This window comes from Rhea pennata, chromosome 18 (assembly GCF_028389875.1).
Source record: "Rhea pennata isolate bPtePen1 chromosome 18, bPtePen1.pri, whole genome shotgun sequence".
Classification (NCBI taxonomy): Eukaryota; Metazoa; Chordata; class Aves; order Rheiformes; family Rheidae; genus Rhea; species Rhea pennata.
Genome location: NC_084680.1, coordinates 66,363 through 133,888, shown reverse-complemented (window position 1 = coordinate 133,888; position 67,526 = coordinate 66,363). Strand labels below are relative to the sequence as shown.

Sequence of the window (67,526 nt, the reverse complement as noted above, 5' to 3'; positions counted from 1 at the left end):
ATGCAAGGAAATGGAGAAGAGGGTTGACTGTCTACTCCGGAGGACACACCAAGGAAAGCCATGCTAGAGTAGGGCCACCGCAGGCACGCTTAACGGCTGCTTACCCCAGGCAGCTTGCAAGGGCTGGCACCCATGCAGAGATGGGGAAGCACATGGGGTGCCCCGTCCCCTCTGCAGCCACAGCGTAGGACTACCAGGTGCATGTCCTGTTCTCACCATGTCCCCCATGACCCTGCAGGGGCTAACAGTTTGCAGTGCTGTATGCAGCTGCGACCATGACTGCACCCCTGGCGACATGGACATGTTGGGCCACAGAGAGCTGGGCATGTGCAGGGACAAGTGATCTGTGCAGCACTGCGCACTGGGCAGGATCCTATTTACCAGGAAGTTCAGCGTTGTGTGTTCGTCCTCACAGGGCAGAAGACAGGGCGCTGCGTGCCCAGTGCTGGCGGCACCGAGAAGAGCTCTGAAATGCTGGCTTGGTGTCCAGCAGAGGAAGCGAGTGTTGGGTACGGGCCCCAAAGATGGGTCGTGGCACTGGGGAGGAGAGTCCTCTGCTAGGATGGAACAGGCACCAAAAGGCTGGCCAATCTTCGAGGTCCCGTTGGACACCAGAGGATGCTCTGGGCGGGACACCTCTGAGGGTGCTCTTGAGAGGTTTGGCCCCTTCAGCAACAGGCCATGGCCTAGGGAGGCGGTGCCATGGCACAGGGATGGCCTTGCACAGGCCATGCCAACAGGGATCATTTTGCTCCTGAAGCCATAGTGCTTAGGTCTCTCCACAGTGAGTCCCTGGCGAAGATGGCACCACAGTTCCCCATCCTTATCAAGAGGAACACCCACTTCCCCTGCTTCGGCTTCTCCAAGGATGTCCATGTGGAAGAGATCAATGTAGGGCCTAGGGATGGAGCAAGTAGACCAGTGGGTACCCAGGCTGCCATGTGTGTACAGGGTATAGAACAAAGTGGAGAGCAATATAGGTGATGCTAAGCAGCTGAGTGCAGGTCAGGCCCTGCTGCTGGGACCAGGACAGCCTTGCTGCAGCAGCAGTGCTTTGTAGTCAGGTCTTTGGCATAGTGGGGAGAAGGGGGCCACCCTGGCCCTGCACTTGCATGTGTGTTGTCTGAGTGTGTGTGTGTGTGGAGTGCAGCCAGATGCCTTCCTGAAAGTGCAATGGTGGATAGCACAGCCATTTCCCGTAACAATTAGGTACCAGAGGAATGAGTGTTCACTGACAGCAGGGAGATGTGGTTGAAATACGTGGACAAGCCTGAAGGATGGAGAGGCAGGAGTGGAGCTGTGCAGGAGCAGTGCCATTTGGCAGCTGGAGGAGATGCCGGCTTTTCACAGGGGATCCCTGTTCCTAAGTTGCTCCCAGAATGACGGAGGTTGGAAGCACCTCTGGAGATTGCCTAGTTCAACAGCTGCTTAAAGCGGGGTCACCTACAACAGGTTGCTCTAGGCCAAGCCAACTCGGGTTTTTGGTATCTCCGAGGATAGAGACTCTCTAACCTCTCTGGGCAACCTGGTGCAGTGTTTGATCACCCTCACTGTAAAAAAAATGTTTGCTCTTAAGTTCAGACACAATTACTGTATTTCAGTTCACTGTAATTACTGTATTTTCAGTTCATCACATATGATCACGGGGCACCACTGAGAAGAGCCTGGCTCCATCCTCTTTACTCTTACCCATCAGGTATTTGTACACATTGATAAGATGCCCCTGAGCCTTCTCTTCTCCAGACTTAACAGTCCCATTTCTCTCAGCCTCTCCTTGCATGAGAGATGCTTCTAGTCCCTTCATCATTATTGCTGGACTTGCTCCAGTAGGTCCATGTCTTTCTTGTACTGGTGAGACCACACCCACACACAGCACTCCAGCTGTGGCCTCACCAGTGCTGAGGAGAGGGCAGTAATCACCTCCCTCAACCTGCTGAGACAGGACATTTTTTTGGTGCTCAGCTGCTGTCTCTGTGATACGGAGTTCTCAACTCTTACTCCATCCATCTATCCTTCACTCTTGCTTGCCCCTGCCTCCACTGAGGAAGGTGGTGATGATGAGGATGGTAATTATTGAGAAAGAAGGAGCAGGAATGCTCACACTGGTGGGTAGATATGGGGCATGTGGCCTTGCAAAGGGAGCGGTTGAAGTCTTTGGGAACAAGAATCCCTTTGAAAATGCCAGCATCTCGCCAGGTAACTACCCCAGGGTTCCTCCTCTTCCTGCTCTCCACCCTCCTGCTGTGCAGGCCATCCCCTAGTCAGTCATGTGCATTTCTGAGTGCCTGCATACATCCACGTCTGGTATGTAGTTCTCCTAGGAAATCCCTTCACCGTTCATCAGCTGGGACCATCAGTGATGGCATGGATACCAATGAGCAGAGCTGGGGTTTAATGTTTTGTTTGGGTGCTTCACGATATTAGGAAGAAAATTGAGGCGTATTGGTGTGCTGCTCTATGCCATGGCTCTGGCTTTGTCTCCCCAGGGGCAACATTCAAGCTGCTGAGAGCAGTTACTTGAAAAGCTGCACCTTCAACACCACCTCTGCCCTTTGCTGCCCCATCTTCATGGAGCAGGCGGGAGAGAACTTAAGGGAGCTGGCAGAGAAGGTGTCATGTCCTGGGAGGATGGTCCTCCCAGAGGGCCCAAGGTCTTGCTGGCTGGGCACAGGGCGTTCCTTCAGCACCTGCTCTAGTGCTTGGCTCCATGGGATCATCACTCACACACTGGCACTGTTGAGACTCAGAGGCAGCTGGAGGCAGGTCCCTGGCCCTGCTGCCCTGCCAGTATGCTGCAGGGGCTAGCTGGGATGAGCTGAGGGCAGTGGCAGCTTAGCCAGCCTCAACAGCTCGGAGCACAGCACATTCACTGCAGCCCCTGAGCAGTCCTTTCTGCCCACCTTGCGCATGCAGAGCCCTGCAAGGCTCCCAGGCCCAGGGTCTCTCTTACGAGGCCCCTGTGCAGAGGCTGGAGAGCAGGAGGCCAGCTGGCAGCAAAGCATAGACTGCAGGTGTGCCTGTATCACTGCCAGGACTGGCAAGTTTGCTCGCCCAGTGGTGGGGACTCATTCCCAAAGTGTGTGAATGAGTCTGGAGACATTGCCAGGGGAGGGCAGTGCACCCAGCATTTGGTCTCCAGCCCCATCCAGCCCTGCTGCCTCTGCTGCCCTTTTGGGAGTAGATAATTCCCATCCAGGGAAGGAACTCAGCACTGTTCCATCCTCCCTCCAGGTTCTGCATCCCCTGCTCAGCCCCAGCACCCTCAAGACCCTAGAGGCCCCCCACTCTGCATCTGGGAATGCTCCCTGATGCCTAGCCATGCTCCCAACTCAGCTGGAAAGCCCACTGCTGGGGCAGAGCTCCCCTGGGTAAGCAGCCTTGCAAGCAGTGCTGCTGGCTTCCCTGGCAGGGCCGTGTGCCCCAGTATGGTGGCATTCCCGGCCTTTCCCAGCGGGTGATGAGGATGACAGCTGTGCTAACGCCTGAGTGGGGGGAAATGCCCTGCTTGCTTGCTGGCTTATCATGCCCATGGCCAAGCTGTGTGCACAGTAGTGCTGTGCCCTGGGCTCACTGTGTCCATGGTGTGCTGGTGCTGTGCTAGGCCTGCTGGTTTCTGCTGCAGGGTGGGGTGGTCATCAACTGGAACTGTAACCTGGGCCTGCCTGAAACTGACTGCAACCCCCACTACTCCTTCCACCGCCCCGATCCCAAGACCACTGTCCCAGGCAGTGGCACTTGCAGTCCTGCATCCTCCTCCTGCCCTCCCTGGTCCTGCTGTGGCTGGTCCCCATCACTGGGCCCTTCTACCTGTCTCCCCAGGAGGTCTGCGAAGTATTATAAATGGAACAGGACCCACACACGAGTGTTGATCAAGGCCTGTGGGATCCATATTGATGTCATCGTGCAGGGCCAGGTAGGATTTTGCATGGTCCATGTGCTACTGGGGTGCATATGTGCATAATATGCTGCCGTGGTGCTAGGACCATCCTGGAAAAGCAGCTCTTCTCCACTGCTGCCTCAGAGCTGGGATGAACACAGCCAGGCCTCTTCTGCTCAGCCTTGCAGAGGAATGGGGGAATCCCAGGTGCCTCAAATTAGAACCTTTGGCAAAGTGTGCAAAGTGTGCTGGAAGGAAATGCAAGACCTCATAGTGTGCGCTGCTGCTTGGGTAGGTTGTCCACACTGTGGCTTGGGCAGAGGGAGGTCTCTGCTCAGTCTCATTCCTTGTGCCCAACCCAGAGTGAATGCAGGCCCAGGCAGGAGGCAACCTGGGCTGGGCAGCGATTACTGATCCCATCCTTTCTGCCAGGCAGGGAAGTTTAGCCCGATCCCCACTGTCATCAACCTGGCCGTGGCTCTGACCTCGCTGGGAATGGTGAGTATTGGTGCCGGGGGCTCAGCCCAGCTGCGCACTCCCAGCACTGACCTCTTTCTCTCACCTTCCAGGGCTCCTTCCTCTGGGACTGGATCCTGCTGAGCTGCATGAACAAGGACCAGGTGTACAGCAGCAGGAAATTTGAGCAGGCACCACCCTAGATCCTGGCCCTGGAGGTTTGGTCCTCTGGGACAGAGCAGTGGCCACGCTGCCAGCAAGGCAGGGCAGGGTGCCTGGGCACGGCTGCAGGGTGGGCAGCAGCATGTGGCTGGGGCTGCCAGGGCATCTGGCCCCTCCAGCCATCTCTCACCCCCGCGGCAGGCGGAAGGTGCCTCAGAGGCTGCTCCACGACATACAGCACCTCAGGGCTCTCCAGCCTCCAGAGAGTCTGTCCCGCAGGGACCGACCGCTTGTCCCTCCCCCACCACGTACAACCACAGCTGGAAGGAGCCACTGTGCCAGGCAGCAATAACACTTCCTCCGTCCGGGCCCTGCTCGACTCTGAGCTACCTGCTTTTCCCACGCGATGATCCCTGTGCCTGGCCAGGATGCACCGGGCACCTTGCCGGCTGCTGCTGCTGGCCACCAAGAGCCACGGCCCCCTCCCTTTCCTCAGCCATGCTTCAAGCAGCTCCAGGCAGGTCCTGCCCCATGGCTGCCAGCTGCTGTGAGAGGCTGGGGGTCAAGAAAAGCCCCAGTGGCAGGGCAGACCCGTGGTGCCCTGGCTGGCTCCTGTGGGGGCTTTCAGGAGCTTTTGCTCTGGAGCAGAAGGCAGTGCCTGACTACTGGCTCTGCTTCAGCACACCGGGAATGGGCATTACCATTTTCTGGCTGGCTTGGAGCGCTGGCAGCCCCATCCTGGAGCAGCTCCTGGCTGCGGGCACCCAGGGTGCTGGGGGCAGGGGTGGGGACATCTCGAGTAGGCCTGCCCTGCTCATCCCCTGTGCCCCTGCAAAGCTGCCACAGATGGAGCTGCAGCAGTGGTGGTGGCCCTGGAGCCGTACTGAGGACTAGAGCAAGTCCTGCACTAGCCAAGCAGCCAGTACCCAATAAACTGCAACCACCCAGCCTTGCTGCCTGGGGCCTGATTGCTGCAGCATGTGCTGGGGGGAGGGGGAGGGTGACAGTGCAGCGTCATGGCTAGCGGGGTGAGAGATGGACATGTGCATCGTTCTACCCTCCACCCTAAAAGCTGCACCCTGCTGCAGTGCCAGGGCACGGATGCTCTTGCCCCGGAGCCCGGGTGGTAGGGAACATGAGTACAAGCACCTGCTTGCCCTGCACTGCAGCAGTAGGGGAGGAGGAGAAGTCCCCCCCAACCCCTGCCAGCCTGGTGCATGGACCTCTGCCAACACCAACCCTGCCCTGAGGCTGCAGCTCTCTGAGCCTATGCCCAAAAGCAATTCACAGCAGGTACCTGGCAGTAACTCACCCAGGCATAACCTGATTATTTTCTGGCTCTCAGGTTACAGCAGCTCAGCTCAGCACATCCTCCCCCAGCATAGCTCAGCCCAGGCAGAAGTTTGGGGGAAAGGGGTCTTGTCACACCGGGCAAGGGAAGACCCCAAGCCATGTCTTGAAGGCTCTCCCACAGGCTGGAGGGTGGGGATGCAGATGGAGGACATGCCAGGGGTACAGGCAGGGGACTTCTGGTGCACCAAAACCTCCTCTTGCTCCCCTTGCTGGGCTGGGGAGCATCTTCCCCCTTTGACTTGGGGTGCAATTGCTCACAGGAACAAGGTAATACCATTGCAAGAGGAGTCTACCTTGTCCTCATTCCAAGAAGAGGACCTGGCTTCTCTAGGACCAAAGAACAACTCTGAGCAGGCAAACCTATGGGAAGGGCTTGGGGGAAGGAGCCAGCCTCTCACTGTAGAGCAGCAGGATGAAGGCAAGTGCCTGCCCCCACCTCCAGCAGCTCATTGCCCTGAGGAGAGCAGGAGCAATGATGCAGGGCTGAGGGGAGCTGCCTGGCGCAGGTTGAAGCCACTGGAGGCTCCGCTGGACCAAACCTTAACTCAATTGCACAACGCAGTGATTGCATTAGGGCCAGGTTTCTCTGCCCATCCAGGCCAGCTCATTTCCTCCAACTCTAATATCAAGAAAACAAACACATAGGTACAGCCCCCTCAACCCCCCTTTCAGCAGTACTAGATGGAGGGAGGGCATAGCGAAGGACAGGACCACTTGCCCCATAACCCAATGCTAATAGAAACAGGTATACTATAGAAGTGAAAAAACAAAACTCAGAAAAATATTTTCAATACAGGTATGTGTGGAGGGCATTGAATAAAAATTTATATATATATATATATATATATATATATATATATATATACACACACACACACACATATATAAAAGGAAGTGTCAGAAGTAGCTGAACACACAGTGTTTCAAAACGCCCAGAAAATTAACTGGAATCTAGTAATCTTGGCTCCCCTCATGCTTTTTCAGGCTTCTGCAAGCAGGAGTAGATGGAAAGGACCAGGAGGCCAGGCTTCAGCTAAGCACTGGCCTCCTGGGTTTCATCACACCTGTGCTGGGATTTCAGTGAGCAGCCCCCCCACCCTATGACTCACTGCTGTCAACTTGAAGCTTTAGCACCCAAGGGGGACAGCTCCCTTGCTCCCCTTCCAGCCCAACAAGAAGAGTCTGGCTTTCTCCTCCCTCTAGGAATCCTGCCCCATGGCTCAGAGAATGCTCCTTTCCAGGGTGCCTACAGCTCCCTGCTGTGTGTGGGCCATAGCACGTGCTCCTCTACCCAAAGAACCAGATGCATTGTCTGTGACACATTTAATTGTCTAAAACTCCACATTAAAACCACAGAGATTCATGCACACAGGGTGCTGCCTACAGCACAAACTCCCATCCCAAACTGGGCTTCTGCAGGGCTCTGGCAAATGCAGTCCCCCCTCCCCCATAGAGAGCAGTTCCAGCCCTAGGCACCTTCTTAATTCCCCCAGCACAGCACCAGGCTGTGACCAGGACTGCCCCAACACCGCTTAGCGCCCCCACACAGTGCAAGATGGATATGTGGCTTCTCCGAGATCTATCACAGAGCACAAATGCTCTTCAGCAGAGGTGAGAGCAAGTACCCAGAGCTGACACAGCAACAAAAAAAGACAGCAGGACAAGTTCATCACATCACTGCTGGAGCTGGTGGTTTGTACGGAGCAGCCACTCAATAGTTTCCAGCAGATAGGCCACACTCTAGTGCCAAGCAATGCTCTGGAAGATGTTGATGTGCTCCATGAAGATCTGAGGGGGAAGATACCAGTGAGGGAGGGCTGCCCAGCACACCTCATGCATGAGCCAGGGAAGATGGAAGCTGGAGGGGACAGGGGGGAGAAGGCCAGGCCAGGAGAAGTTCTGCAAGCTGGTCAGGCAGGACTGCCTGGGTTGAGCACAAAGCAACGAATAAACAGCCAGAAAGCACAGAGAGATGAACTTGTGCCAGATGGGCTGAAAGGGACAAGTTATCACTGGGTTTTTCACTGGCTATTACAGAGGAGCTGCTGGCAGGAGGCTGGATCTGGTGGCAAGATGCACACATACCTGGGAAGAAATGGTGAGGGCAAAATCTCCAGCACAACCGCAGTACACAGGCATAGGTGTCTCCTTCACACCATGACACTTCTTGCACACCTAGAGGCAAAGGAGTTTTAGCTGGGATAGCAGACAAGGCTGAGCAGCTCAGTCCTTTGACAGGGCTCTCTGGGGACACACCACTGACATCAGGTCAATGGGTCAAGCCTCAGCCAGCCAGCAAAAGGCTGCAGCTATGTGCTGAGAAGAAGTGGAGAGCGCTCGAGCCAAACTCTCCTCATCATATCTCCACTGCATCACATCAGTCAGAGAAGTAAGGTTGGGCTGCTCGGTTTCAAGGAGCAGAGAGCAGCTTCAGCCCTCCTGCTGCAGCCTGCCACATCAAGGGCAGGCTCCCGCAGCACGGCCGCCCAGCACTCATCAAGTCCTGCAGCAGGTAGGCCATTAGCTTCTTCTGCAGCGCTTCCACCAGTGCCATTTCAATGGAATCCGAGTCATACTGGGCCTGGCAGTTGGAGCATACCCAACTGGGCAGCACTGACCCATCCGAGGGGCAGAGAGAAGGGAGATGAACACAAGTGTGACTCTTCCCAAGAGAAAGCACGGTGCAGCCTCAGCCCTCGCAGCCTAACAAGAGCATTCAGAGAGCCCCAAGTGCCAGGAAGCCATAACCAATTTCGGGAGGGGATAAAGCATCAGCCAAAGCACCAGCACACCTCAAACTGTCACAGGCAGCTAGGAAAGGGGATGAGCAGAAAATAACCTTGAAGGGAGGTTTATCGCTGTCATGGAACCAAGCAGACCTTCAAAGCAAAAGGACTGAGGGAAAGACGGACAACATGTGAGTGAATGACAGGCCGAGAGCACAACCATGCTAGGGCCTCTGGTGTCCCCAAGAGGGCCTTAATGCATGCAGCCAGGGCAAAGGGGATTTCCTGGGAAAGGAAGGCTGTACCTGCGAGAGGGCAGGGTCCTTGCACAGGTCCAAGTCCCTGCAAAAATTGTACTTCCTGCAGATGACTTCAGGGAGCATGTAGGAGCAGCAAGGGTCCCGAAACTGGGCTTCTTCTGAGAACTCACCCACCTCAATGAGGCGCAGCAGGTCCCAGCGCAGTTTGTTTACTTGGTTAGTTATACTGGCATCCAGGGACAACACCTACAGGAGACAGTGTTAGGTAAGGCCACCAGCAGAGAAGACGGTCCTCACGGGGACTCACTCTGATGCGAGTGCTAGCTGGGCAAAACAAACTGATTGTAGAATTGCAACAGATTCTTAAAAAAAAAAAAAAAAAAGAAGAAAAAAAAGAAGCAAGCATAGCTCACCCCACTAACCTTGCAGACGTATTTGATGAACTCTAGAGCTGGGTTGTTGAGTGGCAAGTAGGAACCAGGTAGCACTGAGAACATGTCTGAGGGCTCAGTGGCATTATGGGAACCAGCCTTCTTCTTCTGGATCTTCTGAGTGACGGTGAAGAAGCTCTGCGTGAGCTCGTTGGTCACGTAATCCTGTGAGAAAGTGATCACGCCTGGAGAGGAGGAGCAGAGAGAGCTCTTGAGCCATACGGAAGCATATGGGGACAGCAAGGTGGGCAGCTCTCTTCCTGCTGCAGGACTGGCCCAGCAGTGCTGCACACAGCTCTCCCATGGCTAACTGTGGCTAACCGTACTCACCAGGCATGGCTCCCGTCTCTCCCAATGCCTCCTGGGACACCTGGCTCGTGGCCCTCCTCTTGATGGGAGCGCTCCCAGGGGCATTGTGCTGCAGCTCCTCGCTCCTCCTTCATGCTGTGGTACACAGCCACAATGTAGGCTGCAGAGACACGTAAGAAAAGCTCCAGATGCAGTCCACGATGGGAGAGTGGCACAAGCGCGACTGTGCTTGTCGACTCTCCTGGGGCACCAATGACTAATCAGGAACTAGTGACCTTCTTCCCCTCTCTGAGAGAGTTCACACTGGCGCTGAAACCACCCAAACAATGATATTTACAGACATGGAGGTGGTTCCTTCTGTATCACATCCAGCACAGTGCAATCTTTGACTGTAAGGGGTTCTTTGGATCAACATCAGAACCTTCTCAGTAGCACAGAGAGCTTCAAGAAGCTGTGGGGAATGCTGTGGATATGGCTTGGGCAGCAGTAGGGTGCGGATAGCTCTAATCACCAGAGGTAACATTCAAAGTAGGACCAGGCGAGCAGCAGACTGCACTCACCCAACACAATCCTGAGGAAGCAGTTCTGACAGGAGGCAGCCTGGGGGAGAAACTGCACGATGTTCCAACTATTCTCTAGCAAGTCCTCCACATTTGCTTCTCCATCCTCCTCCTCTTCTTCCTTGTCCTCCTCTTCCTCACTGTCCTCATCCAATACTTGACTCTTGCTAGAGTCCTGCTGGAATGGAGCACAAGCCATGCCCAGGCTTTCGGTTGGTGATGTCGTAGCAGTTCCCTATATCCAAACCAATAGCTCCCTGCTCAACTCAACCCACTGCACCCCTGTCTCTGCAGGACTGAGCACTTCCCATCTCTTACCTCCCCAGAGTGGACGCTAGAACGCACTCTTCCCTTGATACCTTCGTAATTTGCTGGATCCATCCAGAGCAGGAATTCCCAGCAGCGGCAGAAGGAAATAGTCAGAGAGTGAAAGATCTCCTTTGAGTGGATGCTGGAGGCAAGAGACTGCAGTCACACACAATGTTGGCATCTTCCCTAGCTAATAACCTTCTCCATGGGAGGCAATGAGGAGCAGGCGATGTTAGCAAGAGAGCAGTTCACTTCTCACATCCAACCATGCTTCAGCAAATGGACTCAGTACAGAAGGCTGCAGAGCAGTCATTAGCAGAACTAAGGGCTGCAGAGGAATCATACCCACGCTTCAACTGCCTCTTGTGTCAAGATGCCTGTCTTAGGAGCCTACACATCATAGTATTCTAGAGATGCCTGCTGGATCACATCAAAACTGATACTCACGCTGGAACCTTCTTCCATGTCATTGATGTGATGGGACTGTAACACTGTGTTTACAGCCAAGCTCTGAATATCCGGCTCCAGGCACACTGTGAACAAACACAACCTGTCAACGGGCAAGCAGGGCAGAGAACCAGCAAGGACACAATCCCCTCTCCAGGTATGATGAATGCACCCGCTTGCCAGGACTTTCCACAAGTTGTAAGAGCTCTTTACAGGTCTTGCTGCATCTACCGAGTGCAACATCAAGATATTCATATCAGGAAATGGTGAAAGCCTATATGGTACTGCAGCAGCACGGGAAACTGTGCTGCTCTCCAGACTGCCACACACCTTGTATTACAGGCTTTAAAGGACACTTTTGGCACATGGCCAGACCTCTCCCCTCTCTGGCTGTGATGCTATGTATGGATGGCCCCATTCACTGCACAGCTAAACAGCATAGCACCTTCCAACAAAACTTGGATCTACTTCCCCTCCAGGGGCCACCAGCTTTTTCTGGAAACTGCAGCAGAGGTGCTCAGAAGAACTATCAGTCAGCTTGTTTTGCATCACAGAAAGATTCATCCTAGCGACCACCAGAAGTGATCTTCTGAATGCTGCTATGAGAGGCCACAAACTAGGAAATAATCTGTATTTAAATGCCTACCTGCATTTTCTTCTATTGCATACAGGACCTTCTATCCCCAGGAGATGCCAATTGCATATATCCTGTCCAGATCATCATTGCTCAACTTCTGAAGCTGTCAGCAACTGCAGAACTGCTCAGATACTCTTCTGCCACTGCAGCCATCCTTCTCCTGAGCTCATGGAAGAGCACTTAGCTCTGCTCCCACTCAATGCTATCCTACCTGTGGAGTAGCAGCCAGGGTTGCTTATCTCCACTGAGGCTCTCTTGTCAAACTCCATAACTAAACGGTTATCATCAGCCTCTTTACCCCCCAGCTCTGGGCGGGCCGTGGGTGAGAGCCACAGCAAATGGTTGTGGCGACGGACGTGGCGGGAGAAAAACAGGTCAGAACCAAAAGGTAGACATGTCATCAGGGAGATTCCCAATGGGGATGTGGTAATATCTGAGGAAAGGAAAGAGGTACAGTCATCGGCGTAAACACATCAACAGAAGAACTGTGCCAGAATCATATTTGCTTGTCCCAACAAGGGCAAAAGCACAGAAGGTGAAAGCATCTGGCCTCATCTTGGCCTCAGGCTCCCGCAATCTCCCTTTCCCACCCAAGCACGAACAAAGTAACCTCTCTAGGGGAATGTGGCCACCTCAGGCACCTGCCCTCCTCAAAAGCCTGGGATAGGCACGTGTCCAAGTTGAGGCAGTGGCGGATCACGCGGCAGGCTGCACGGCGCTGCCAGTCCAGGACTGAATAGCTGACGGCATCTGTTACTCGGACAGGGACCAAAGGAAACTCCTCGATGATGGGAATCCCACTTGCCAGTCGTTTCAGGTCCCAGTTAGACTGCACAGCAACAAGTGTGGGGCCCCGGCGCTCATCCTACACAAAGGAGGAGAGGACATGCCCTGGTACATCCCTTCAGCCGGCACCTCTGCTCAGCAGGAAACCAGCTGTGTGAATGAGTGCTCACATGCCCCATTCCTGTAGTGGTCCCTGGTCCTCCACACAGTAGAGACAGTGTACTCAGAGTCTCTTGAAGCACCTCCCACTGAATAACCAGCTCCACAATTGAGAGCTGGGGTTTGGGGGTATGATCTAGCCTCACTGCTTGCATTGCGCTATGTAAGCTCACCCCAGGCAAGCCAGAGCCCGCAGGCAACATCCATTTTTACCCTTCAACTTTGGAGCACTAGCTGTGTGCAGAGAGCTATGCTTAGAGGCTGTTTGAACTGCTGGACCAATGCCTTCCATGCAATGTTTTCCTCCTCCCAGGTACCTGCGCTGACAAGGTCTCAGTGGGGACCTTCCTCATGCCCTCAGTTCATACCTTGCAGCCCTGCAGGAGCCGCTGAATGGCTCTGTAGACTGTCTTGAGGTCGGTCTCAGCACGCACTTCAAAGGTGTGCTTGTCTGGAAGCAGTAGTTCTTCGCCCACTTTTTCCAGCACAGCACTGCGCTCCGATGAGTACATGTTGGTGAGGTTTGGCATCTGGTTGCTGCGTACCTGTACCAAATGCAAACGTGATCAGAGGGAACAGGGTTCAAAAGAGACAGGCTCCAGGCTGCAAATTTCAAGGAAGCTCTTTCCTCTACACATCACAATGCTTCACGTGACAGTTGAGGAACAGACCTGCTTGGTACACTTCAAAATACGAGAATCCCTGCTGCACAGCAGTAGACATCTGTGTCTGTGCAAAGAAACCGCTCAGCTCCAAACCGCTGCCTGATCCCCTTGTGTTCCCTCCCAAGCCTTTAAGCCCTACTCTTACCGTGTCCAGCACAAACACTGCAGCTTTGCGCTGAGAGGGGATGAAAAGGCCAAAGAGAGCTTTGTTGCCCTGGGAGCTCTGGTAGAGGTAGATGTGGCAAATACTTCCTAGAGACACAGAGCAAACATGCAGCATCAATAGTATCTTCAAGCTATTTGGTCCTGGGTACACAGACAAGCCTTCTCCTAGGGTGCCTTACCTGGCTCCAGCTAAGTAAACTGAGCCAGAGAGCGCATTTCCAGGTGTTCAGTGTCAAAAGTGTCAGCCTCTCGCCCTGTGAGGTGTCTGACAAGCTGCCTGCTGACCATGCACACGCAACCCAGCTGGATCAGGGCTCAGAATAGTAACGGCACCTGTAGTGACAGGGACACTGAGTTAATTCTCAAGCCACCAAGTTTTGAACTGCTTAACGAATCAATATCTTCATTAAAAGCAGGCATCCCAGCTGCCCATCTTCATTTCAGACTTACAGCATTAGAAGCACCAGTACATTTAATCTTGGTCTCACTGCTTTCGTATGTCTACTACTGAATACAGTTTAGGTTCTTCTTTGCTCTTTCTGAACTTTAAAAAGTGGTATCCTATCCTTCTTTATGGAATACAGAGGTTTTATCACTGCATCCTGGCCTATGTACATGCCACATGCTGGGGTTTTCCTCATCTTTACTCGAAAGAACTCCCATACCTTTGCAGTTCAACTGCTAACAAGACGGTTCTGGTTTGGTTTAGAGGAAACTCACTCTTCCCGTTCAAGTGCCATCTTTTCCCAGAGTCTCCTAATTTCAAATAAATCTAAACCTCTTTCCCCTAAGGGGTTGGAAACCAAACAAGTATCTTTGCTCATATAAAACTGGGCACATTTCTGAGAAAGCTACTCGAGAGGGTCTTTCGTTTTAGCGTCTTACTAACTTGTTTCATTTTGAGCTCCCATGCCTCTACCTGTGCCATTGGTACACAGACCAGTCAGCTACCACTCAGCACTCCTTAAAGGATGAGGAAGGAAAACGAGCACCTGGAAGGGTTACCTGAGTCTCATACACTCCCTCAGTGTCTGGAGCAGACAGGTCTGCATTGATTTCATTGATGTGCTCTTGGTACGCGTCTTCAGGGACTGAGTAGTCGTAGAGATTGTAAACCAAGTTTGAGCGGGGCAAGATCCAGTTCACCTGCCAGGAAAACAGACACACTCAGCAGGGCACCTTGCTTCAGGCCGTGCTCCTCCCAACAGCAGGGGAATCTTAAAGGGCAGCAAGGAGTTGTAGTTTGAGCCAGCCTTATGTTTCCAGAAACATGCTGACTCAGGAAGCAATCCAGCTGCTGGTGCTGGTCATTCCTAAGGCAGTTAGCGGGATTTATGCTTTGTCCACATTGCAGTAACTGTCAACCTGCTTTCTGGTCAGGCTGAGATTAGCAGCAGGCAAAAGGGACTGCATTAAGGTGCATTAGCAGGGCTGGACAGGGAGGTCTTGTGAGGCAAACTGCCTGTAGTATCTGCCCGCAGTGGCTGGAGCAACTTACATGAATTCAACCAGCTGTTTTCCCTTGTAGAAGCAGCAGGGTCAAAAACATGACCCCCACCTTCCTGTAGACAGCTCCCTCCTCTGGTTTTGCAACGCGCTGATTGACATAGAACACTCTTGGGATGCTCAGTCTGATACAGTGCAGGTCGCTTCTGATCACTGCCCACAGCCTCAACCAGCCAGCCTGGCTGCTCTCAGCAATCTGCAGGACAGGGTGATTTAAGTTAGCTTTGCTGGAGAGATGCAACCCATTCTTAGCTCTTACATACACGCCATGGAGCACTTCTGGGATCTTCAAAGGCTCTACTACCTATGTCTTCGTTCTCCAAATAAGGAGCAACTGGTGACCACAAAGACAGCAGTGGACCCAAAGATTCATTGCTCTCAGCTCTGGCATCTCCACATCCTGCTATTGTCCTACAGGTACGGTGAAAAAAACTGTTCTGCCAGAGGAAACGTCAGAGCATGAATGAAGACAGCTCTGACTGATCTGCAGGCAGCACGTTGCATTGTGCTTCTGAAGGGAAGAGGACACCTGGTAAAGGCTCAAACACCTCTCTTAGCTTTGGGCTAGCATTAGCTAACAAATTCATGCCATTGTCTGACTTTAGCCAAAGCATTTGGACATGCTGGATTAGGTGTCCCATCTCCAGCTCATGGTTACACACAGAGTCAAAGGCTGCATGTGACCTTAAACCAAACAAGACTTTTCTGGAAGATGAGAAGTGTCACAACAAGAGGCTGGGTCTCAGATAGCAGAGGCAACCAAGCATAACAAGAAATTAAGAAAATGCTTGGATTGTACCATCAACTTCTTCATGCTCGCATTGACTAAATCTAGGATTCAAGGCACACTTGCCCAGCTCCTCAGCTGAGCTTGCCCCACACAGGCTCTACATAGAAGTCCCAGATTTGCAATCAAGCACAATCACTTGAGGACCTCACTTCCTTACAAAGCTTCTCTGAGCCTGAGGCTATGCAGTCCCACATGACCTTCAAGGAGGTAAAACTAAAGTAGGATTGAGGTTAGCTGTCCCTGAAGTTCAAGGTTTGACTACAGGTATTGCAAACATGAGGCACAGGGCACTGAACAGGCCTCTGTGAGGGGTTAAGAGTGGGCCTGCCTTGCTGCCTGGTACCTGCACAATCTGCCAGGGCAAGTCCAGGATGCCGCGTGCCGTCCTGTACAGGTAGCTGCTCAGTCCTTTGGAGAGGGTATCACAGATTATGCCTCCGCCTGTCATCACTCCACCATCCTCCAGGCGCCGCTTCTTCCAATGCTCCTGGTGCTGCCAAGCCTGCAGCTCCCATTTCTTCTTGTGGTAGCACAGCCAGACCAGTTGTTCTTCCTAATCAGAGAGAGAGTACATGAACAGGAACCACAGAAATTAGCACGCATCTCCTATACATGAGGATCAAGCAACATAAAGCCGAGCCCTTCCACCTTCAGATCCTGATCATGTTACTGGCATAGCTGTGAAGTTGCCATTGGCCTGACTTTCTCTGCTAGTGGGACTCTCCCGGTAACATTTCCCTTTGTAGTTTTCAGTCATAGAAGCACAGAGGGTTTCAATAAACATGCAGCTTGCTACGCCCTGTTCCCTAGCTAGCTAGGCAGATGATCATACTCCTAGGATGTTTCCTGCATTCCTCCTGCCCAGTCTACTTCACTTACCTTAGTAGTCCCATGGCAGCAGGTGGGTCCAGGATCTCTCGCCAGGACTGCGACAGTTCCAGATACTGGAACATCTGCTGGCTTTCCTCTGCCGTACAGACCCGCTTCTGTTTATTTGCAACTGGAACCAACGGCTGAAGGGGCTTAGCAGCCCCCAAATCCTCTACGTCTCCAATCTGGGAGCTCGGTGTTCCCCCCTGGTGCTGGTTAGCAAGGACCTGAGAGAAACGACAGCAGGAAGTTTTGGGTGCTGAGGACACAGTATCAGCAAGAGAGGCCCACCAGCACAGCCAGCTCCTTTCTCTCACTCTTATTACCTGTCTCTTGCCTTCAGAAGTGAAGAGCTCATTCATTTTCTTTTGTCTGTGCACTCCCCGGAGTCTTCTAGCTTGCGAGACATGGAACAGTTCTCTGAGATCAGCTCAAACAGCTCTCAGTCAGGCATGTTGGCAGCCTGAAAAAAGGAACAAGGGGAAAAAAATCACTATCAGGAACCTAATGATCAAACCTCGTTGCTATTATATACATGGAACATTTAAACCGATTGATATGGCTGTCTTTATGAGGAGTTTGTGAGCAATCTCTGCTCCAGTTGCCAACATGACCTATGGAACATAGAGATCATGGACATGAGGTCTGCATCAAAACTCCTGCTGTGAATGCAACACTTTGAAATGATGTTGTACGGCAAACTCTTAGTGGGCCCAGCTCTGTAGTGCCAGATGCAAAATACAAAGGGGAAGTGCTCCCAATAAACTCCCAAGCAGAGCAGTCGCTCCGGCTTTTCATCTCTCCTGCTCCCCGGTTTGAGGCTCTGTTTTCTGGCATTGTCTCTGCTCTTGCTGGTTATTTTAAAGCTAATCTCTTCTGGCCTCCTCAGAAAAGATTCTGCAGGCAAATGGTTCTGCCATCCTCTGTCTCAGTGAGTGGCTCTAGAGAAAGTCCTTGGTGCAAGAGGGCCACCACGCTACCTCTGTGAAAGAGGTGACTGGAGGACAACGCTTACCCACAATTAAGCGGTAACAGCTGACAAAAGTGCTGTAACAACAGGTCTGGTGCTAAAAGACCCTAAAGAGCAGCCCTAGAGAATCAAAGAGGCAGAAATTACATACAAACAGCCATCAGAGGCACAACGGACCAACCATTCTCCACAAAGTCCATCCTCCCTACAGTGTTAGGGTAGCTTTGACCTTCTCTGGCCCCAACCTGGCAAGACAAACATGCAGGGGATGCATATCCTGCAAACCCTACACTCACCTTGCTCTACAGTACATCCAACCAGTAATCAGCCACCTTGGCTACAGAGGCAGAGACCTCCTCCAGTGTGGTGCCTTTCAGAAAGGCCTCAAATACAGAAGACTGGAATATCTTCACCAACTGCAGCTCTCCCCATTGCTTCACCTCAAACCCTTTCAGTTCAGCCAAGGATCCATCTTCATTGAAGACTGCATACCTAGGATATAGACCAGGTTTTGCACAAGCTCTGTGCCAAGGAACACATCTCCTAGGATGCTGCTTACTACCCTCCTGCCAAAGTACTTCTAGTATTGCCAAACCAGGCAGCCACCAGGTAAATTAATCCAAGCTGTGGGGCTCTGGACTACCATGATCTAGGCATATTTACACAGCTAGAGACAATAACATCATGAACTACTTCACCTCCAGCTGCAAAAGCACATCAGCCTCTGCCCCCAACTTGCCAATTCTAACTGGCAAAATGTTCTTAAATGCACACAAATAAAGGGCAAGAAGTGAGAGTCAGGGTTAGAGGAGTAGAGAAGTGGAGTGAAATACTAGGAAAAGCCTTATACAGGAGAATGAAGCTTTGTTTGGAAAACAGGAGGGGACGCTGGCAAAATGGACTCAGAGGAAACCGGACATTGCTATCGAAACAACTATGACAACACACTGCCCTCTTTTCTTCTGTCGTGTTTCTTGGATTTCACATGCCTGCCAATTATTTGTATGGCTCAATACAACCATCACAGGAAGCTTCAGTGGAACAGAGTGAGACTCAAGCGTACATACTTTGTCACCCCTCCTCCAGGCAGTCTTTTCTTCCTCAGCTGGCAGCGGTACCTGCCAGCCAGCTCCACACTACTGCTCTTTCCACTTGGAGAGTGAGCAAGAAATAAGTGCACTTGCTGACATCCCAAGAATCACAGGAAAAAATCAAGGGCCCCTGAGATAAAGACTCCTATGAGCAGAGTTCATTCAGTGCTTGACATCCTCTTGACTTCTGTGACAGACTCCCTTGGCATGCAAAGGCACTCACAGTGGATGCTGGAGTTCATCCAACAGAGACATTCAAGCAGAAACATAGTCTTGTACGAACAGAGAGTGCTGGAGGACAGTGACAGTATTTTCTGAACCCAGACCCAGGTCTGTGGGCAGTCCTCTCGTGATTGCTCGTGCTCGTATTTAAGCAGGCTGCATGAGAAAGTCAGTGAAGTCAAGTGCAATTGCTTTTCTATACCATGATGGCACTGGCAAGATCCACTCCTTCCCCTAGATGGGGATTAAAGTGGAAACCTCTGGGAAAAGTATTACTAGAGGTCTGTAAACTTGAGAGAGGGACAGACAGAGATTAGTGAATTTAAAGAGAAAAGATAGAAAGAAAAATCAAAGTTTGCCTGCGCATCTCAGAACCAAACAGGGAGACCATGACTAATCAGAAAGTTTGAGAAGTGCTGTTTTACTGTTATCTTCAGAAATTTACTGTCAGATGTGTCAATTAAGGCCAGGGCATAGCTGGATTCAAAGACTGATCTCATGCAGGGAACTTGCCGTTTAAAGACAGCATGATCTCGGTGGTACGCAGCAACAAGCAAACCAAACATGCTGCCAGCTCCAGAGGACTGGCAACATGGGGCAAGGACTAACACGACTGAAATGTAGTCAAGGAAAAGGACCCTCAATCCCTTCCCTTGGGGAAGTGGTGATTTTTCAAGCTTTGAACTCTTACCTTTTCTTCAGCTTCTTGCCTTCCTCCTTGGACGCTGAGAGGATCATGGCCAAGTAGGGCCCATCCACTTCAAAGGAGATGCTGTTCTCTAAGCGTGTGACATAGGTGAGAGAGGCTGGGTCTGCCAGCTCCTGGTACTCATCATTTGTGAAGCCTTCCTGCCGGCACAGCCCCAACAGAATAGCCTCACTCAACAGCTCGGCTGATTATACGAGCAGATAGCCCCCAGATACATCATCCTGTCTGAAGGGATCACTGATGGCCTTTGTTCCTTCCCGATGATGGGAAGGATCAATCCCTGCTCCCCTGAGGGAGCATAACTTACCCTATCTTAGCAGAGAATAAAGTATCCTGATTTCTTGTGACCAAGCAACTCCTTGGAAACCTACAGAACAATTTAGCAGGTAGGACTCAAACATGGGATCTGAAGAAAAGTGCAGGAGACTCTAAAGTCACTTCTTTTGGCTCATAGCCATAAATATCTGAGCAAGCAGAGCATGGGACCTTGTTGTCTTGACTCCTACTGCTTCTGGCAGTCTATGGACAGAAGCAGACACCAACCCTGGTCTCTTACACTATACCCTCTCTGCTATATCAGAGTCTCTCCTTCCACTCAAACGCCAGTTTGAGCTATGGGCTGTGCAGGGCAGAGAGTAGCTGTGTAGCAAGCAAAGCTGTCAGCCCCAACGTCCTGCTCATTACACAGGCGACCAGAGACAAAAGACAGGCTGTCCTCTGGGCTGAAGCCAACTCCGAGAACAAAGATGCATACTCCACTGCCAGTAGAGCTACTCCCTTCACATGAACTGCCTGATTGGCTTGCAGGCCTACAGAAGGCTAAAACATTTTCTTCCCTTTCACTGTTTTTACCAGACTGTACAGCTGGCTGGTACAGATGCCAGACTCACCTTCATGGGGATGTTCAGCATGGCACCTGGGTAGCAGATTGTCACCTTCGGCTTCTTTGCATTGGTTGACTCGATGACAAAGTTTTCCGGGAAGCTGTTGGGAAGCACACACCAAATCCCATCTCTATCCAGTTCTAGAGGTCTCCTAAGAACGGAAGAAAAAAAAATCACCATCAGGAAGAGATTGGAAAATATGCCAAAGAACTGTTCTCTGTCCACAAGTCAGGCAGAGGCAGTGTCCTTTCTGCAAAGGAAGTCCTAGTCATACAACACCAGTTGCATTAATAAGCCATGGCAATGTCAGAAACCTGAATCTCCAGAACACCAGAGCTTCCACTGATTAATCCCACATCTATCCCACTGCTCCTCTTCTCTGCCAGTCAAATTCTGCCCTTACCCATCTGCTCACACTACATACAGGAGAACCTTTCTTCCTCAGCTCAGCACATACTCACCCAATCTGCTCAATCAGCTCCCTAGCCTGTGTGATCATATTTGCTCCAGTGAAGCACACAATCCCAGCCATTTCCACGGAGTACCAGCAAGCTCTGTGAATGGAGGAGGGACAGTCAAAAGGCTGCAGTGCTACCTCTTAAGCACAGCTGCGGGGAAGCGCATCAGGTCGTACAGAAAATAAAGTCTCAGGGCAAAAAAGACAATCACAGCAGCCCTCAGGAGATCATTTTCCTTTTCCTTCCCTGTGATACTTCACACACCCTGAAGAATCACCTATAGACAAACCCTGCCATTCATCGTCAATGCTACAGGGCCTTGTTTAGCAAAAGTCCCTGCTAAGGGGACTAATAAAAAAGAAGTCATTAGTAGGAACAAAAAAAAAAGTGTTACAGGGATCACCTATCATCCCCCTTATGCTTCGGAAGCAGGTTAAGAAGGTGAGAGCCTCACTAGAACAGCTCTGGTTTACAACGCTCCTTGCTGGAGGACTCCAGCAATGACCACAGGTGAGACTCACCCTTTACGCATGACATAGCCATAGAAAGAATTGAGGACACACTTGTGTGCCAGCTGCAGGGAGTCATAGAGGATTTCCATATTCTTGCAGTGCTTCACTTCAGAGGCATCGCCTGTCTCCACAGCCGCAGACAGCTTTTTCTTCCACACCTGATGGCAAGAGGCAGAGTCAGGACAACCCTACATTCCACTACAGGCAGTACCAACAGCCAGATATTCCCCCCACCTCAATCCTAATATGACACTGTGATCCTAGAACAATATCAGTTATTAAGATAATTCCTCTTTCTTTCTGCTCTTTCTTTTGCATTTGAGGGGGGAGCGTTGGGCACAGGCATTATGCTATATTATGGAAGAGTCTTGCAGCATCAACTGTAACTCACACCCATAGTTAGAATTACCTAATCCCAGCAGAACTGCCATCCTACATCAATTCTGTCACACCACCTATTGTGCTGGCAAGAACTAAATGCTTGCAGCAAGAGATTAGATCGAGACTAACAGCAGAACCATTTCAGCAGAAAAGGCCTCCCAGCCACCTCCGTGATTCATGACAGAACTAGCAAGAACTGCAAAGCAAATGGCTCTTTATTAAACTCTTCCAGAGACAGAGTCCCAGCGTCTTGTCATTTCTTTCAACATATTAGCAACTACATTTCAGGCTCCTCCCTCTGCCACAAGACTCCAAACATTTGAGAACTAGAACATGCTGCTTCTTTCTCCTAGAATCAATCACTTCTTAGCCTAAGATCAATTGTTTCTCTGCTTGTCTCATCTTTCTCTTTGAAAAGTACCCTACACTGAACACAAACCAGATCACAAAATAGTTGAGCTGAGGATTTTCTAGATCCAGTAAAAGCCAAAAAAAAACCCAGCTGTTTTCTTTCCTAGCACTGAAAGTGATTGCATCAGAGAGCTAGGAACCACTGTGGCAGCAGCTGTTTAGGATTCAGCAGGGGAAAAACCTGCACTTGCACCAGAGCTGTCAGGAAAGCTAATATTTCTTACTGACCATACAGATTGAGCAAAATGATCCTTTAGGGTTCAAGTTTTCAGTGAGAGGTGAGGACCTTCTAGCTTTGGCAGCACAAATAAAACAGAAATTCAAGCCCAGCACCTCATGCAGCCCCTTGAACTCACAGCGACGGTCTCTGAAAGCTCGTACAGTGTCTACATAGAAAGAGTTCTCTCGCTGGCAGATGGTGGTGACACGCTCCTCCACCTTGGTGACGTGGATCTCATAAGCCTTGCGGCAATAATCTAGTAAAGGGAATAAACAGAGAAAGCTTTCTCAGAGATCAGTGTCCCACTATGGATGGGAAGGATGAACACAACGGCATCGGGCAAACCACACAGATCCACAGATCTGAAGCTTTCAAGGCACCAGTCTGAGAAAAATTCCATCAATGCAAATAAACATCATACCTAGGAAAGCAAGGAAGCAGACCTGCTACAAAGGCAAGGGGAGGAAGATACTAATATGGGGAGAAACAGCACCTCTCTATAGAGATGCAGAGGTGTGTGTGGGAAATAAATTGCCCATGAGGGCTCATCCACAAATTCAGGCTCTGCTCAGAGCCCCCACTAGCTAGATGCTTCTGCTGAGCAGTACCACTTTAGGAGCAAAAAGTGAAAGGATATCGACACATGTGTTTCACTGACATGCTTAATGAGTGCTCATTAAAGAACAACAACAAAAAACCCCAAACAAAATATCACCTTCCATGTGTCTCAGCTCAAATACATGACTCTCAGTGAGAAAAGAGAAACACTGAGACAAAAAACAGCACTTGCCTCCTCCTCAAAAAACGTACAGGAATTGGTTGGGATCCTAGGGGAAAACTGTTGCAGCATGAAACCGAGATCAAATTCAGTCTGAGCCAGCAAGAACTAAGTAGCCCCAGACCTGAGAGACAAGTAATTAATGATGTGTTTGTAGTCTAGGCAGCAAAAACCTGCTCCAGATAATGCCATTTATTTTCACCTGCCAGTTGTTTCTTCTCATACTTGGCCTGCTCTTCACGGCAAAGCTCGTGGAACGCCCGGGGTGCTCCATCTGGATACAGAGGAGGAAACTTCTCAGGCTCCAGTCGTTGCTGGATGCGGTGATACTCGCTGCGGCTTGCAGGCACTGCAAAGGAACAGCAACTAGGAGCTTTCCAGGGGAGGAATAGGAAGCGGTCTCTGTGTCTTCAGCTCACACTGCAAGCTCTATCCATGCTGCAATGCAACAGGGAACTTGACAAAGCAGACAGCAGAATTACACTTACTGAATTCTCCTCTCCACTGCCAAGTCATCCGGCGCTGACGATTAGCACCTGGCTTGTTGAAGTCACAGGCAGCACATGTGGCCTCATCCACCATTGCTGAGGGCTGGACACAGGTCAGACACACCCATGTTAGAGAAAACAGAACCGTCTCCAGTGACATATGCCAGAAGGAATCGATGTTGGGTACTAGAAGAACACAAATGTGAACATCACAGGGGTGATGTTCAGTAAGTTTTCCTTTCTAGAAGCTTTTCAGAACACAAGTTACAGCAAAAACAATGACTATTCTTTGGAAGAAGCCAGCTAAAGCTATTGCTCTACCTTGGACAGACCTTTCGGCTCTGTACACCTGGCAACTGTAACAGCCTGACTGGATTTCAAACCGAGCCTTATTTTATCCCCCTGTCCAGGGCAGAAAGTTTGTTGTTTGCCGCTAAGGGGATCAAATCGGAGGGACCTCCTAGACCATCTGCAAGACAAAACAGAAAACACCTTCCTGACTGGACTGAGGTTACCCACCTGCAACCTGTTGGTCAGAATGATGTTGGGGTACATGGCCCCTACATCTAAATGGTAGATAAGGGGGCATTCAATTCCGTTAGGAACATCCTTCAAGGAATTCAGCTTGACTTTGATTTCATCACAAGCCTGCAGGGAGATGTAAAAAAGTAAAATTCAAACAAGAAGGAATTAATGATGCAGTCACATACGCACTATATTTGGTCCTTTACTTCCGACATGCACAGAGACACCTGCCACTGATTCTGGGGAACAGAGGAAGAGTATGAAAAACTAAAGGAATAGGATTAAGAAGAGTGGCAGCGGCGAGTCTTCTTTAGCCACCAATCTTTAAGGTTTTCTTTTGGACCTCCAAGGTAGGTTTCATCTACACTGCAAATGTCTACAGATAAGTTTCTCCTGTCTCTCTCCATGGAGTATAAAATGAGTCTAAACAGGCATCTTTAACATGTGGTGTCTCACCAGACATATTCAGGATGAGAAAAATCAGCCTTGCCTCCAGCCTATGCCAGTTCTTTATTAATATGGGAAATAAGGCACAGATGGACATGGGGCAGAACTCAAAGCTGAAGAAAGTTGTTATACAACACCAATATGTGTGCACAGGACCCAGGCTTGCCTAAAGAAATGTGCTGCAACTCCACCCTCACAGTTCTGCTCTCCTTGGAAAGCCCAGTCATGCCTCTGGCCCTGCAGGCTGAGGCAGGACAACAGACCTCCTGGAAGTTGGTGACTTGATCCAACGGCAAACCTTCTTCCTCTTCGACAGCATGCCGGAGCGTCTTCTCCACATGCTGCATCAGGAAGTTAAAGGCAGCAGGATTCTGCAAGGATACAGGAATGATACCGAGACCTCTTCTAGCCCTGACACCCATCCTCACACACTGCCCAGGGAAGGGGGGCAGGGGGTGACAGCTTCTGCAAGATTATCCATGCTCCAGCGTAGCTTCGGCGATCTTTGAAAACAGGCTCACTACTTAGCAGAGCATGTCTCAGTATGGGTAGAGAGCAATTCATCTCATCTGAAGGGCAGATGGCTGAAACAGGTCAGCTGAATGGCATCTTGAAATGCCCCTTCGTTCACTGATCAGCTCCAATGTGAGCAGGCAGATAATGTTGGCCAATTAGCTGGCCTGACCTCCACAGCCAACTTGAGAGCTCTCTAGAACTGAAGGACGGTGGCTTTTTGCTAAGAACCCTACAACTCACAAAAGTCTACACCACTGGCACTAAGGCAAAACACAAAGCAGAGAAGAGATGGTGGCTGCTCCCCGGCCCTTGGAGTTCTCCTGCAAAGGAGGCTATATAGGGCAGCTAACAAGAAGAGAAGATTGCATGCATGTTCCAGAGTGCAACACTTAGGGGGCTGACCTAGCAGTCAGCTGCTCACACATCTAAGGCTCTAAGGGGCCAAGGATTTAGATTTAAGGTCCTTCTAAATTCACAGTGCACGTTCCCTTAAGATCATTCACGAGATTAAGGCCACTAAAATAAGCAGCACTGAGGTGTGGTGTATCACACAGCAAAGAGAGAAGCTGCCTCTAAAACTTACAATCTAGACAGTAGCACCAACCAGAAACAGGTAAAAGAGGCCAAAAGAAGCTTGGCTTGAGTGGGAGAAGGACAAAGATATAATCCTGATGAGACAAAAACAGAGTCATCTCTGCCAACAACCACTCGCTCAAAGAAAACCAAAAACCAAAAAAAAACCCTCAACCAACCAATAAACAAAGTAAACAAACCCACACAAAAGCAATGAACCACTCTCCTTGCTGTAACACTGTCTTTACCCAATAGCCAGTCTGAGGTCATGAAGAGCAACTTCTCCAACCCTTCCCACCTAAACTCTAAGCAGGTTCATACACTCAAGCCATAAATTAGGTATCAGTTTTATAACAGGTATTGCTATTGGGTATCCGCCAAAAGAACAGAGGATGGTAATTCCAGTTGGAGGGTTATTCCCTACTGCCATGCTCTCCAGAAAGAAGAGAAAGAGCATCATTGCATTACCATTTTAAAGCCTCTGTCACAACACCTTGATTGTGTCCTTACCTTTTTAAAGCAGCAAGGGATGTCACTGCGAAAAACCCCAGGTTCCAGAGCTTCCACCTGGCCTCCTACATACGTCTCCGAGTCCAGCACGTGGCCATCATCTGTAAGTTTGTTGAACTCCTGCTCCTGCTTGTTGCGGAAGATGATGTTGGCGTGATAGGCCTGAACCATCAGCAATGCTTCACACAGTGTCCCAGAACCTTTTCTTAACACCTGTAAAAGACAGACATCAAAAGCTGGACTTAGAAAGAAGCGCTGTAAAGGGTGCTGCTGGAATTAGGCTGGCCTTATCACCACATCATTGAACTTAAATGTCTGATTTGGTGCCCAACATGATGTGTTTATTCAGGCAGTATTGAAGCCCAAGGCAAGAAGGAGCACAGTAAGGAAACAAAACCAACTCCTTCACTTAGGCTACCCATAACTGGTCTATGGAAAAACAGCTATGACTGCTGTACTGCAGAAAGGAAGCGCATTTGGAGACTACTTTCCCTCCTTTCCTTGGGAAAAACTATCCAAACTGTAGAAATTAGTTCTATTGCCAATGTGTCACTGTTGCGTGAAGCATGCAGCTCTCTGCCCAGAAAAGAAATTGTTTCAGGCATGCACTCACCTCATCAGGCTCCATGGGAAGGATGGTGCACAACGCGAAAATGAAAGGGTGCACATACTTCATATACATGTAATAGGTAGCAACTGCATCAGACACCAAACAGGTGGCCAGAGTCTGTTGAGGAGAAAGACAAATCAATCCCAGTCACATTTAATACAGCAGTTAACACGTACAACGGGAAACAATGAAAGGTTGAAATCAGCAGGAAGATGCAAAAGGTATATTTCTGCATACAAACATCCCAGCATGTAAAGAGTTATCAGTTGGCTTAAGACGACATTCTGCTTTAACCTGAATTACATAAGCCAGCTCCGAATTAGCAGAAATGGGGAAGATGAGCTTACTGCCACATATCCGCACAGATGCCACTCCGGAGCGGTCAGGAGGCCACTCTTGGCCTACAGAGATCTCCAGGGCTTCGGCAGAAACCTCATTAAGGTGTCTCCTGGACACTAGCAAAGTACTGCTCCGTTGCAATGCCCCGAGTACTACCGTTTTGCAGAAGTGTAAATAACACAAATATACAGTGCAACGCCAATGCCAGAAACACATCAAGGAAATTCTATTCTTCCCTAAGCTTAAGTTCTTTCAGGTGTCTGAAATTCAGCAAGATACACTGACAACTTCTCAAAGACACTGCATTAACTTAAAGGATTTCACAAAGCTCTAACTCAAAGGTTCACTAATACTGCAGATGCCCAGAGATACAGCACCGGGTGGGAATACCTGAGGCTCCTCTGTAGCCGTCCGGCACATCTCTTCAGGGTCCGGCTCCACTGCATCATAACCCAGTTTTGCTTTCGCTGCTGCTTTCAGGTTGTGACTTCCCACTGGCAGGTAACTCTCTCTCTTCACCCACCTAGACAGAATAATGAAAATGCCAGTCTACGAAGAGACAGCCCTGCACTTCAGAAAGGGCTGCTATGTACAAAAAGATCTGCATTACTCTAACAGGGAAAGGTGAGAGCAGAACATCCAAGTGCAGTGGAATAAGAAGCTGCACAGCTTTAGACAGTCTGCATATCTACCCATGCTCTTAAATCCTGACTCGTACAAATTCTGCTATTCAAATCATTTCTATTGCTCAGATTTTTCTCAACCCTCATACTTCAGAGACTTCAAAGATAAACGTTTAAACACAGGAGGAGGTATCAGCAGGACTGCAAAGAGAGGCAGTTGTTTTCCAGAGTCTGGACACTGGTCCAATGTGAAAAAACATTCAAGTCACAACTGCCAAGACAGACAGCCCTCTCCTGTACACACACACACACACACACACACACACACACACACATGCACGCACCCTTTCTTTTCCTCTCTGTGCTAGGCAGGCTGTTGGGTTAGAATATGGCCCTGTGCCCACTACAACGGTTTGGTCTTATCCTGTCCTTTTACCTGCTGTCCAGGACAGTTCTCAAACTCCCAATGACAGCCACCAGCAGACTGTATAAACACAGTTAGTCGTTCAGGCTAGTGTGGGCAAGACGTAACTTCTGTACATAATGGCACACAACGGAGTACCGAGTAGAAGCAGCACAACCAAAGATGGGGGTGCTAGTCCTTTCCTAGTAAGATGTAACTCATGATAGCAGTGCACAGAGATGGAAAAGGGACAGTATTCAAATACATCAACTGTAGGCATTTTATACAAATTTAACAGATAAAGATGCAGTTATACGGTACAGACGCAGCATTCGGTACCTCAGACAATCCATGTGGATGCACTGCGGGGCTTTGTACTCTCCCTGGCTGCCCTTCTGAAATCCAATCTCCTGATACATATTAATTCCATGAGCTGCTGCTCTTGCTTCCACAAAAGGCCTGAGGAGAGAGACAATGCAGAAGAGAAGAAACAAAGCAGTCCCTTTCCTCCACCCCATCCCCACCCCAAGGGTTTCAGAACTGCTTTCTTGTAAGCTACTTAATGAGGAATTTTTCTTGTGAATTCTCCTTTGCTCCAGACCTTACCCGTGACAGCTGGCCACAGTGAAAACTCCCTGTAGGGCAGAGCTACTGCAAGAAGGAAGCTGCTTGCTTACATCCTATACCAGGAGGCAGAACATTATGATCGAGTTTCCCTCGCTCCCCAAAGGCTTGGCTGCTCTGGTCTCCCTATTGTTCTGCAGTTCTCCTTTGACACTTTGCCTGTTCTCCAGTTACTGAGGTCATCCGTGTACAAACATTGCCAAATCAACAACAATCTAGAAGTAGCTCAGCAATCCCAGGACCAACTGATGAGACTCTATAGAAGTTCGTATTTCAAAGCCAATAAACATAGCTCTGCTCAGGGAAAAAAAAAAAAAAAAAAAAGTTCTGAATTCCACCTCCCCCTCTTCGACAGTCCTCTGCAGGCTGGCAATCCAAGACTCAGCCCAGCACTCCAGATAAAGAGCACATAATCAGGATGTAAACAGGTTCCCAAACTGGTTGGATAGTCTGCGTAGATAAGAACACATGTGGCCGCTATGTGACCTCCAGACAAAGGACATACAGGCTGGTACCCAATCTCACCTCATGGCCTAGACAACATTTCCTTTTAGAAACCAGGTTAGTTTTCATTCCTGATCTTACCAGTCAAAGAAGTCTCCATCGTATGTGACAATGATAGTAGGTTTGGTCTCCTGGACATGTTCAAACCGCCTCTGCATTAAATGAGCCTAGTATGCAACAGAGGATTAAAAAAGAACCCAAAACAAAAAACATCTCCCCCACAAACACAAACACTCAGCAAATTCACCTCCTGCAGGCAGGCACTGGATATAATACAACTGATGCAGTCCTTCCCCTCTGCTCTTGACCTAGCTAGAACCTGATCTGCCTCATCGTCACACCATGAAATGAAAGCACCACCAGCACCGTGACTGTCCGCTGTGCTCCCCAAAGATACACTCTATTGGGTGATAAGCTCTCTTTGGCCTACAAGAGACCAAGGCAGATAAAAAGCAGCCTGATTTCCCAAGTAGAACCTACTTACCTCATCTGGTTCATTAGACACAGGATGGACCCTCACACTCCGGCTTGGGAGTAAATTCAAAGTCCTCAATATCCTCACAGACAATCTCCTTGTTTGTGATCAGATAGCCCTAGAGAGTTGACAAAGGAAGAGTTACTGAGGACTCAGATCCCTGCTACACCAGGGACAGGTTCCTGAACAACCGGAACACACTGCCTAAAGGATGAAATAGTCTTCCATCGATGCGATAATCCTTGCACAGCTTGATAGGTAGAGCTTTTGTCAAGTGGGAACGGCTCTTTGGAGGTCACCTTCTGAACAATTGCTTACAATCACCTAAAGGGTGCCAAAAGGGAGACAACTTAAGGGCTATACTCTCCAAATTACTACTGCCCCTCAAAGGGGCACCAGTAGCCTTAGCTGGGTTCTCCAACATACAAAACGAGGAAATCCTTATGCATCATTCAGACTAGACTTCAATTTTATTTCCACAGCCATTACATATAGACCAAGCAACTAGCAACAAAGCAAGCCAGGGACCAGACCGCCAAAGGTGACATGCTCGTTTGCTGTCTAGCATTCTGCTCCAAAGCATGAAGAAAAGAACTGTTGTTCCATTACCTGCCCATCAACCACGTAGGAGATCATCGTGATCCGGTCTGCCTCTGCATCAGGAACCTTCAAAGGGAGTTTGGTAGTTTCAATGTCAAAGGCGAGAACAACCGGATCCTGAATATGACCAAATACATTAAACTCAAATCAGCTTTAGAGTATGATTTAACGAGCAGTTCTCATTAGATTAACAACTAATTTACCTAAGTAGGTTTATGCACATCTCAGACCCAGCAGGCTTGACTGTAGGAGACAAGGTAGCAACAGTGGTACCCACTGATAACCAAACAGCAAAATTCATTAACAGGAGAGAACGGAATAACAAAAGCTTCTCTTTAATGCAACAACCCCCTTCGAGAAAGAGAGTCATCAGGATTGACAGCACGTGAGGAAACATTGCGCAGGCAAAAAACACTTATTACCTCTATGCCTTTATAAGAGAGGTTTCTTATGGCATTGGATTTATAAAGCATAACAACGAGTTTAAGAATAGTTGGGCACCCCAGGAATCACCTGGAACAAATGATGTACACCTCTCAGTTGGGCAGGAAGTGCTCACTTCACTAGATTCCTCTTCCTTTGAAATGGTTCAACTGAAATCAGACATCAGGTGTAGGAAACCAAAGAGAAAATTGGAATTCTCATTTGTACTTTTTAGTCTGTGTGACTAGGGGAATCCTAAGAAGCCCATGGGCCAACCATCCTAAGGAGACCTCTTTCCTTGACAGCATAGACGTATAGACATTGCTCGCCTGGTCTCGCTCTCTGTTTCTCCTCACAGCAAGAGAGATCTCTTTCCGCACCTTCACCAAGTCCTCCACCACGTGGAAGGATAACTTAATGTAGTTCTGCTTAAGATCCACCAAGTGAGTTGGCTACAAAGCAACAAGACAGTGCCAGCTAAGGGTGGAAAAGAGTAATGAGGGAAAGGGGAAGACTGCTAACAGTAAGAAAGCGTTGGGAAGGCAAATTATACTGGCACACGTGGAAGAACTGGCCAAAGAAGAGGTAGTAATTGGATGGAAAGACTAGGAGTGAGAAGAGATGCTAGCAAGCACGTAAGACAGCGAAGAACATATGAGCTATGCCAGTTCACACCAAGGGCCATCTTGTCTTGTTGTCTGTTTCCAAGCGCAATCACCAGTACACACCCAAGAAAGAGTAAATGTATACTATCCCCCTCTGCCACAACACTCTTAATCTCCAACCATTTCTAGCTCAGGAAGTTTCTTGAGCATCCTGTGAAAAAGACTATGTGCTGGAGCAGAACATATATTTTATTTACTATTACTATAAGAAGTAATTACTATCAATAAGCAATAATTAGCCTATACATGATATGCAATGCAAACAGTGCTTGAAGATTAAAGGTAAGCATACTGCTTCCCTTTACTGCTTAGCCCCTTTCTACTCCACTTGAGCTCGAAAGAAAGAAAGAAAGAAAGAAAGAAAGAAAGAAAGATTAGTTATTCAATAGTACAGCAGGCAGAGGAATACTGACCAGATCCAAATCTTCTTTGGGGACAGTTTCCAGCTTTGAAATGTTCCCTTGAAACTTCTTGGAGAGGAAGGATGACACTTCTCGTTCACAGCCCTGCAAAGAAACTGGAGAATGAGCAACAAAGCCAGACACTTCTCCAGAGGAGAAGACAAGCTCACAAGAGGTTCTGGCACTAGTGTCCTCAATTGTGAGGGGAGGACACGAGGCTGTCCTGAAATCCTGGCCATCTGGAAATCTGTTCCTTCACACTGGGGCTCTCTTTGATCGTCAATTCACAGCACCGTCAGAACAAACCCAGTTTTGCAGCACGAGCAGGATCAAGACGAGATGAGAGGGGAAATTTACCCCTGTTTGGGCTTAGAAGAAGTGAAATAGGCTCCAGAGATCAATTTTAGGACAAAAAAAGAACAGGAAAAATATGACAGCTCCTTGAAGGGATAATTCATCACATAACAAACCAACCTCCCTCTAAGAAACCTTAGTGGAGCCACCATACTGATACAGCTGCTTCCCATCTCAGGTCTTCTCTAACAGCTCTGACAAAACCACCAACAGAAGCACTGGAGCTGTATTTTTCTCCTACCAACCCAAGAAGATGGTCGGTCACAAGGCCTCTCAGCTGACTGGGGGACCCTTCAAGTCAAACCTGCCCTTGTCTCTGGGACCTCGGCCACTAGTTTACTCAAGACCCCACTTGCCAGTGCGCAGCTTCCAAGTCCATACTCGCCTTCTGGGTAGCGATGTAGAAATACGGCTTATAGGGCAGGGCCACCCAGGAGAAATCAAAACCGGTGAACATTGCGCGACCCTGCAGCCAAGGTGAGAAACCAACCCAACGGTTCCCAACGGAAGCAACGGGCACCGCGCTGCCCTTGCTGCGCGTTGCTGGCATTTCTGTGCCACACACACATCCCTGCATCTCTGCAGCACCCACATTGGCCCCCAAGGGTCCCAGGTGGACCCAGCGTAGGGCAGACAGTGCTGCTGCCTTGTGGGTGATGCCTGGGGCCCAGAAGAGCCAAACCGGTGGGGGCAGGCAGGACGCCCAGCCCGGGCACCAGCGCTGCACTGGAGGAACGGGATGCACCTCGAAGCAGCTCCCATCCTCCGGGATGAAGTAGTCCACAGCGCTCACCAGCCGCCGGTCCTCGCCCAGCACCTCCGTCTGCACATGCACATGGCCTGTTACGACACACGACCCCCCCCGCCCCCTCCCACCCCAGTCCTACCGGGTGCCTGTCGGTGACACCTCCCCTGCCCCAGTCCTACTGGGTGTCTATTGGTGACACCTCCCCTCACACCCAGGTCCTACCGGGTGCCTGTCGGTGACACCTCCCCTGCCCCAGTCCTACTGGGTGTCTATTGGTGACACCTCCCCTCACACCCAGGTCCTACCGGGTGCCTGTCGGAGACATCTCCCCATCTCGTCGGTGACATTCGCCCCCCGTCCTACAAGGTGCATGTCGGTGACCCCCCCATCGTTGTCCCCCCTAGTCCTACCAGGTGCCTGTGGGTGACACCCCCCGCCGGTGACATCCCCCCCCGGCCCAGTCCTACCGGGTGCATGTTGATGAGCCAGCCCGTGCGCTCGCCACGCTCCGTGGGCCGCTCGAAGCCGAACAGTGTGTCCAGCCGCTCCGTGCGCTGCGAGCGCTCCAGGCGCTTGAGGGAGGACAGCGAGGAGCCATCGTCCCTGCAGGACGCCGCGCCGCCAGCCGCCGCCCAGTCCCCGCCGCGACCCACCCCCTCCCCCCCACACCTCCCGCTGCCGCCTGGCCCCAGTGCTCACTGCCCCCCCCAGCCGCCGCCGCCGCCGCCGCCCGGCTCCGCGCCGCCCCGCAGCACCATCCCGCCGCGGCCAGAGCAGCCCCGCGCGCTGCCCCCACCTCCCGCGAGCGGGAAGCCTGCCAGCCCCGCCTCCCCAGGGAGAGCACCAATCAGAGAGCGGCACCGCAGCCAATGGTCGCTCTCTTCCTCGACCTCTGCCCCGCAGCACGGCGGCTGCGCTGGCCACGCCCCTCGCGGCACCTTCCCGGGCAGGCCCCGCCCCCGCCCCGGCTGCCGCTGCCGCGCACGCGCCTGCGCGGGGGCGCCCGGCGCGGCCCGACCCGGCCCGGCCCGGCGCGGTGCGGCCTGTCGTGGGGCGGCGGCGCTGCGCGGGAAGCGGCTGCTGCTCCTGAAGCGGCGCCGTCGCAGGGGCAGTTGCGTGTCATAAGTTACTCTCTTGAAGGTCAATTCATACAGAGAGTTTGTTAAATCATGTGAACAATTCATTTAATTAAGTAAGCAGCCACAAGCAAAACTGCGCTGGGCGGCCGGGGAGTCTCAGCTCCGCGAACGGCGCGCGCCTCCCTCACACACAGTCCCCCCTTATAGTCTGCGTTGTAATCTCCCGGTGCGTCCCGCGCATGTGTGAGTTGCTGGGGGGGTCGTCTGAAGCTCTCTGGTGGTCGTGGAGAGGAAGGCCGTGCTCTTCTTCTGCCTCTTTATTTTGGTTTGTCTCCTTGTGAGTGATCACAGGGGTTTGCTTATCTGTTGTGTTGACTCCCTTTTGGGATGCTGTTCTGTGAGAAAATTACAGGCGCCTGCTTATCTTTTCTTTATCCTTTTACCTTCAAAACCTCTGAGCAGCTTGTTGCTTACTTCAGCTCTTCATAGTCCTGCAAGATAGCTAGGGCCCCGACACCGGTTCCACAAGGGGTCATATAAGCTTTTGTGCTTACCATAATTTATTTGTCTGACACCATGTCTCAACCCTGATTGTTGTAAAACCTCCTCCTCCCCCTCCATCGGCTTATTCCTCCTTCTAAACAATGAACAAAGAGTTACAATTTATTACACAGAGGAAGAAGAGGCGCCGTGCCCCAAAGCCCTGTGTTAGGAGCAGCACAGGCTTTGCTTGGAGCCGGGCGAGAGCGCGGCTGCTGCCGCGTGGGGCAGCGAGAATAACTGGGCAGTGCTCTCCGCGCCTGGGGAGGCTGTGAAACGCAGCGCAGCCGCATGAGGCAGCCGTGCACGCGGCCGTGTGCCGCGCTGGAGCGCGGTGTTAGTGCGGGCGGCCAGGGCAGTGCGGGGGTGCTAGCGTGTCTCTTCTTTCTCCGTGCCCTCGTCTCGGCGTAGGGAGGCAGAGCGGTTTCTGGCGCAGGCGGAGCAGCTTCCTGCGGTGCCCGGCCAGAGCAGAGGGACGCCCGGGGCCGCGCGCTCCTGCGAGTGCAAGGCCGTCGTGGAGCTGGTGCTCGTGCCCCTGGCTCACCACCACACGGCAATGGGCAACGATGCCAGAGCCCTCTACTACCTGCTGGAGAGCGCGGCTGCCTGCTTGCACGTCTCCGACAACTACCTGGTGAGTTGTCCTGCGTGCCAGAGGCCGCTGCACGTGGAGGCCTCTCGGTGGCCTTGCCCAGGGCAAGCCCATTTCCCCCCTGCACTAGGACCGGCCTCTGTGGGCCCTTGGGGGCGAAGGGCTGGGGTCGGAGCCGGGGTTTTCCTCCTGCTTGCCTGTCCCGGGGCAAGAGCCGCGGGGCAGGGGAGCGGGACCTTCGCGCGAGGTGCCCAGCAGGGAGGCGGTGCGGAGGAGCGCTCGTGCCCGCGGCGTGCGCTGTGGCATCGGCAGGGGCAGGGGCACGGCCTCCGTGGGGAGCTGTGCAGGCGGGTGGGAGTGCTGGGGCTGGAGGCGGGCTCCGCAGCGCCGCTCACCCGCTCTCCGTGCGCTTGCTCCAAGGCCTTCACGAGCCTGCGCAAAGCAGAGGCCCTGAGGAGCTCGGCGGCTCAGAAAGCCCCGGTGCCGGCCTGCTTTGAAGAAGCCACCTTCCTGAGCCTGCAAGGGGAGGTAAAGCGGCAGGGCGGCCGCGAGGGCTCTCGGGGCGGGAGGAGCGGGATGCCGTGGTGGCGTGGGGCAGCCGGCGGGGGCGGCGGGGGGACACCTCTGGCACTTTGAGGCCCGGCCGCAGTGAGCAGCCCTGCCTGCGACCGCCGCGTCCTCCGGCCCCAGCCGGTCGAGGCCCTCGGCCTCACGTCGGGCAGGGGCGGGAAATGTGGTGTGAGCTCAGTCGGAGCCCTCGGGCACCGCCTGAAGAAGCCTTCTCCTGGGCAGGTGTGCTACAACGTGGGACGCGTGGAGCTGGCCAAGACGACCCTCAGGAAGGCGCTGAGCCTGCTGGGCCGGAAATTCCCGGGCACCTCGGCTGCCGCCTTCTTTCAGCTCCTGCTGGAGCAGTCGGCGCACGCCTCTCACCAGAAGAGCAGAGGCTCCTGCCCTCCCGCAGAGGCGGGGTAAGGAGCTCAGGGGGAAGAGAAGGGCAGAAAGAGCCCTTTCCTTGCTGGTGCTGAGCCCCTCGGCCACCAGCTGCCTAGGCTTAGGGCTAGAGTCAGGTCCTGGCGAGGGCGACGCTGCGCAAGGCGCTGGGGGCTGCTGTCGGGGGAGGCGGGCTGTGTCGTCTCGAGGGGGACGGCGCGGGTGAGAGCAGAGGGGTGTTAGCGGGGAGCACAGGCTGCAGAGGGAAAGGGAGTGTGCAGGAGGGAGCAGGCGGTGGGCCCGGGGGGAAGCGGAGGCGAGGGGCGAGGAGGAGGGAGCTCAGGGCTCGCAGCTGGGTGCCAGCCTGCCGCACAGCACCCCTTCTGCTGCCGGTGCCCGGCTTTGCTGGTCGGCGCGGGCTGTAGTGCCGTCGCGTCCTTGCGAGCAGTCACCTTTCCCCGGGGTGCTTCTCGGTGCTCCTGCATCCGCCCCTGCAGCCCTGCCCGCCCCAGCCGCCTCATGGGCCCCGCGCCTCCCCGGCCCTGCCAGGCTCGGCCCCGCGCGGCTCGCGGCTGCGGCTCAGCAGTTTCTCTTGCGTGGCAGGACGGAGAGGCTGCCCTGGCTGTTCCAGCAGAGCCGCTGCCTTTCCTTGCTGCGGCAGCTCTTCAGCCTGGAGAACACTTCCAGCGGCCGGAGGCTCTCGCTCCTCGCAGCGCTCATGAGGGTCAACGCGGCCGAGGAGTCCGAGGACGCGAGTCACGTGAGTGCCTTCTCCGCGCCGCAGCAGCCGCAGCAGGCGGCTGCGCGTCCGACATGGCTCCTTTCCCCTGGCCTGGCAAGAGCAGCCGCAGGGTCTGCCCCGGCAAGGAGAGGCCAAACAGGACGGGGATGTCCCCGTCCCGGGACTTCTCTCTGCGAGCTCCCAGGAGACGGGGCTTGCTGTTCTTCTGGGCTGCTCCTCTCATTGGATTTGTATCGTGACTGTCACCCTTGGGCAGGCTGTGGCTGTGGGAGGCGTGCGAGTGAAAGAGAAGAGCGAAAGTGGCGGTGGGGTTTGTGGCCCTCTAGGCCCGAGAGTCACCCTGGCGAGATCCAGTCTTGTGCATTCTGCTGTCTGGACCTTTCTAGATCCTCGCGTCCTACCTGGAATATGTGCAGTGCTGCCAGGAGCTGGGCCGCCAGGAAGAGCGGATGGAGAGCGGGCGGGCGCGCGGCCGTCCAGCTTAGCTCCGGCGTCGAGCCCTTTGGAGGAGGAGGGGCGTTAACCGTGGCAGAACTGGCCCAGGCCCTGTCCCGTCTGCACCTCAGCCTGGGAAATCTGCCCCTCTCTGTTGACGTCGGTAGGTGCTGCCCCGGCTCCCTGGGAGAGGAGATCTCTGCGGAGAGAGCCTCTGCGAGTCGGCTTTATTCACTCATTCATTTATTTCCCTCTGCAGTGCACGGAGCTGGAGAAGCCCGACGTGGACCGGGAGCTTCCAGGCACGCTCTTCACGGCGCTCTTTCTCCAGATGAGGTAATGCTGCCGCTGGGCACGGTGCGGTGTCGGGGGGCCACCGGAGATCCTTTGGGCCAGGGTCACGGGAGCCTTTCCCCGGAGACTTGTTGCCAAAAGATGAGTGGGTGAAAAGAAGAGCGATGGGAACTCCCCTGGAGGTTCTCCAGGAGGAGCACAGAAGGGGGAGAGACGGGTGAGGAGAAGCGGGGTGGGACGCGTGCCAGGGTGCGGAGTTGAATCCCACCGCGCGGAGCTGCTCCCTGGGGCTCACTGCGTGCCTCCCCAGTGCCCGGAGCGTGCAGGAGCGCTCTCCAGGCTGGAGAAGCAGGTGGCTGGAGAGCCCGGGATCGCCGTGCAGGCGTGCTGCTCCTCCTGCTGCCGGGACCTCGCAGCGCGTGGAGGGGGCCGGGGCCGGGGGGCGGTCCCGCCGCGCACGGCTGCCGCTGATTGGCTGCGGGGGCGGGGCGGAGCGCGGGGATTGGTCCGGGCGTGGAGGAAGTGACGACTGGGCGGGGCGGGGCCGGCGCCGGGTTCAAAGGGCGGCGGCGGTTGGCGGCGGCGGTTGGCGGCGCCGCCATGGAGGTGCTGACGTTCCGGCGCTGCAGCCCCGCCGACATCGCTACCTGCCTCCGCGGCCGCGTCCGGGCCGGCTGCGAAGCCCGCAGCCTGGCCAAGGGCGACCTGTTCCCCGGCCCGAAGGTGCGGCGGGGCAGGGCGGGGCGGGCGCTGAGGCGACGCGCGGGCTTTGGCCCCCCGCGGCGCGGGCGGGCGGGGGGGGCCGGTGCCCTGCAGCTGTCAGAGCGCGCGGTGCCGCCGCTCGTGTTGCAGAGCGCGGCGGAGCGGTGCCGCGCGGCTCCCTCGCCTCGGGGCGGTAGCGGCGGGGCTGCTTTTCCGGGCGGCCCGGGAGCCCTGCGCGGTGCGGGTGACACGCTGGTTTGTGTCTTTGCTTTCGCAGCCTGAAGTCTTGCACGTGATTTTCATGAGAATCCTGCAGAAGGTGTACGGGATCCGCCCAGAGCATTTCTTTGTGGTTCGTGTGCAATGTCCTGGCTCGCGTGCAGCGGAACGTGTGGGGCAGATAATAAATGTTGGCCGTAGAGATGAAATGTTGAAGCATTGCTCTCCTTTGCGTGACGTGAGGTCAGGAGGATGCCGCCAGGAAGGTACGGTTTTCCACGTGCTGACAGAGTGAGGAGGAGCTTGGAAATCCTGCCTGTGCTGCAGAAAGCCCAGAGCATTGGAGGCACTGTGCAGCGTGGGGATTTGCTGTGTGCGTGTCCAGGGAAGCGGCTGCTGTGTGTGTGTAGGCAGGGATGCGAGTGCAGTATTGCGGCATAGTCCTTGCAGTAGGTCCTTTGCTAGAGATCTCTTTGAAGCGGGAGTATGATGTGTGTGCGGACAGTTGCTGTGGCACAGCTGACTGCACCTGAGAATCAAAGAAGATTCTGCCTGTTTTCTGGGAGTTTGGTTCAGGTCAAGGCGCTTCTCAAAAGAGTGGGCTTTGGGTGTGCTGCATCCGAGTTGCTCTTTTTTCTTAAATAAAAAAAATCTTTGTTTTGATGGGTTTGTTTTTTGGGGCTGGTTTCTTCTAGGGGGTGGGGTGGGGTGAGGGTTCCTCCTCGCTTCCTGCCCTGTCCGGGCCTCTGCCTTTGGCCCCGGTGGGAGGAGGGTGCCAGCTCCAAGGGGCCGTGGAGAAGGGCAGTGAACGCTGCCTGCGGAGCGTGGCCCACTGCAGCCGTGCGTTTGCCGCGCAGCGTCCGAGGGCGGCTGTGGCTGGTGGCCTTGGCAAACGGATGCTGTCACGTTGATTGTCGTCGTCCTCTTACGGCGCGACCAGCCCAGAGCGGTGCTTGAGGCAGTCTGCTGGCAGAAGCGAGGGCAGCCTTCGGCGTCCGTTGAACAGAGCTGTGAGTCAGCTCGCTGGCCAAAACATAGCAGAGGAAGAGCTGGGACTCGTGGTGTTGTGGGGGGAGCCAAGCAGCTCCTCTTGCCAAGGGGTTCGTGTTTGTGCGACTCGGGCCTGAGCTCCGCCGCGAGAGGGGACCTGCGTGCGGGGCGCCTGACGTGGCCGCAGCGTGCTGTCTCCTTAGGGTCGGCTGCGTTTCCTTGCCCTGAGAGGGAGAGGTTTTTAAGCTGAAATGTGCAGGCTTAGGGAGCAGTTCTGGCTTCTGGGTGGCACTGTCTGGGGAGCATTTTTCCAACGGCCTTGTTTTGCAGCCTCTGGACAAATCCTAGGACGTGTCTCTCCAGGGTGAGTTTCTGTTACTTGGCAGTGACTATGTGGAGGTTTTCTTTCCTTCCTCTCTCCCTCTGTACTCCTCCCTCCCTCCCTCCCTCCCTTTTTGTGTGTGTTTCTGGAGGGGAGGGTGTTTCATGCTTGGAGTTTACTAGAGAGAAGATGCATGTCCCGCAGATGGAGCCTTAGCAGCTTGTGTTCCCCAGGGGTGCAGAGACCATCAGGTGTGTCTTCAGTCTGTCTGAGTGATATTCTGTTGTGGAGAAAACCTGCCTGTTTTTCTGGAAGTCTGCTGTGCCTGCGTATTCACTCTGCTCTCTTTCCTCTTTAGATGCCTGTCAACATTGACATCGTGTATCCCCAAATATTTGAAGGCTTTCTCCCTGTTTGTAACTTGTTTATTCACATGTAAGTACACAAGTTTGTATCCGTTTGGTTGTTACTTCTTCCAAGGCTTCAGTTCAGAGGGAATGGGGGGGTGGGGTTGGGGGCGGGTTGATTTTTTTTTTGAGCACCTGTGAGCTGGTGGTGGCTGCAGCGCTCTCTGTGCTCTCTGGTTTGGAGCAAAATGAAATTTGCAGGCGAGCAAGAGGCAGCAAGGTTGTAATAGAAAAGAAAAACCTTGGCAGCTGTCTTTTGTCTAAATCGATGCGTTACCTTTACTGTGAGGACTAGGAGGCTGCGTTAGTGACTTGATTTAGAGGGTGGGGGAGTGAAAGGGCGGGTTGGAGCGCCTGGGGGTACCGCGAATGGCCAGAAGTTCATCATCATACCCAAAAGGGGGTTTGAAGCCCTTGTTAGGTGAACTTGCCCCCCGAATTCGAGATGCCTTTGCTGCAGGGATGGGAGCGTTAAACACTAATCTGTGCAGGCGATCGTACTGTGTTAGTCTCCTGAGAGGACTTGTTGTTGTTGCGTGCTTACTGCACCTGGGCTCTGGGGTAAGAGGAGAAAATCTCTTTTGAGTGAGCGTCTATAGCACAAAAACTGCAATGGTGACTGCAGATAGATCTATGTTTTGCTTCCTTGCAGGGAGCTCTTTCTCCCGGTGTGCCGTGTTAATGACTTTGAGATTGCTGATGTTCTAAGTCCAAGTAAGCAAGTGCTTGTGATGCTGTCTGTCCTGTGTGGGAGTGTAGGGGGATTGGGGTGGTGGCACTTGACAGGCAGGCTGCTTTCCTGCCCGCTTGGCACTCGACTGCTAGTAGTTTGTCCATCAAGCTGTGGCACTCTTGAAATGGTGTGGGAATACGTGGCCATGGAAAGTAGCCTGAACTCTGTGGAGTTCTCTCTGGAGTCCTTAGGCAAATACCTCCGCAGGGAGCGGTTAGATGGTGAAAGCTGCTCTTCCGTCTCCACGGTTCCCAGCTGTGGCGATTCTGCTGCGCCGCACAGCTTAGGACAGGCTGTTGTGAAGAACGCTTTCACTTCTGGGTCTGTCTTAGCTTGTGAGAGTTTTGCTTGTTACTGATGTTCCTGCTGGGGGGGCAGAGGAAGACAAGCCCTGTTTCTGCGATCCCTTGCCTCCTCTGTGAATTATGCTTGGCCCACCTTTTCCTAAGTGATTGCAATATGCATGGAGACCAAAACAGTGATGACTTGCAATTCTAATTTCAGAAGCAAAGAGGACAGCTCGCTTCTTGAGTGGCATTCTCAACTTTATACATTTCCGAGAATCACGCTGTGGAGTCTACTTGGATTTACAGGTGAACTATGTAAGATTCGGGGCTGTGTTACTCCTGATGCTTGCTAAAACATAAGGAATGTTAACCTCAGTTTGAGAACATAGAGGTTGTACTTCTTAACTGCATGTTTTAGAAACACGCTGGGGTTTTCCTGTGGGTTTAGAGATGGTGTGTTTCAAGTGAAATACGTGATTAGCAGAGCTCAGAGAGAACCCAAAATGTAAACCGTGTTCCCCTAGAATAAAAACATCTCCACGTAATTAACTTGCAGAAATGAGCTGTGGAGTAACTGCAACAGCTGGAGACAGCAAATCAAGAGGCAGCAGTGAAGCTGGAGAAGCTGAAGTGAGTATAAGGAGTAGGAGCTGAGTTGCACTAACCTTCTTGGCTAGCTCTCCTGTTCCTAGTGCATGTGTGGGGTGTGCAACTGGGAACTTACTAGTTGAGCTTTGTGGTTTGATAGAGCAGACCGAGAACAACAGGCTTCTCTGCACCTGGTGTAGATAGTGGACAGCCCAACCGGTGCTCAGAAGTTTGGCCCCTCTACCTCCCTTCTGCTTGTCTGTGACAGCTGAGGTGGTAGTTCCTCTTGGACTAGAAGAAAAGTACTTGCTTTGAGTAACGGGTGTGGGCTTTGGTGTGTGTGGGACTAGCTTGCTGTGAAGGGCAGACGGTGTAGAGGCAGTAAGTTGAGACAGTAGTTAGCTTTGTTTCCTGGCAGTGAAACATATCTTGCTTTCCTAGGAGAGTTTTCTTTCAAACTGTCCACCTTCTCTCCCTTACCCCATCACACGTTCTCAGCATGTGCACCTCCATGCTTTGTAGCTTGGTTCTCAAAGCGAAGTAATATTTTTGAGCTTTCCTCCAAGCCTGTTTAGCTTAGTCTGGGCAGACTCAGCTTCTCCACTGGCACTTGACTTTGCTGTTTAGCCTCTTTGGGAAGCAAGCCCGGAAGCATAAAGCAGTTTCTGTTGGGTTGTGCCCTGTTAGAGGAGGGGCTTGTCTGGTGAGAGGCCAGAAGAGCTGTTGTGAGCAAAGAATAAGACTTTGGGAGTGCCTGGTTGCTGTGAGAGGAAAACTGTATTTTGTAGCTCAGAGACTGTGGTGGATCTTTAATTTGAAACCATCATTTTGATCGTCTAAGCTCTTAAGGATGAATTCTTTCTGGAGTGGTTGTTCTAGCCTCACTAATCTATCGATTTCACTAATAATGCTGAAACTGTCAATATCTCAGTGTGTGGTTGTGTTATTTATTTATTTACGTTTGCTTAGCACTGTTCCTGTAGAAGAGCAAGCAGAGTTCAGGCAGCTGTCTGATGACATTCAGGAATTGCAGCAACTGCTAAACCACGACTATCGTCGGAAAACGGTATGATCTCTCTACCCCTTTCTCTGGAATGCTGCTGTAGCTTCTGATCACAGGTGTTCCTTATTTTTGTGTTGGTTTTGTTTGTTTTGTCCCCTTCCCCTACTTTTGTGAAGGATAAAGAGGACTTTTCTGATTTAAGACAAAAAAGGTATTACAACACCACATTCTTTTTAATCCCTCCCCTTACCTCTTTGTTTACCCATAAGTGATGTGAAACATGCTTGGAATCAGAGCTAGGGTCTTTTCTTTTGAAATACATTGTTGTGGTGAATGGAGAGGCACCTCTTTTCTTGTTGAAAGGAACAGAATATGAAGGGTTTACTCAGAACTGAGGGTGAACTATGTTGGGAAATAGACTGAGGCCTAAGAAGGGTTACTTAAGGAAAGACTCTTAAAAAAAAAAAAAAAAAAAGAAAGAAAGAAAAAAAAAAATAAGCCAAGGTGGTGTTGGTAGGGAAGAGTGCTACTTTCCAGCAAGGGCAGCTTTCTTCTAGGTCTCACAGGTAACCTTTTTTGTCACTTCAGAGAAATGAAAATCTGGTTAGTATTTTTTTCGGAGGTGCTACTGTAAGCCGTCTGTCTGCTTTTAATATTAACCATGTTTCACCTTCTTATTACTGGAGACCTGGTGTATTAATGTAGGCCTTCTCAAAGTAAAAACATGACCTCTGGCAAGGAAGATTGGGTGTGTAACAAACCACAAGGGCTGATGAGAATAGAGGAAGTAAAATGGCACCAGTATTTGCTGGTTGGGATGGAGCTGGGATGGCAAGTGAGACATGCAAGCATGCCGAAAAGGCTTTGGCGTGGTAGTACAGAGAAGGGTGCTGATAGCACTGCGTAGTACAGAGGTAGCTGTTTTGGCTCTTGGGAGCTATGGGCTGTGTTCTTGTTTTCTGCGCTGCCTGCCCACGCTGATGGAGAGAACCTTCCGAAGTTAGTGCCATCTGTCACCCCTACTCCAAGTCACCTACGGCTGCCTGCCTCCTCGATGCTCCCAGTGGCTTTTCAACAATGTTTTCCTTCCCTATATTTTAAGTTTCTACAGACTGCTATTTTATCTGCTAGTTGTGGCATTCCAGAGAAACTATCAGTGAGATTTAAATAGCAGTGAGGTGTACGACCTTAACTGTGGCTTGCATCTGGGAGATTAGCTTAGTATAAGGTAGCTCTTCCCCTGAAAGAGTCTTAACCGACACTAGGGCAACTGTCTGTTCTGTTGACAGATCTAAGCTGGAAGAGTAAAGGAGGTAGCAGTTGAAAAGATGTTCATGTTGTAAGTTTGTTGCTTTGTTTCTTTTTTTGTTAGACAGCTTTGCAAGAAGTGATCTCACAAAAAAAGTCAGATATTGCGGAGAGGACCCGAAAATTGGTGAGTGTACCTTGATATAGGCTATAGTTTAAATTCCAGTTCAGCTAATTGATCATCTTTCTGCCTTTAAGATCAGGTTAGTCTTGGAGCTCGGTAACGTGATAGTTCAGGAGATGATTTTTAGCTTTTTAAAAACTGTTTCAGCTTTGCTTTTCCCACAGAAGCTTTACTGCAACTAACTGGTGATTTTTTTATTTTTTTTTTTTTTAGCCTTTACAGACTTCTCTGGTATACGCGTGAACAAACATACGTCTGTCGCCCGTTAGACTGCGCCTCTGCGTCCACTCTTGCCTATTTGGGGCCTATGGATTAGAGGCAAGATCACTTCTTGGTAATTTCACTTTTGATTCACAGTCTGCAGACAGGTCACACTGTAATGGTTATAAGATAGCCTGTTTAGCATGCTTAATGGAATTTTATCATGCTTTTCCCTTATATTTCACCAGATCCAGCTGGTGTCGGACGAAGAAGCCAGCGTCTGGCACGTGGAGTTGCTGTGTGTTTTCATGCAAGCAGATACCTCCCTAGGCAAATGGCAGTGTTAGGCAAATGACAGGATTTTATTTGCACCTCCCTTTATTCTGGTCTGTATATACACTTTGGTATCAAAACACAAGTCATTTCCAAGAATACTTTGATAATGTGTAGGCAATACGTTTTATGTTAAAAGATTCCAGCTTCAGCGATATATGATACAAACCTTAAAATTCAGGAGGATTTTCTAGGTCTGTAAGGGGACAAACATGCAAAATGTTCCTAAACCAGTGGCGGTGTAGCGGGGTCCCACTGCAGGAGGACAGATGGCATCTTTTCACCGTTGCTGGTGTAAGAAAGGAAGAAAACAGGACCCGGTGGGATCCCAGGTTCCTGAAAGCCCTAAATGAGCAAAACGCTTCAGCCCGTGCTAATCCAGCATGATTGAGGCCCGCTCCGAGCAGTCCTTAGGGTCGGGACCAAACCTACCTGCTGATGCCAGTTGTGGCGCATGAAGGATCTGGGTGCTCGTCTGCGCAGGGCAGGTGTTGGCATTGCCCCTCGCTGGCCTGCAAGGGGCTCGTGGGGCGCTCAGGAGAATCCGAGAAGTACCTGCTACAGGAATTAGACGCCTCTGGAATTTTAGCGACTGGTCAAAATCCTCATTTAGGCCATTAAATCGATTTTTGGATCCAACCGAGGGGCGTCTTTTTTTTCAACAGTTACAAAAATGCCAGATTATTTTTCCCCCAAAGTGTCAGTCTCTGCATTTAACTGCGACATGTGGATGCTTCTTCTTTATAGTTTCTCTGGGGAGAAAATTTGTTTCTTTCTTATTGAGCTGCCCAGGTTTAAGGGTGGGGGGGGCACATGGAAGCTTTTCAGAAACTCAGAGCTTAAACTTAAACTCTTGTGCTTGCATTAAGGCTTGGAAACAGGTGACCTGGTTTCCAGCAGCCTTTGGCCCCCACTACTGCTCACCAACTGGAGCCCTGGGCTTCTGGTGACAGGAGCACCCTGCTTTAGAGCCTAGGTGTAAATATAAGATCCTGACTTGACAACCCTGTTTTTAATCTCTTGGCTCATATACCTGCCTTTGCACAGCAGAAGATTCTCAGATTCTTTGGGGCACCAGTGAGCTCTCGGGGCTGGTCCCAGCAAGCTCTGCTGGGTTTTGTGGCCCAAAGACCTTGGTAAAGGTAAACTCCCTGGCTACAGCACAGTTCTGGGGCCTTTCCTGTGCATGGGACATAATTCCTCACGCCTGTTTGTGGGACGTGGTAGGCCCCGTGCTGATCCTGCATTTCAGCGGGTGTCATGTGGTACAGGAGGAGTGCTAATGCTCCTGGTTGGCAGATAGGCACTGTCCACAGTTCTAGTGGCCACTCGCTATTTTGCCAATGATGTCCTGCGCCCCGGTGGAAGAATAAATGTGGAGGCCGCAGAGTGAGCAAAACTGTAACACAGGGACTTTGTTCTCCTGTAGTTTTATTTTGGTTCACAAAAATCACTTCTGGAGGGGGACGCTCAATTTGCAAAATTGGACAGGAAGGACCTGGTTTCAGGTCTCGGGACAGGCATTCAGAAGCTTCTCCAGGGCCCGTTCTAAGTGGTTGTGTCTTCCTCTTCATCCTCCTCCCCTTTTGCAGTGTGGAGTTCATCTATCACTGCACAGATGCCAGCCAGCCAGGCTGCCACAGTGCCAGCTGAGAATATACAGAAGCCAACGAGACACAGAAAGATGTAGTCCTGCTTGTGCAGTTGGATCAGGCAGTCCAGCTGGAGCTGTGCCTCCACTGCGGGCATTTTCAAGCCACGTAGACCTTCTGGCACGTAGCAGGTGATGTTCTCGGCACCTGCAGAGGGAAAAGCAGAAGCAAGACTAACTTGTCCGTGCCCTGAGCAATAGTGGATAGGAGTCCTGCTAGAAAAGCAGTGGAGGAGTTTCCTAAAGCCTTTGAAAAATGTCTCCGCACTTCACACTCCTTTCCCTGAACAGCCTGGGTGAAAATACGTAGTCCGTCCCTTGCCAAACTGGGTAGCCAGAATGATCAGAACAATTTCTGTGTTATTGTCGCGATAGGAAAATACTGCCGGTTGGATTATACCGCAGTGGCAAGCTGCTGTACCTGCACTGTTGAGTTCTGCTAACTGAGCACCTTCATTTTAATATAAAAGCACTAGTGATTTTTTTGAAAAAACCTTAAACATTTTCTGCCATGCCATAGGCTAAGCTGAAAGAGGTTGTTTTATGCTGGCATAGTGAGGTCTGCATCCACAGAGTCAAGCTGTGAAACTTGGGTTGTTTGCAGTTAGGGGTCACCGAGCTTGTTGTGTGGAAGAAAAAGAGGAAAGTCCTCAGTAATTCAGTTTCGCCGAAATAATGACTGTGCTCTGCCGTATTGTAGTCTAGGCCACGAGAAAACAGATGCTGGTTTTTCCCTCTGGAGCTAGTGAAGGCTGGGCGTAGTAGGAAGCAATGTCTCTTCCTGGTGTTTGTAGAAGGCCAGTGTGGCCTCCAGCACAGCCGCCTCCTTCCCCCGGGGGTTTTGAAATCAGTGCGACAGACTCGGTTACTGCGACAGAACCGTGTCGGTCGCTGCTGGAAGTGCTGGATGGGTGGTCCTTAGGGAAAGGGAGCAGGGGAGAGGGACGAGCAACAATTTATACTGTATTATGTTATGTTGTATTTTGTTATCCGTTGACGAGTGGATACAGCTGCAGAGACCGTTGGTGCTGTTATCGCTCGCTGTCAGGAGCGTAACTGTGGGGCTCGTTCACCCTTACCCCAAGCCGTCGAGCTGTGGGAACTTCCCGCCTGCGCCTCGACCGTGCGCAGCTCCAGCTGAGCATAAAATACTGGCACAAAGTGGTCTGTGAAGCTGCAGTGGCTCTCTAAAGGCCGGGACAGGGATCTGCTTGCAGCAGATTTCAGTGCTCTGCATTGCCCCTCAGTTCCGTCTGTCCCACCGTCCCTCTGCTAGAGCTGTCAGCTCCTGGGACAACCCTCGTTTTAGGGCCGCCTAGGCCTGACAAACAGGGAGTTGCTTTTCCCTGCCTGGATGCAGATAGGCGCACGTGATCCGGGGTTCCCAGCATGGATACACTTACCTGCAGCATTAAAGTTTACCCAGTTCTCACACCAGTTCCAGGAAATACAACACCTTGTGCTGACTCACCCGCAGCACGTCGCTGGGACATAGCAGCAAAGTCTGACAGAAGAGGAAACTGGAGCTGCCTCCGCTGGCTGCTGCTGAGTCTTTCCGCTCTTTCTCCCCTGCCCTGACACGTGGAAGCAGGGAGACGGGTCGTTTCTTCCCAGCCCTGGCGCAGTCTGTTCCATCTCCTCCCAGCCTCATCAGAAAGGTTTCAGTAGGTGCCTTGGTCTCTTTCCCATCCTTCCCGGGATTGTGCAGGGACCCACACGAATGCGTCCAGTCCTCGCTGCCACTTGCTTTTCTGCTCGTAGCCTTCCAAACCGCCTGCAGTGAGCTTTACTCTCCTGTTCAGGGCTTCCACGTGTTATCTCCAAACTACCTGGCAGCTGCTAGGGGTAGGACTTCTCTACACTGTTCCATAACTGTCTGTAATCTGTATGAGGACAATAAGTACCTTTACAGGCATTTACTACGCCTATTAAGACACTCAGACATCCCTAATTCTTTTCTGTCTCCAAACTACCTGGCAGCTGCTAGGGGTAGGACTTCTCTACACTGTTCCATAACTGTCTGTAATCTGTATGAGGACAATAACTACCTTTACAGGCATTTACTACGCCTATTAAGACACTCAGACATCCCTAATTCTTTTCTGTCCTAACACCAGCTTCCTTTGCCCTTCCTTACTGTTCTTTTGTGCCTTTTTCTTACTTGATGTACAGGTTTTCTCAAATTTCTTTTTTTTCTTCCCCAGCTCTCCTTCAGTATTTTATTGTGAATTACTGAGGATCAAGCTTTTTTCATTGGTGCAGTGATGTGTTCCTTTTCAATTTGGAAAACCAAATACAAATTTCATAGCTGCATAACAATTTTTTACCCTCGGCACTAGTGTTTCTGTGAAAAAGGGAACCAGCGATTACTTTGCCTCATGAATATTCAGTATCTGTGGTCCAGTTGTAGACTCTCTCAATAAGATGGAAAAGAGCTGGATTTTGGTGAGCCAGATGATGTAAGGAAAGAAGGCTTCAGTAAACTGCTCTTACTCGGGAGTAAGTGCCTTTCTGCTGCAGAAGTCAGAGGAACTCAAGCGAACGCTCATCTGCAATGCATGTACATTGATTATTTTGGATAACTTAAAACAAAAGCAAGCCAATTTGCTCTGGGATGCTGGCGGAAGAGTGGGAAAATATGAAGCCCGTCAGTCATAAGGATACAGAGACACTTTTCTGACCACAGTCTTAACTTGCATTCTGTTTCACCCTGTCAATCGCATTTCACCGGTACCCAAACCAGAACCCCCCATGGGAACAGCAAAAGTCTTTTGCTGAGTTCAGAGCATTTGGATCACGGCTTGATCCTGAGAACCTGTCAAATGTACCTGCTTTGCCAGCTAGAAGCACTGTGATAGCTGGAGGTTATAGGAACTGTCGTTTTGATCTGCTTTAGCACAACAGCTGCCATATTTTTTATGGAAAAAGGCATTGCAGGAGGCGTTTGAGGTGAAGGGGACACTGGCAGAATGGTGGGCAGCTCAGGGCTGGAGAGGCTGAGCAGAGCAGGACAGAACAGAGGCAGGAGCAGAGCACTTCCCGCATCTCCACAGAGAGAGGGGTTTTTAACGGACTGTTATGGACGCAGCGATACTGCAGCAGCAACAAAAAGATACAGTCTATCGAGCAGCTGAAGAAAAGGCAGGAAAATCAGAGCAGTAGCCTTCTCTGCAGCTCTCCCCAGAGCCTCCTCGGGCTCCTCACTCTTGGCACTGCAGCTGTAAGGTGCTTGTGACTCGCAGTGACAAAAGTGATAACAAGCTCGCAGTGATACCGCCTGCAGCTGGGGCAGGCACTTTATAGAAGTAGCAATATCCTAGCTACTGGTTACGCCGATGCGTAAAGTGAAATCCAGATCATCCCCCAAGAGGTTCTCCCGGCAGTCCAGATAGACCAGGTCAGCGAGGAAGCTCAGTTCCACTGCAGGCAGGTATGAGATCTTGTTTGCTGCCAGAATCAGCTGCCTGGTATCCAGTGGGATGGTCACAGGGAGCTCTTGCAACTGTTGCCCTGTGCAGTTCACTTCCAGGTACTGACAGCTGCACCTGCTTGGGCAGTTGATAGTCTCTGATGCCAGCCCCAGCCCCAAAAGAAACATGAGGCTCAGGGGCTGGTGTCCACCTGGAAGAGACATGATCTAACACCTCCCAGAGTGCACGGCCCCTTAGGGAGTACAGACAGACAGGCACGGAGGAGCTGCAAAGGAGGGGACCTAGGGAAGTGGTTTCGTCATTGCAGCCATGCTGACGAGATGTCCAGCGGCAAGGCTGTTGGGAAGCGCTCTGCTTCTGTGGCTCACCTGGCTCCTTGGCAGCCTGCCTGGCTGGAAGCGGAGCCGGGTTTCACCCACTTTCTGGATCTGCAAGTGCAGGGCGGTGGCTAGAGTGTCTCCATGTCACGCTCATTGCCAGCTGACACCTCCGTGATGTCAGCAGCTTGCAAAAGCCACCTAGTTTGGGGACACTGACATGACCGGCCTTGCTGAGCCCGTGCTGCTTTCGTCGGAGTGAAAGCGCACGCCTGTAGGCCTACGAGGCAGGTGCGCCCTGGATGAGGACACCAAGTGTGTGCAGGGCGGGTGTGAGCAAATGTCACAAATGTCACAAAAAGTTGCTGTCACAAATAATGTCAAAAGCCGAGGCGTGGTCATCTGCACTGAATAAACTGAATAAGTGAGCTCTGCACAATGCTACATGGCGTGTATTGGCTTTATCTCCTTTGGGGAGAAGACAACTAAAGAAGCTCTTTCAGAGGTGGTTTTACCCAGGTGTTGGCTCTGTGCCAGGCAGAGCTTAGCATAATGAGCCAATCTGTTGATGGCCTTTAAAATACCTGGGGATGCAGGTGTAAAGCAACATTGGGGGCAGTTAAGTGAGGAATCTCAGGATTTCAGAACCAAGTGCTCACAAGGTAGCAAGCACTTGAGCTTAGGCAGATGGTGCAACCTCCTCTCCCCCTGGCTGTCCAGATCCTGCTGGAGCCCAGTGAGGAGCATGCATGCCTGGGGAGCTGCAGCACAGTGCTCTGAGCCCTCTTGCAGTGTGGGAAGGGACAGACTGTGCTGGGCTGAGCAATGACTTCCTGTGGGGCAGGAGCTTGGAAAGATCACTGCTGTGATCCTGACTTGGTTCTTTTGCAGTGTCTTTTCCCAGTTTTCTGTCCCTGCCCTGGATCTGTGATGCTTTGCAATAGCTAAATGACAACCCACAACTCTGAGATCAGGACTTTCCACAGCAAACCCCCTCTGAAACCAGATTTCTTGAAGGTATGAAGATACTTTTACTGGGAGAGGAAGCTGCTTTTAGGGCCCTGAGGGCCTAATGGCCCTGACAAGGCTCACCTGAGGGCACAGATCCACCCAGCTGCCCCCCCCTGCCCATTGCAGCCCCATTTCAGCCCAGGCCTGGGTTTTCAGTCCCTGCCTGAACTACACTGCAGATGTACCTGGCGCTTTTTCTGCCTCCTGAACGAACCTCAGGCTGACAGCGTAAGCAGTTGATTTCCTGGACAGACCTGCTGTAAGTACATTGCAGCTTGTCTCCAGTCCTGTCTCTGGCCCCGTTTTGGTTTGGTCCTGAGGGGCCCATCCAGGTCTCCCTGGAGGGACCCTGGTGCTGGCTTACGACTTGCCTTGTCTGGACTGTTGCTGGGCCCTGTTACCAGCACCTGGCTGCGGGTGCCGCGTTCGGCCCCCGCAGGACCGTGCCGTGTGGGCAAGAGCACTGCCTGCGCAGAGGTTGCCCTCGGCTCCTAGTTCACCTTCCCTTGGGGAACAGGCAGCTGCAGACTGTGTGTGCGCCGGGGTGCCTAGTGTGGATACGGTTCCCTACAGCACGAAAGCTTAACACGGCCCTGGCAACTACAGCAGGGAACTGGGGCTGCCTCCTGCCAAGGCTTCCAACTTTTCCTGACTCTCTCTGATGTGCCTGGGATGGACCCAGTGGTTTCCTTTGCTGCCCTGCAGTGCTGCGAAAGCCCCCCGCCTTCTCCTGTATTTGCACGAAGGCTCTGTCCTGTTTGAGTCGTGCTGTCTGGGCGCAGCGTGCGTGCACAAATTAGGAAGCGGCCTTGCAGCTCCGTCGGGTGTATTGCTGCGGAGCTGCGTGTTCGCTGTTTGCTGAGCCCTGCGGCTGTCGTGAGGCTGCCTGCGCGGTGTGCCCCGAGCGCCCTTCTCACGGCGAAGCCCGCGTGGCTGCTAGGCCGCTTGTGCCGGGCAGCGTGGGAGGCAGCTGCTGCTTCGGGCCCCGGGGGAGCGCAGTCCCCGCGCGGGCCTCCCCGCAGCCCTGCCCGGGAGGGAGCTGCGCCGCGCTGGCCCCGTCTGGGCAGCGGGCGCGGGGCAAGGAGGGAGCTTGGGCAGCTCCCCGGCGCGCGCTGGGGCAGCGACGCCTCGCAGAGGCCGTCGGCCGGGCCTGGAGCTGGGTGGCAGCGTGCGGGTCACAGCCGACGGGCGGGTGACGGCGCTGGAGCCGGTTGTGACGCCCCGCTGGCGGCAGAGGGTCACCCGTGCCTCACAAAGGCTGGGGCTCAGTGCGCGAGTCTGCGCGGTGCTGGCTTGTCCTCCTCCCTGCTGGGCACGGGCGTCTTCTGCCGGGGCACCATGGGGAGCCCAGGGCGCGTGACGACGCCTCGTGCTTGGGAGCCGAGGTCGAAGCACTGCTCGGAGCTGGGGGAAGTGGCGGCTTACGTCCCCGACCTGCTTTTGTCTGAGGACTTGAAGCAGGAGAGCCGCTGCGTGGAGAACTTCCACGGCGTGCTCCTCTTCGCGGATGTGTCCGGTGGGTCAGCGAGCCGAGCCGCGGGGACGTGGCGGGCCTCCCGGGGTGCTGCTCATCCCGCCGGTGCTGGAGAAGGGCTCGGGGGAGACCTCCTGGCTGCTGAGGGCTTCCGCCTCGGGCGAGCGGCGCTGGGACGGAGCGGCGGCCGCGGCACGGGCATTTCCCCCGCTGGCAGCGGCACCGTGGCGTGCTTGCGGCCGCCCGCCCGCCGAGAGCGGTGCGCGTAGGACGCCGTGAGGCCCCGGGGCAGCAGCCTGGGGCTGAGCCGCTGCGCGCAGAGCTCTCCCCGGAGCTTTGGTGCCGTGCGAGCAGGGCCGGGCCTCCTCCCGCCTCCCTGGCCCCGCGGGCGGCCTGGCCACGGGCAGGAGGCGAGGCGGCGGTGGGATGTGCCGGAGGGCCCCAGCCGGCGGCAGCCGCCGGGCGTAACGTGCCGGCGTGGGAAGGGGCGAGCGGGCGCTGCGCGAGCGCGAGGAGGCGCGGGAGGGCTCAGGCGGCCGCGCTCGCTGCCGGAGGCCGTCCTGCGTCCTCCCGGCCGCGCGTCTCTCGGCCGGGGAAGCTGCCGGGGCCGCCGGCCGTGTCGGCGCTGCCTGACGCCTTTGCGCCCGCGTGTCCCCGTCGCAGGTTTCACTGCTCTGACGGAGAAGTTCAGTCAGAGCATCAACCTGGACCAGGGCGCGGATGAGGTGGCGCAGACCCTCAACCGGTACATGGGGGACATCCTGGAGGGTAAGTGCCGCCCCGCAGGGGCGCGTGGCGCCGGGCCGCGAGAGCGGAGCGCGGCCGGGCAGCCTGCCGCTGCCTCCTTGCACCAGGCCCAGGTGCAGCGCTGCTTCTGCTTTCTTTTGTGTGCAGAGCTGCTGGCTTTTGGAGGGGACGTCCTCAAGTTCGCAGGTCTGTCCGCGAGGGAGAGCCGCGGCCTGGGGCGCTGCAGCTGCCGGGGAGCGCTGGAGAGAGGGGAGACGGAGGCGGGAGGCGGCCGAGCGCGGAGGGGGGGCCGCGTGCTCAGCCCGGTGCCCGGGGGAGCCGCCGTGCGGGGCGCCAAGCCGGGAGCTGCAGCGGGGCGGCGATGTGGCGCGGGGGTCGGGCAGCGCGGGAGCTCGGGGCGCGGGGCAGTACGGGGGAAGGAGGGGGCTTGAGAGAGGCCGCGCGTCCGTGCGCTGGGTGGGACGGGCGGGGGTGTCCGGGTTCCCGCAGCCCCCTGAGCCCCTCCTGCGCTGCCAGCGTGGCCGCTGTCACGGCCGGCCCGCGCGCGGGGAAGGTGGCCCTGTGCCCAGGGTGCGGCGGGCGGGGAGGGGAGGGCGCCTCCGCGCCGGGGCGTTTCCTGCGGCACGCCTGCCGGTTCCCGCCGCCCCCGCGGGCGGGCGCGGGTCCGGGGGTGCCCGGTCTCGCGGGAGCCGTCCTCACGCCCCCGCTTTCCCCAGGGGACGCCGTGCTGGTGCTGTGGCGCGTTCGGCAGACACAGCTGCGGGACACCGTCGGCCTGGTGCTGCAGTGCAGCCAGCAAATCCAGGCCAAGCACGGCACCCGCGACACGGACGTGGGCCTGAAGCTCCGCCTGAAGATAGGTACGGGCCGTGCCGCGCTCGCCGCGCCGCGGGCGGCCGCAGCTGCAGCCGCGGGGCCCCGGGCAGGGCCGGGGGGCTCTGCAGCCCCGGGCGGAGGGCGCGATCCGCGCGGGGCCCCGCGGGGCTCTTCTGCGCGGAAGGTGGCTGCGCGGTCGCGCGTGGGGAGGCGGCCGCCGGAGGGGGCTGCCCTGCGAGCACGCGGGCAGCGGCAGCCCTGCCGGCCCCTCGGCAGACACCCCGGGCAGGGCCCTGTGTCCGCAGGGCCCCGCTTAGGCCCCGCGGCCCGTCCCTGGTCGGTCTCGAACGCCTCGAGACAGAGGCCTCCGCTCGCCGCGGTCGGACGAGGAGCCCGCGCGCAGGGCCGAGCTCCGGGCTCGGAGCTGCGGGGGCTGCGCGGGCAGCAGCGCGCTCTGCCGCAGCCGTGCTTGTGTCTCGCCAGGCATCTCTGCAGGGCACATGTCCTTTCTGACGGTCGGAGACAAACAGGAGCAGCGCTTCCTGATCGTCGGCCAGGCCGTGGGGGACGTTTGGCAGGCCCAGAACCTCGCCAGCGCCGGCGACGTCATCCTGTCCGCCGGCTGCTGGGAGCTCTGCAACCAGAGCAGGGTCAAGGCCAAGTGCCTCAAAGGCCGGAAGGCTGCTGTGAAGGTGAGCAGGACGGCGTCCGGAGCGCCGCTGAGGAGCCGGCCGTGGGCGTGAGGGGGAAGGAGGGAGAGGGCTGCGGAGGTGAACGTGGAGGGAGCTGCAGGGGTTGGCGCAGGTGGGGAGCTGCAGCTGCGGCCCTGCCGTGCGAGGGCTGGCTCTGGAGTCCGCTTGCTGGCTTGGAGGAGGGGGCGGTGGGCCCTGGGAGGGTTTGGCTCGGCGGGCGACGGCTTCCGTGGGCCGTGGAGCTGTTGCGGAGCCCCGTTTGTTCGGGGGGGCCTCTAGGTTACAGGCGTGGAACGGATGTCTCTCTCCGAGCGGGAAGACATCTCCTCCAAGGTCGCCCGAGCGCGGCTGAGCTCCTGCTCCCCTCAGCAGCCAGGTGAGCCCCATGCTCCTGCCGCTCTGCGGCTGCCCAGGCGGGTCGGGGCTTCGGCAGGGCGCAGCGGGGAGTAACGCCCTGCGCCCTCTCCCGCTCGCGCTGCAGCGTCCGTGGCCGCGCTGAGCTCCGGCGCGGGGGCTCGCTGCCTCCTCCTCCCCCTTCGAGGGGGCTGCTCTGGCCGAGCGCGTGCGAGAGGAACCGGCGTGCGGGTGGAGGAGCGCCCTTCTCGCGGAGCGCCAGCGGCAGCCCCTGCCGTGCGGTGCCCCCGGGGCAGCTCGGCCGTGCCGTGCCGTGCCGCCAGCGAGCGCCTGGCTCTTCCTTCCTTAGGCGTCCTGAGGCCTGCCATTACCCTGGCCCCTCGTCGTGCCCTGGGGAAGCTGCTGCGCAAGTACCTGCCAGCAACGGTGCTGAGGAAGGTATGGCCACGGCTGCCGGCGGCCGCGTCCTTGGCGGGCGGGAGGAGCCGCGCGTGGCCGAGCGGGAGCTCGCGAGAGAGCGGACGTGCCGAGACGGGGCAGCCTCGGGCGAGGAGCTGGGGCAGCCGGCGGGGCGCGCTGCCCGCGGCAGGAGCCTGCCCGCCGCGTGCTCGTGCGGGGAGAGGGGCGGGCGGCGGGGGGCGGCTTTCCCTCTGCCCTTTGCAGGGGGTTGTTCGGGCGCGACCGTGGGGGACGAGAGAGCCCCCCGCGGAGTCGCGCTCCTGTCTGCCAGCTCGACGACGGACAACCCCTGGAGTACTTGTCTGAGCTGCGGCCGGTCACCTGCCTCTTCGTCAAGCTGCAGTTTGCTGCCCGCGTCAACCTGACGCACATCTTCAAGGCCATCCAGGACAGCAGCGTGCTGATGTCGGAGATCCTCCGTCCGCACAAGGGCGAGATCAACAAAATCTCCATGTTCGACAAAGTGAGCGTGGGGGCGCGGGGCACCGCGCAACGGGTGGGCAGCAAGGGAGAGGGGAGCGTGTCCGTGCGCTGGGCAGCGGGGAAAGGAGACGCAGCTCTGGCTCGGCGGAGGGACGAGCGGCCTGCGGCCTGGGGCTGCCGCGCAGCTCTGCCGGCCTCGCAGGAGGCCGGGGCGTCCCGGCGCGAGCCGTGTGCCGCCGGCGTTGTAACGGGGCGTGCTGCCTGTGTCCTCGGCAGGGCTGCACGTTCCTGTGTGTGTTCGGACTGCCCGGACAGAAGGTGCCCTGCGAAAGCGTTCACGCCTTGGAAAGCGCCGTTAAAATCTCCAGGGCGTGCTTGTCGAGGCCGCGGAAAATCGAGTGAGTGGGGAGGCGTGCTGCGCGGGCCGTCGCCGGGGCGGCGGGGGTGGTTTGCCAGAGAGAGGTGCCCTCTCGCTCGGCCCGCTCGGTGGCGGGGAGGAAGGAGGCAGAGCCCTGAGCAGCGGCAGCTGCCCGTGGGGCTTCGCCGGCCACGGCCGGGGCAGTTTCTCCAGCGCGCCCAGGCCAGCGGGGGCCCCGGCAGGAGCCCTCGGAGGGCGGCAGCAGGAGGGCACGAGGCCCGGGAGCTGCCGGGCCCGAGGGGAAGGGTTGGGCCCCGCCTGGCTGCTCCGGGCAGCCCGTTCCCGCTGCGGGCTCACGCTCGCGAGCTCCGCGCGCCCGCAGGGTTTGGGCTGCCGGGGGGCTGGCGGGGCGAGGGGCGAGGGGGTGGCGGTGGGCGGGCAGGCGGGGCTGCGCGCGGGCGCTGCTGACCGCCCGCCGCTCTCCGTGCGCGGCAGGGCGGTCTCCGTCGGGGTCACCAGCGGCACCGTGTTCTGCGGAGTCGTCGGCCATCGCGTGAGGCACGAATACACAGGTACGGCGCGGGTGTGCGAGGAGCGGGCGTCTGGGCCGGGTCTGTCCGACCAGAGCCGTGCGCCGAGGGCAGAGGCGGGGCGGCGGGGAACAGGCCGCTGCCCGCGCGCGCCGGGCTCGGCCGAGGGCTCGGCCCGTGGCCCGCGGGGAACGACCGGGGCGGAGCGGGTGCCGCCGCGGGGCAGGGCCAGGGGCTCCGAGCCATGTTGGCTCGCGAGGGTCCGGGGCTCGTCCGAGCTGCAGGCGACGCAGCCGTCGGCCTCGGAGGGTGCGGCGGGCCGCTCGCAGAGGCGCGTGAGCGTGTGCTCTCTCTGTCTGCGGCAGTCATGGGCCAGAAGGTGAATTTGGCAGCTCGGCTGATGGAGCACTACCCCGGGGTAGTGTCGTGTGACGCCGCAACCTACGCCGCCTCCCGGCTGCCCCGCTCCTACTTCAGGGAGCTGCCGGAGGCCAAGATGAAAGGGGTTGTCGATCCTGGCACCGTCTACCAGTACCTGGGGATCTCGGAGAAGCCGTGAGTGTGCTCGTTGAGCAGGGTTGCTTGGCTGGGGCCCGGCGGCCTGGTGGCCGCACTCGGGGTCCGGTCAGGGTCGGCAGAGAGCAGCCGCTGCCCTGGCCGGGCTTTGGCGGTCTCCCGGGACGACCTTTGCAAGGCCGACTTTGCCGTCCCCCGGGAACTTTGGGAGAGGTTCCGTTGCAGGGCTCAGCCTCCGTGAACTGCTCCCCGGGAGCAAAGCCTGGGAGCGCGACTCTGCGTCCTCCAGCTTCTGCCTCCCTGCCTGACTCTCGTGTTTCTCTCCCCCTGCTAGGGTGCTCGGCACGGGTGTCCCGAAGGCGAGGTCCGAGTATTCCCCGTTGCTCGGTAGGTGGAGACCGCCTTGGTCTCCTGGAAGCCCGTTTCTTGCCCTCGGTACCTGTTAGCGCTGCGCCGGGAACGGAGCAGCTTCGTGCTCTGGGGCGGCGCTGCCTGCAGTGGCCGTAAGGGGTTGGTGCAGAGCTCGGCTCCTGGCTGGTGCCGGCATTTGGGGCTGGGCCACAGCTGGGGCCGGGAATCGGGATGAAGCGGCAGCTGCTTGCTGCCGTGCTCTGTGGGTTGCACGGAGGGAGCTTCCAAGTGGGAGGGAGGAGCGCTGGGTGGGGGCGGGCTTGTCGATGGGGTGGAGGGAAGGCGACTTGGCGGCGAGAGGGAAGGGTGCGGAGGGTTCTTTGCTTTTCGGCTCACTGCAAGAGCTTGCTTTCTGGTTTGCCTTCCCAGGTCGGGAGAAGGAGCTCGCCCTCTTTGAAAGCCACCTGAACGCCTATGTGGCTAGGAAAGAAAGCCACATCCTGGCGTTTGAGGGCGCGATAGGCTCCGGGAAGAGCCACCTCTTTAGTGAGCTGGCCTGCTTAGGGCAGGCCGCTGGGCACAGGTGAGCGTTGCGGAGCGGTACCTGTGGGTGCCTTCCCCCGGCCAGCCCCTGATGTTCTTGGGGTGCTGGAGCTCCTCTGCCAGTGCGCTTGGCCCTCGCGCTGCAGCAGCCCCGAAAAGCCTCGTGGAGACGCTGCTCAGGGGCAGCAGCGCGCTGTTGTCCGAGGTGTCGAGGGAGGGCGAGGCGTCTTTGGGGCTGGACACAAAGCAAAGTAGAGCCCGTGCTGAGGGCTCGTTGTGCCGCTCCAGAGCGAAGAGAGAAAGCCAGTGGCCTGCCGGGCAAATGGTGTTTGGGCAGCTCTCTGGATCTCACTGCCTTTTGCTTTTGCCTGGCAGGGTAGTGGCTGTGGAGCTGACAGAGCTAAACCAGCGGCAGGTCTTCTCGGCTGTGCACATGGTGCTGGCCATGGCCATGGGCCTCCAGGCCTGTAAATCCTGCAGTGCCAGACAGCTCGTCCTGCAGGAAAAGCTCCGAGGGCTCATGGAAGAGAGCAGCTACTGCCTGCTCAATGTGCCCTTCCTGGTTAAGGTGAGAGGGGGAGCCGTGCCTGGCGCCGGCGAAGACTCGCTTGTGCGCTGCCCTGCGGCCGCTCTGGTGGGGAGTGGGCTTAGCTGGCTGGTGGGGAGAGCAGGGGGGCAGCACAGGCTTCTGTTTATGGGCGCAGAAGGGGGCTGCCTGTTGGGGGTGAGTCCCGGTGGCAGGCTGCTGCAGGCAGCTCCTGGGGTCTTGCGCAGTGGCCTGGAAAGGGCATTGCGGAGAGGCTTTGAGCACCAGCTCGTGGGCCCCGTCTGAGCTTGCTGCTGCGTGAGCGGTCTGCTCCACGGCGAGGGAACAAGCTCTTCCCCCTCCCCACCCCAAACGCCTCCCTCCCATACCCCAACAGCTCTGCCGCAGACCCCCAGCAGAGGAGCCCTGTTCGAGGCTCAGGGTGACGTCCACGCTGTCTCCCCCGCCCGCGGCACTGTGTGGGGGAGAGGCGTAAGGTGCTGAGGGCAGCTGAGGTGTTTGGCTCAGTTGGACTTGTGTGGTGGGCAGGTGTGCTGAAACGCCCTGAAACTCTCTTTCTCTGTGCCTGTGCTTTTCTGGCCAGTTCCCACTGTCGGAGCAGGTGTCCAAGATGAGCGGTGCTCAGAGGACAGTGGAGTTGGAGTCGATCTTCAAGAAAGTGCTGCAGAAGGTGAGCAGTTCTCTGCGTCCTGGGTCGGAGGAGGAAAGCAGGCTGAGGGCTGTGCAGGAGAGCGGTGGGAGGTGTCGAGAGGACAGCGTACCGGAGCCCTTGCCCTTCAGAGGCTGGACTGCCCGTGCCGTGCCCCCTGGTTGCTGTCCCCCTGCCAAGTTGGAGGGCACGTGCGCAGGAGGAGGCGGAGGGACGGTGTCTTTGTGCACCAGCTTGCGCGAGAGACCTTGAAGTCTCGGAGACAGGAAGAGCCGGGGAGATTCTGAGCGGGGGAGAGGAGAGAGACTTTGGAGCGTGCCGTGTCTGGAGAGAGGCCGGCCAAAGCTGCTGCCGCGCAAGGTGCTAGAGAACGGCTCCGACTCCCCCAGCCCAAACAAGCTGTTTGTTTCAGACCGTTGAAGAAGACGTTGCCCTGTTTTTCATCGACAACGCGCAGTACATCGATCCTACCTCCTGGGCTGCGATGTCGCACGTGCTCAGGGACGTCCCGATCTTCCTGGTCGTGGGCTTTGCTCCCGGGCACTGTGGAAGGGAGAGGCTTTGTAAAGCAGCTGCTGACATCGTGAAGCTGCAGCAAACGACCTACGTCCAGCTGGAAGAGCTGCAGCCTGCAGCTGTCGTGCAGAAAGCCTGCCACGACCTCGGAGTGGTCAGCGTGCCCCGGGACCTGGAGACGTAAGTGCCGGGTAGGGCCTCTGAGCTCTCTCCGACGGGTGGAGCCTCTGCCGAGGGCGGAAGGGAGCGGACGCCCAGGAAAGGATGCGGGCGGCTCCTCGGAGCACCGCCGCGTCTGTGACCGTCGGCTGGCGGTTGTGAGCCGGGAGCGGGCAGCCGCCTGTGCTGGCGGACATGGAGCGTAGGTGGTGTCGGCCCGTCCGCGTCGCGCTGCCAGGCAGGGAGGCGGTGGTGCTGGGCCCTGGGGTGGCTGAGGTGTGGCAAGGTGCGGGGGGCGATTTGGAGGGGCCCAGGTTCTCGCTGGTGCCGGCGAGGACGGAGGCTGCTGGGGACAGGAAAGGAGGAGGCGGCTTGCTGCCCTGTGCCTTGGGCACTGTCCGCGAGCGCTTTCCTGCAGGTTGCAGCAACTGCTGCGTCTTCAGGGCAGCTCGGCTGGCAAAGGCCGTGGGAGTCGCGGCCCCTCGAAAAGGGAGGTGCAGCTGTGGCGAAGACGCTGGCCTCCGGCGCGTCCGTCCTGCGCCAGTCCCTGCTGGATCTGCTTCTTTGCAGGTTCCTGATGCAGAGAAGCTACGGGATCCCGTATTACTGCGAGGAGCTGCTGAGCTACCTTCGTCGGCACGACCTGCTCCTCTTCCAGCAGCAGCGGAAGCAGGAGAAAGCCGAGGCCAAGTGGGAGAATCTCTTCAGTAAGCATCTTTGTGGCTGGCTGCCTCGGTGCTGTGGTGCCTCTCCCACAGCCCTTTCTTGCCCTGGAGTTGCCCCGCGCCTTTGGCACGGTCGCGTGTTGCAGCAGCGCAGAGCGAGGTCTGGCTCGGGCGTGGGTTCCCGTGCCGCTGGCCGCTGGGACGGGCGGAGCAGAGGCTGGGGGTTTTGTTGGCTTTGAGAGGAGCAGCGGTGCCGCTGTGGCGGGAAGTGGCGGTCGAGGAGAAGAGGCGCTCCCTGGCGCTGAGCTAAGCCCCGGTGCGGCCGGGAAGGAGCATGGAGTGGGGGGTTACTGCGGAGCTGTGCCGGGAGTCGCGTGGCCACAGCGTTCCTCGTCCGCGGCTGGATTTGTGCTGCCGCCAGGTCCAGGAGCCGCCGGACGTGCTGGGGGGTGACTGCTCGAGGGTGGAGGATGGAGGGAGGGGAGGAGCAGCGACGTTTGCGAGCGGGAAGTCGGGGCTCGCACGGTCTCCGCGGCTAATCGCTTCCTGCTGCTCTCTTGCTGCGCTCAGCTTCTGGGACGGAGGCTTCAGCAGCGGCCGCGTGCTGGCGCGCCGGGGCGGGGAAGGAGCGCAGGGTCTGCGCCGTGAGACCTGGCGTGGACCTGCAGAACACCGTGCTTCCCCCGACCCTGAAAGGTGAGGGGCCGAGCCCCGCCGGGGCGGCTGCTGGCCGCACCGGCCGTCTTTCCGGGGCCTCGCCTAGAGGGAGGCGGCGTGTCCGGCTGCTGCAGCTTCCCCTGCCAGCTCTGGGGCTCCGCTGGGAAGGGGGCCGTGGTCCCGCTGGAGCTCCCCGTTTCCAGGGGTGCTGCCTGGGAGGGTGTGAACGAGCGTCCCTGCCCTCTAGCCGTGTCCTTGCATAGTGAAGCTGGTGATGCAGCCCTGCCCACGCCTTGAAGGAAGGGGGGGGGTGGGTCGTTCCCTGGAGCGTTTCTGCTTTTCCCGCTCCTTGCTTCCCGTGATTGCCGGAGGAGCAGGGCCACCTTGGAGACGTGTGCCCTGCCCAGCAGCTTTGGTGCCTGGGAAGCAAGGCTAAGGCCTGCCGCCTCGAGCGTTGCAGCTAACGCAGCCTCTGCGGCCTCAGCCTTGGCCGGGGCCGAGAGAGAGACCTGTGCCTTGTTTTTTTGGCAGGGATTGCGCTGGCTGAGCTGGACAGCATGAAGCCCTCCGAGCGGATGGTGTTGAAGTGCGCAGCCATCATCGGGCGGACGTTCACCCCCGAGCTGCTCTTCCACGTCCTTCCCAGGTGGACCAGGACAAAGATGTACAAGACCTTGGATGTCCTGGTGAAAGGCAACCTCCTGAAGTGGCTGAGTGCTGACGAGGTGGCAGAGGACGGCAGCGTTGCCACCAAGGGATCCTCCAGCTCTCTGCAGGAAGCAAGCGGTAAGTGTTGCTAAGGCGTCCCCGGGAGCGTGGTGGGATGCTGGGCACGTCTTGCTGAGCGGGAGGAAGGAGCTGCCCGTGGCTTGCTCCTGCTGCCGGCAGCACGGGCGGCTTCTTCGCGTGCGGGCTGTGGCGGCCCTGAGGTGCGCCCAGCGCCAGCTCCAGCTGCTGCAAAGCCCCGTTGCCTTTCAGATGCCCCGAAGGGGTCTGCGGGCGAGAGCGAGACCGCGAGGCTGCGGCGCGGCGTCCTGGCCTTCTGCGCCCCGCTGCTGCGGGAGGCTGCCTACGAGCTGTGGCCCAAGGCGCAGAGGGTGGCCATGCACGGCAAGTGCACGGCCTTCCTGGAGAGGCGGGCGCACAAGTGCCGGTGCTGCGGCGGGGGGGACTTTGTGCCCTTCCACCGCTTGGCTGTCAGCAGCAGCAGCAGCAGCCAGGAGGGAGAGAGCTGCGACGGCACCGCCAGCGAGCGCTGCTCGCCCCGCCGGGAGGCCTCCTTGGCGGCAGAGGAGGAGCTGAAGAGGGCCGTGCTCCGCACCGCTCCAGGTATGCTCTGTGCTGTGCTCCGGGGCCCGGGCCCTGCCCGCCGCGGTGGCCCAGCGAGCGGACGCGCTCCTCCGTGCGAAGCCCCGTCCGCAGAAGCGTTTCCCCGAAGCCTCGGGATGCTTCCGGCGCAGGGCGGACGCTTCCCCAAGACTAGCTTAGCCCTGCGCCGAGCGCAGCGGCCCACCCAGAGCCGCGCTGCGGACACAGCGTGGAGCCTCTGTCCCCTCGAGCGCCCTCTTGCCTCTGCCTGGAGCTCCGGGAGCCGGGGGCGCAGCTCCCAGCTCCGCAGGCCGAGGGGCGTCTCCGCGTGGGTCTGCTCCACCTGCCCAAACCTAGCAGCCCTGCAGTGAGGGCAGGTCTCGGGGGAAGGGGCCAGCAAGAGAGCTGCTGCCAGTGCCTTGACCCCCCTCCCCTCTCCTCCCCTCCCCGTCCCTCCGCTCCCGTGCTCTTACTGATGCAGCCTGCCCGCAAGGTGCAGCTCTTGCCCCTGGTGAGGTGAGCGGGGGTTAACTTGTGCTTTGTTTGCAGATGCCGCAAAAGGTGCGGAGGAAGAGGAGAGCTGCACGGAGGAGACCTCTGGGTGAGGAGAGGGGGTTTTGAGTATTGTGGGGAGTCTGCGGGCTGAGGGTGCGCAGAGGGGGCGAGCGGAGTTGCCAGCATGGCCTGGCGGCTGTGAGCGTAGCCCGGGGAAGAGCCGGCCTGTTGGGTGGGAGGTGGTCTGCGCTGGCCCCGGAGAGGAGCATCCTTGCGGAAGCCAGAGGGATCACCGTGCTGATGGTGGCGCTCAGGTGGAGCTGTTGTGGTTGTGTAGCTGTGAGAGAGCAGTGCTGCAAGCTGGGCAGGGGCAGAGCAGCTGCTGGGAGCAGGGTGGCTGGTGGAAGGTGCGCGGTGCAGGGCCGGACATTGCTGCAGAGGAAGAAGAGGTGCCGTGCCCCAAAGCACTGTGTTAGGAGTAGCACAGGCTTTGCTTGGAGCCGGGCGAGAGCACGGCTGCTGCCGCATGGGGCAGCGAGAATAACTGGGCAATGCTCTCCGCGCCTGGGGAGGCTGTGAAACGCAGCACAGCCGCACGAGGCAGCCGTGCACGCGGCCGTGTGCCGCGCTGGAGCGCGGTGTTAGTGCGGGCGGCCAGGGCAGTGCGGGGGTGCTAGCGTGTCTCTTCTTTCTCCGTGCCCTCGTCTCGGCATAGGGAGGCAGAGCGGTTTCCAGCGCAGGTGGAACGGGTGCCTGCGGTGCCCGGCCGGAGCAGAGGGACGCCCGGGGCCGCGCGCTCCTGCGAGTGCAAGGCCGTCGTGGAGCTGGTGCTCGTGCCCCTGGCTCACCACCACACAGCAATGGGCAACGATGCCAGAGCCCTCTACTACCTGCTGGAGAGCACGGCTGCCTGCTTGCACGTCTCCGACAACTACCTGGTGAGTTGTCCTGCGTGCCAGAGGCCGCTGCACGTGGAGGCCTCTCGGTGGCCTTGCCCAGGGCAAGCCCATTTCCCCCCTGCACTAGGACCGGCCTCTGTGGGCCCTTGGGGGCGAAGGGCTGGGGTCGGAGCCGGGGTTTTCTTCCTGCTTGCCTGTCCCGGGGCAAGAGCCGCGGGGCAGGGGAGCGGGACCTTCGCGCGAGGTGCCCAGCAGGGAGGCGGTGCGGAGGAGCGCTCGTGCCCGCGGCGTGCGCTGGGGTGGCATCGGCAGGGGCAGGGGCACGGCCTCCGTGGGGAGCTGTGCAGGCGGGTGGGAGTGCTGGGGCTGGAGGCGGGCTCCGCAGCGCCGCTCACCCGCTCTCCGTGCGCTTGCTCCAAGGCCTTCACGAGCCTGCGCAAAGCAGAGGCCCTGAGGAGCTCGGCGGCTCAGAAAGCCCCGGTGCCGGCCTGCTTTGAAGAAGCCACCTTCCTGAGCCTGCAAGGGGAGGTAAAGCGGCAGGGCGGCCGCGAGGGCTCTCGGGGCGGGAGGAGCGGGATGCCGCGGTGGCGTGGGGCAGCCGGCGGGGGGGACACCTCTGGCACTTTGAGGCCCGGCCGCAGTGAGCAGCCCTGCCTGCGACCGCCGCGTCCTCCGGCCCCAGCCGGTCGAGGCCCTCGGCCTCACGTCGGGCAGGGGCGGGAAATGTGGTGTGAGCTCAGTCGGAGCCCTTGGGCACCGCCTGAAGAAGCCTTCTCCTGGGCAGGTGTGCTACAACGTGGGACGCGTGGATCTGGCCAAGACGACCCTCAGGAAGGCGCTGAGCCTGCTGGGCCGGAAATTCCCGGGCACCTCGGCTGGCGCCTTCTTTCAGCTCCTGCTGGAGCAGTCGGCGCACGCCTCTCACCAGAAGAGCAGAGGCTCCTGCCCTCCCGCAGAGGCGGGGTAAGGAGCTGAGGGGAAAGAGAAGGGCAGAAAGAGCCCTTTCCTTGCTGGTGCTGAGCCCCTCGGCCGCCAGCTGCCTAGGCTTAGGGCTAGAGTCAGGTCCTGGCGAGGGCGACGCTGCGCAAGGCGCTGGGGGCTGCTGTCGGGGGAGGCGGGCTGTGTCGTCTCGAGGGGGACGGCACGGGTGAGAGCAGAGGGGTGTTAGCGGGGAGCACAGGCTGCAGAGGGAAAGGGAGTGTGCAGGAGGGAGCAGGCGGTGGGCCCGGGGGGAAGCGGAGGCGAGGGGCGAGGAGGAGGGAGCTCAGGGCTCGCAGCTGGGTGCCAGCCTGCCGCACAGCACCCCTTCTGCTGCCAGTGCCCGGCTTTGCTGGGCGGCGCGGGCTGTAGCGCCGTCGCGTCCTTGCGAGCAGTCACCTTTCCCCGGGGTGCTTCTCGGTGCTCCTGCATCCGCCCCTGCAGCCCTGCCCGCCCCAGCCGCCTCGTGGGCCTCGCGCCTCCCCGGCCCTGCCAGGCTCGGCCCCGCGCGGCTCGCGGCTGCAGCTCAGCAGTTTCTCTTGCGTGGCAGGACGGAGAGGCTGCCCTGGCTGTTCCAGCAGAGCCGCTGCCTTTCCTTGCTGCGGCAGCTCTTCAGCCTGGAGAACACTTCCAGCGGCCGGAGGCTCTCGCTCCTCGCAGCGCTCATGAGGGTCAACGCGGCCGAGGAGTCCGAGGACGCGAGTCACGTGAGTGCCTTCTCCGCGCCGCAGCAGCCGCAGCAGGCGGCCGCGCGTCCGACACGGCTCCTTTCCCCCGGCCTGGCAAGAGCAGCCGCAGGGTCTGCCCCGGCAAGGAGAGGCCAAACAGGACGGGGACGTCCCCGTCCCGGGGCTTCTCTCTGCCAGCTCCCAGGAGACGGGGCTTGCTGTTCTTCTGGGCTGCTCCTCTCATTGGATTTGTGTCGTGACTGTCACCCTTGGGCAGGCTGCGCCTGTGGGAGGCGTGCGAGTGAAAGAGAAGAGCGAAAGTGGCGGTGGGGTTTGTGGCCCTCTAGGCCCGAGAATCACCCTGGCGAGATCCAGTCTTGTGCATTCTGCTGTCTGGACCTTTCTAGATCCTCGCGTCCTACCTGGAATATGTGCAGTGCTGCCAGGAGCTGGGCCGCCAGGAGGAGCGGCTGGAGAGCGGGCGGGCAGGCGGCCGTCCAGCTTAGCTCCGGCGTCGAGCCCTTTGGAGGAGGAGGGGCGTTAACCGCGGCAGAACTGGCCCAGGCCCTGTCCCGTCTGCACCTCAGCCTGGGAAATCTGCCCCTCTCTGTCGATGTCGGTAGGTGCTGCCCCGGCTCCCTGGGAGAGGAGATCTCTGCGGAGAGAGCCTCTGCGAGTCGGCTTTATTCACTCATTCATTTATTTCCCTCTGCAGTGCACGGAGCTGGAGAAGCCCGACCTGGACCGGGAGCTTCCAGGCACGCTCTTCACGGCGCTCTTTCTCCAGATGAGGTAATGCTGCCGCTGGGCACGGTGCGGTGTCGGGGGGCCACCGGAGATCCTTTGGGCCAGGGTCACGGGAGCCTTTCCCCGGAGACTTGTTGCCAAAAGATGAGTGGGTGAAAAGAAGAGCGATGGGAACTCCCCTGGAGGTTCTCCAGGAGGAGCACAGAAGGGGGAGAGACGGGTGAGGAGAAGCGGGGTGGGACGCGTGCCAGGGTGCGGAGTTGAATCCCACCGCGCGGAGCTGCTCCCTGGGGCTCACTGCGTGCCTCCCCAGTGCCCGGAGCGTGCAGGAGCGCTCTCCAGGCTGGAGAAGCAGGTGGCTGGAGAGCCCGGGATCGCCGTGCAGGCGTGCTGCTCCTCCTGCTGCCGGGACCTCGCAGCGCGTGGAGGGGGCCGGGGCCGGGGGGCGGTCCCGCCGCGCACGGCTGCCGCTGATTGGCTGCGGGGGCGGGGCGGAGCGCGGGGATTGGTCCGGGCGTGGAGGAAGTGACGACTGGGCGGGGCGGGGCCGGCGCCGGGTTCAAAGGGCGGCGGCGGTTGGCGGCGGCGGTTGGCGGCGCCGCCATGGAGGTGCTGACGTTCCGGCGCTGCAGCCCCGCCGACATCGCTACCTGCCTCCGCGGCCACGTCCGGGCCGGCTGCGAAGCCCGCAGCCTGGCCAAGGGCGACCTGTTCCCCGGCCCGAAGGTGCGGCGGGGCGGGCGCTGAGGCGACGCGCGGGCTTTGGCCCCCCGCGGCGCGGGCGGGCGGGGGGGGCCGGTG

The 67,526-nt window shown here is 56.0% G+C and overlaps 5 protein-coding genes and 1 pseudogene across 8 annotated transcripts in view; 5 read left to right on the top strand and 1 right to left on the bottom strand.

Annotated features, from left to right (window-relative positions):
- The window catches only part of LOC134148782 (P2X purinoceptor 2-like), a 10,140-nt gene extending 5,169 nt beyond the window's left edge, over positions 1–4,971 (top strand). The window contains exons 4-8 of the mRNA XM_062591278.1: positions 786–866; positions 2,487–2,610; positions 3,623–3,913; positions 4,310–4,375; positions 4,447–4,971. Of these exons, the coding sequence (XP_062447262.1) occupies positions 786–866; positions 2,487–2,610; positions 3,623–3,913; positions 4,310–4,375; positions 4,447–4,536 (652 nt within the window). The 3' untranslated portion in view covers positions 4,537–4,971. The remainder of the gene's footprint in view (positions 1–785; positions 867–2,486; positions 2,611–3,622; positions 3,914–4,309; positions 4,376–4,446) is intronic.
- Positions 4,972–7,156: 2,185 nt separating this feature from the next.
- On the bottom strand, positions 7,157–35,257 carry LOC134148781 (DNA polymerase epsilon catalytic subunit A-like; annotated as a pseudogene).
- A 2,875-nt stretch (positions 35,258–38,132) lies between these two features.
- Positions 38,133–45,390, top strand: LOC134148669 (kinetochore protein Nuf2-like). The gene is given in 9 exon segments (XM_062591046.1): positions 38,133–38,270; positions 40,139–40,215; positions 40,840–40,901; positions 41,425–41,522; positions 41,764–41,837; positions 42,765–42,861; positions 44,171–44,233; positions 44,444–44,564; positions 44,680–45,390. Coding segments are annotated over 8 exon segments (624 nt in total). The 5' UTR covers positions 38,133–38,147; the 3' UTR covers positions 44,474–44,564; positions 44,680–45,390.
- Positions 45,391–52,512: 7,122 nt separating this feature from the next.
- On the top strand, positions 52,513–61,283 carry LOC134148779 (adenylate cyclase type 10-like). Its single transcript, XM_062591277.1, has 18 exons — positions 52,513–52,690; positions 53,312–53,416; positions 53,543–53,581; positions 54,112–54,255; positions 54,695–54,903; positions 55,183–55,279; positions 55,607–55,695; positions 55,988–56,179; positions 56,416–56,537; positions 56,993–57,069; positions 57,393–57,582; positions 57,878–57,930; positions 58,324–58,477; positions 58,813–59,005; positions 59,568–59,654; positions 60,046–60,329; positions 60,879–61,015; positions 61,120–61,283. Exons 1-18 carry the CDS (start codon positions 52,513–52,515, stop codon positions 61,281–61,283), a joined length of 2,514 nt encoding a protein of 837 aa, XP_062447261.1.
- A 3,010-nt stretch (positions 61,284–64,293) lies between these two features.
- Positions 64,294–66,484, top strand: LOC134148778 (adenylate cyclase type 10-like). The gene is made up of 5 exons (XM_062591275.1): positions 64,294–64,371; positions 64,753–64,860; positions 65,117–65,295; positions 65,861–66,017; positions 66,386–66,484. Exons 1-5 carry the CDS (start codon positions 64,294–64,296, stop codon positions 66,482–66,484), a joined length of 621 nt encoding a protein of 206 aa, XP_062447259.1.
- A 213-nt stretch (positions 66,485–66,697) lies between these two features.
- Positions 66,698–67,526, top strand: part of LOC134148658 (kinetochore protein Nuf2-like) — a 7,887-nt gene continuing 7,058 nt past the window's right edge. For 3 of the 4 annotated variants that reach the window (XR_009960249.1, XM_062591025.1, XM_062591024.1), the window contains exon 1: positions 67,314–67,451. Coding sequence is in view for 2 of the 4 variants with exons in the window: in XM_062591025.1 (XP_062447009.1) it covers positions 67,329–67,451 (123 nt within the window). In the remaining 2 variants the exon portion in view is untranslated. Of the gene's footprint in view, positions 66,771–67,313; positions 67,452–67,526 lie in introns of those variants that run through there. The other variant, XR_009960250.1, reaches the window with a different exon arrangement.

Coding starts and splice junctions, on each gene's coding strand:
- LOC134148779 (XM_062591277.1), top strand. CDS start 52,513: ATGGGGAGCCCAGGGCGCGTGACGACGCCTCGTGCTTGGGAGCCGAGG. Junction 55,696..55,987: donor CAGCAACGGTGCTGAGGAAG/GTATGGCCACGG, acceptor CCTGTCTGCCAG/CTCGACGACGGACAACCCCT. Junction 57,070..57,392: donor CGTGAGGCACGAATACACAG/GTACGGCGCGGG, acceptor TGTCTGCGGCAG/TCATGGGCCAGAAGGTGAAT.
- LOC134148778 (XM_062591275.1), top strand. CDS start 64,294: ATGGGCAACGATGCCAGAGCCCTCTACTACCTGCTGGAGAGCACGGCT. Junction 65,296..65,860: donor TGCCCTCCCGCAGAGGCGGG/GTAAGGAGCTGA, acceptor CTTGCGTGGCAG/GACGGAGAGGCTGCCCTGGC. Junction 66,018..66,385: donor AGTCCGAGGACGCGAGTCAC/GTGAGTGCCTTC, acceptor GGACCTTTCTAG/ATCCTCGCGTCCTACCTGGA.